The 72,089-nt window shown below is 35.3% G+C and overlaps 2 protein-coding genes across 3 annotated transcripts in view; one reads left to right on the forward strand and one right to left on the reverse strand.

Moving 5' to 3' along the window:
* The first annotated feature begins 29,676 nt into the window (after nt 1–29,676).
* Nucleotides 29,677–55,061, forward strand: LOC145277747 (uncharacterized). Its single transcript, XM_080129463.1, has 2 exons — nt 29,677–30,307; nt 50,130–55,061. Exon 2 carries the CDS (start codon nt 50,367–50,369, stop codon nt 54,930–54,932), a length of 4,566 nt encoding a protein of 1,521 aa, XP_079985589.1. The 5' UTR covers nt 29,677–30,307; nt 50,130–50,366; the 3' UTR covers nt 54,933–55,061.
* A 7,662-nt stretch (nt 55,062–62,723) lies between these two features.
* LOC145277750 (uncharacterized) overlaps nt 62,724–72,089 on the reverse strand; it is a 16,284-nt gene continuing 6,918 nt past the window's right edge. For both annotated transcript variants that reach the window (XM_080129467.1, XM_080129468.1), the window contains exon 2: nt 62,724–71,035. In XM_080129467.1, coding sequence (XP_079985593.1) covers nt 64,475–70,942 — 6,468 coding nt within the window. In that variant the 5' untranslated portion in view covers nt 70,943–71,035 and the 3' untranslated portion in view covers nt 62,724–64,474. The remainder of the gene's footprint in view (nt 71,036–72,089) is intronic.

Raw genomic sequence — 72,089 nt, forward strand, 5'->3', positions numbered from 1 at the left:
CCCCACCTCGAGGGTTCCGAAACACGTGAGCCCCACCTCGAGGGTTCCGAAATGCATGAGCCCCACCTCGAGGGTTCCGAAACGCGTGAGCCCCACCTCGAGGGTTCCGAAACGCGTGAGCCCCACCTCGAGGGTTCCGAAACACGTGAGCCCCACCTCGAAGGTTCCGAAACACGTGAGCCCCACCTCGAGGGTTCCGAAACACGTGAGCCCCACCTCGAGGGTTCCGAAACGCGTGAGCCCCACCTCGAGGATTCCGAAACGCGGGATGTCTGCGTCGAGGGTACCGAAATGTGCGATGCCCACGTTGAGGGTACCGAAACGCGGGAGCCCCATGTCGACGCTTCCGAAATGCAGGAGCCCCTTCTTAATAATTCCGAAACATCAGAGCCTTATCTTGAAAATTTAGAAACGCCAGAGCCTTATGTTGAAAATTCCGAAACACCAGAAGAAGATGATTGGTGCAAGTGGGAGAGAGACATGATCCGAAACTCTAAACTTGCAGGTAGTGTTCTAACAAATGCTAAGATAAAGATGGAGAAAGAACTGGACTGCGAATATCAAGAAGAGATCAAATTCGAAGTGAACTTAAACAAAATAAAAACAGAGATCGCTGCTACACAGGAAATGTCAGAAGAAAGTTAATTACTGCATTTCCCGCCATATAAGATGTTAAGATCAGCAGGAGACATTTGTTAAAAATGATGCATTTTAAGTTTGACCAAACTTTCAGACTTCCACCTTCTTTTCATGTTAAGACTTAGACAGTCTATTTAGAAAAAAAAAAAAACGTAAGCATTGTGGCGGGAAATACAGTTGTATAGAACAATATAAACCAAAGGATATTTTATTTTTTATTTTCTTGTAAAGAAACACGTTTTAAGTCGCCATTGCGAGAAAGGGGAAATAAATGTAGAAATTTGTAAATAAATATATATATATATATATATATATATATATTATAGGTAAAAAAAATGGAATAAACGTTTTTAAAAATAAAGAGTACTGTCCAGAATTTCCCCTTTATTAAAAAGCGAAAATAAATAAAAATCTTTATGATGTATGTATCCATGAGGGTAAGAAAATATATATCAAAGGTCATGTAAATTGATCACTTAGTTTTGTTTTTAAAAATAAAATAATTTTTAAGTGATTAATAGGAATTTGTAGGCATTAAAACAAACATCTCACAAGTTTGAATTATGTTGAATTATTTCCCTTGTTTCTTGAAACTTTTTTAAAATTGGTGTCACAAGACAGTCGCTACCCGGTTAGCCATAAAATTTGATTTTATACCTATTAATTCCTATTAATCGCTTGCAAATTATTTTATTCATAAAAATAAAACAACTTGATCAATTTTTGGAATATATTTTATTTCCGTTGTGAGTACGTACATCATACAGATTTTTCTTTATTTTTGTATAAACTATATGGGGAATTCTAGATAAGCACTGAATAAAGGATAAATCTAAAACAAAAAAATTAAAAATTCCCCTAAAATCTCCACATGGATCTGGTGCTGGTGATTATCAAAGACTTCTTTTTGTATTATAAAAAGCTTTTTCAAGAGGTTTATTAAAAGTATAATCAGCTGAAAGCATCCACTCTCATTATCATCATTAATTATACTTTCTGCTTGGAACACTATTGATGGTGTGTATATATATATATATATATATATATATATATATATATATATATATATATATATATGTGTATTCTGAAATAAAAAAAATAAAAAAAGAAAGAAAAATTGACCTGAGTGCTCAATTACCGAAAGTAAGAGTCTAATATCAATGAAGACATTTACATTTTGGTTGTTGCTATTACCAATGGTTTTCTTTTCAAGAAATGATCTGTCCTAATACTACACTTTATCCATTCTGCTTGTGTTCAGTGAATGAGAAATTATTGTAGACTGAGATAATTTTAATTTTTGTCTCAATCCAATGCCTCTTTAGGAGAGCTGGATTTTTTCCCCCATTTAAAAAAAAGAATACTATTGTTTCTCATTTCTTTTGTGGGGAGGCAATTTGGTGAATTTGCTGTGGAATTATGAATTCATAAAACTTAGGAATCTGTAATTTCAAGGCAAATTAGACGGTCACGGAAGGAAGTTTCATTTTGTTGAATATGAAACCACTGGTATGGCAACATCAAAGATGTTGATATCTTTATTAATAAATAAATAAATGTGTATATTTATATAGAATATGGCCACTTAAGAACATATACACACGTTGTACATGTGGGTAGTTTTTTATCTCATCTTGATTGGCTACATCTTCTACGTATAATGTACACATGCACATGCATTCACTACTCAAACTACATGTTCAGATATAATGACTTATCAACTTTGTTTGTTAATGTTTATATTTTTTCACTTTTTCTTTCCTTTTTTTTTTCCTTATCAAACTAAATAACATAACAAACATAAATTGTAAATTTACTATTTTAAAAAAAAGAAAGAAAAATAATTAAAAAAAAAAAAAAAGATCATTTCTTCTGTGCCGCGGAGAGGAATCTATATAAAAAATGGCTTTTTTTTTTTTGTTTGTTTGTTTCTCTGTAATCAATAATTTATTTCTTTTTTATTTTATTTCTTTTTTTTTTCTTTCTTTTTTTTTTACTTCAAGTTTTGGATTTGTCTCATTGTGGAGAGGCAGTAAGAATGAGTGTAATCTATGCGGAGGGGGGGGGCGGTTAATGGATCGTTTGTCAATCCTGCTTTTATCCTTCATCATTGAAACCATTGCACAAATCAAATGTTATCATCGTCCGCAACAAGCAATTTTTGGGATTTAAAAATGATCGGATTTTACAGCTAACAAGAAAATTTTATTTTAGCACTTTTTGCTGCAAAGATGCTTGAAGAAAAATTTTTACATTTAAAATGAATCTAGGAAAAATTCTCGAATGAAAGGTTTTGCATAATTTTTTTTCTTTATTCTTTTATCTTTCCTTTCTTTTCATTTTTTCCTTTAGTTTTCTTCTCTTCTGTTTCCCCTTTTTTCTTTTTCTTTCCCATTTTCCTTTAACTTTTCTTTTTTTTCCATTTTTGTTTTTATTTCCATTTTTTTTTTCTATTTTTGTCTTTTATTTATTTTTTGTTTTTTTTTCTTTTTTCTTTTCTTTTGCATTTTTTCTTTTTTCTTTTCTTTTGCTTTTTTTATTTTATGTATAGGGCTCTACGGACAAATTTATCTTTAGTTGACTTTTGGCAACTAAATATTTTCGTTTACTAGCCAAATAGAAAAGTTACTAGCCAAACCGACATGATTTTTAGAATATGACATCTTCATTCTGTGACGAGTATATACAGCATAAATATTTTTCAGCATTTTATTTTTAATAAGTGTAATTCTAAATATACAACAAATTTTATGTTGATACTTGAAGGTATAAACATTCTAATTTCTTTGGATGTTTTTTTTTAAACAGCCTTCATTAAAAAAAAAAAAGAGTATATTGTTCTATTAAACTTTTATTTATTATTTAATTGGAATTCATTATTGAGATGAACATTATTTATTAATTATATTTATTGCAGACTATTATCCTCATCTTTTTTTAGTTGTTGTTTGTTTAGTGAAACAACAACTAAAAAAAAAAGATGAGGATATCCGCAATAAATAAAATTAAACTTTTATTGTTTAAATTATTTAACTTTGTTCATTTTATTCAAAAAAAAAAAAAAAAAAGTTGAAAAGATATTTTTCATTCAGTAATAAGCTTTGGAGGATTGTCAGTGAAAGAAATACAGTTGCCAAAAGATAAGATTTCATTATTTCTAGTCACCACTTTGAAAAATCACTCGCATATGCAACTGTTTCATTCGCAATGTAGAGCCCTGAAGAGAATTCCTTCTAGACTTAGGCTATTTTAATTTTTGTCCAATCCAGAGTGCCATTTTTGAGTAAACTGGATTTTCTCGCATTTAAAACAGACATTGTGTCTAACTACTGTCATGGGGTGATAATTAAATAGAAATACTTTGAACACGGAATGGTTGTCAAGTCATTTATTTTTTGGTAACAAAGACACAAAAGCATCACATCTTTTATAAATAGAAATGTTTACTTATTTGTTTAATTTATTCTCAGATGAACTAAAATTATTTAGTATATCACTGACAACTTCATCAGCAGATGTTTTCAAGTTAAGTTAGTGTAAAGAGGATGAGAAAGCAGTTAAGGTCATATAAGATTGTTTTAGAATTTTCTGAGATTAGGATTGATATTACTTGAATTTTTTCAGGCTACTATTCCGATTGCTATATTCATGACATTCCATCTGATGTAACCTCTGACTGTCTTTAGGTGCATCTTTCCAAAAGAACCTGCACAGAATTTCGAACTAATACTTTATTTAATCTGGGGGTAGATTGTTCTCATACCATCAACTATAACTGGGTAAAAGCATAAATGTCATTTTCTACCTCCATGAGGGTTTGGTTCGAAATTCTGTAAAGATTTCCAAGTTAGACTAAAAGGTTCCATATCAGAAAAGCTGCACATTTTAAGAAGGTCAGAAATTACTTCAGCTGAAATTTTGTGAATAGCAGTCTCCAAAAATGCATGTATAAAAACTTACATAAGATTGTTTGTAAATCAAACTAAAATTATGTTACCATATCTGCTGTGTGTGTGGGGGGGGGATACATTCCTTATTTTTATGGACATGGTACAACACCAACAACTATTACAATCTCCTTTTGCTTATCATGTAAATCAACTGTTTGTTCTCTACAATTTGAAACCATGGAATACAATACACTGTGCAAGGGTTTTATATAGGGTGTCTCAAAAAGATGTACTGTAATGACCTGTTTTGTGACGTTTGCGAATCCCTTGGTGCGCGTTATTGGCATTGTCTTAACAATAATGGTTATTAATTTGCAGACATGATTCTTCATTTACATTTGTCTTGTGCATTTAAAGCTATTCCGTTTCACTCTATGTTCATAAATAAAGATTGTATCATTATTCGAAGTGTGAGTACATATTTTTGAAACACCCGGTACACACACACACATATATATATATACACACATACACATACACACACACACATATATATATATATATATATATATATATATATATATATATATATATATATATATATATATGAACATAGTTTTTTCAGGTTAATGTTAAAAAGTAAACAGAATAGACTGCAACACTTAATTCTGTTTTAATCTAGTTGTTCAGCAAACTCTAGTATTAGTCGGAACATCCTCAATATTTCTTCCTTTCAGTTATCTCCACTTAATATCCTTTAACATGGTTTGGACTTCTGTATTTTTCTTACAACTAGTGGGAGGGGATCATAAAATATGCTTAAATATGATACTTTAGTTTGTCTTAATTTTGTATATATTATTATAGTCATGATTTCAAAAGTAAAAAAAAAAAAAAGATTTGGGTACCACCAGCTAGAACCGAAACTGGAAGCAAAACTGTAGCATTCAAAGCTGGTGACGTTACCATTGAACCAATGTGACACGCATATGAACTGATTAAAAATAAACTAAGGTGAATGTACAAATGTATAACGATTTTCTTTTTTCAATTTTGACCAATTTTTGACCCCTTAAAAACTATTTTAACTGGCTAAAGACCCATAAAAGAACGGTCCATAAAAAAATCTAATCATTTGAAGCACCTAGTGCCGCTCTGCAACTTTAAGTTACGGAATAGATAGTTTGAAATGGTGAGTTTTATAATTTTTTTACTTGGGGGGGGGCACACCTGATTTTGCCTGGTCATAAAATACGCTTAGATATGATATTTTAATTTGTCCAAATTTTGTATATATTATTATAGTCATGATTTTAAAAATTTAAAAAAAAAAAAAATGTATTTGGGTGCCATTAGCTAGAATCAAAACCAAAAGCAAAACTAGCATTCAAAGTTAGTGACATTACCACCATACCAATGTGATGCACATATGAACTGTTTAAAAATTAAAAATAAACTAAGATGAATATACAAAATGTATAACGATTTTTTTCCAATTTTGACCTCCTTAAAAACTATTTTAACTGGCTAAAGACCCATAAAAGAACGGTTCATAAAAAATCCAATTATTTGAGGCTCTTAGTGCTGCACTGTGACTTTTAGTTTTGGAAGAGATAGTTTGAAAATATGGAGACAGACAGACAGATAAAGCCTTTTATATATTAGATTACAAGACATGAAGAAATTTACTCTGAATTCAAAGTCTGTTTTTTGCTCAACTAGCAAGATCCTCACCTATATCTGACTGTAAAATTTGTGATCTTAAGGCTAAATTAAATGACTTCACTCATTTGTATGCAAAAACAGATGCAGGTCTCTTTTTGTAAATCAAAATGGTGAAGTAAACATTTTCATACTATTAAAGTACTTTGCCATAATAAATCTTTCGTTATCTCAAAACCTGATAAAAGCTCAGAGGTCATCATCTTTAATCATAAAGATTATGTTAATAAAATGATGACTATCTCTTTGAAGATACCTCTAAATTTGTTCAGTCGAGTCTGGTAGATACATATGATTCCACTATATCTCTGGAGACCATGTTCCAAAAACGTCCAGTCAAATGGATATGAATGGAGCTCTTTCCATTATCATTTCTAATTTGATCTAACTTTCTGGTTCTATCCGTCTTCACCTCTATGGTTTACCTAAATCCTATAAAAACGAGGTTCTATTAATATCCATATTATCTATGATAGGGTCTCCTGTACTATTACTTGAAAAAGTGCTTGCCAGAAACACACTATGATCCCCTCCCCCCAATATCAAGAATACTTAACTACCTTCATTCTTTATTGAAATTAATTTGATTGTATTGTTTTGTTCGATACACTTTCCCATTTCATGGGCATCTATTATTATACTTAGTTGGTCAATGTTTGTTTTCTTAGGGCTTTCTTTTTTTTTTTTTTTTTTTTTTAAATATATATTTCCATCATATAAAATACATGTTTAAATATTTCTTAGTTTTGGTATTGAGTTATGTTGAAAAAAAATTCCATTTTAATTATTTTGATTAGCTTTAATTTGAAAATAGCTCACCAAGGACTCGTCTTTTACCAATTTTCTGTCTATTACTCTAACGCACTCTCACTCCATTTTGTTTGACCTTCCACCATTCTTATTTTATACATAGTTTATCTTGGTTCCCTCATTCTCAATAATGAAAGGTAACAAATCTAATTATAAAACTCACGATTGGAATAGTCTATTATACACAAAAGGAGATATAGTAATACTAATTGATCTCTAGCTCTAGAGAAAAAGAGAGAGGAGATATAGATGAAAGACATATTTTGGATTTTATCTTTTTTATTTAAATTTAACTGGCTTTACAAACTCATTTTTTCCTAAATGATCTAATCTGTGCTCATTGGGTTATACAATGGGTCACTTGTTTTTTTCTAGTGTGTGTGTGTGTGTATATATATATATATATATATATATATATATATATATACATACAAAAAAGAAATTGTGCTTTGCTAGTGTTTATACTAATATTCATATAAAATAACATCTTTATTGTTAAAATTAAAAGAAAAAAAACGTCTCAAACTGGAAAGTTTACAAAAAAAAGCACATCAATCACTATAGAAATAAGAAAGGAAAACGTCTCATAATGAAAATAGAGTGAAAGATTTCTTTCCACATTCATTTTAGACTGTGAGAGAGGGTGTATCAAACTTGCTATTTGTTTTTTGCCTTCCCTTAAACATTTGAAATGGTTTCGTGCAGAAGATGTTTTTACTCACTAACATTTTATGTAATAGGACAGATATATAGTGCTTGTGGATATTAAAAAAATATATACATTTTAAGTAAAAACTATTGCGTAATTATGTGTCGGGTCGAAATTACTAAAAATTCAAAAATACGATTGAGTAGAAAATCTGCTGAAACTGTTTTTACAAAAAAAAAAAAATATATCATATTCTTGAGTCACCGGTTTATTAATTAGAAATAGTGAAAGTTAACTGAAAACAAGGGATTATCTCCCTTGTTTTCAGTTCACTTTCACTATTTCTAATTAATAAACCGGTGTCAGTTTGTCATTCAATAGAAGAAATCGATAAAACTGCTTTATTTGATAAATTTTATTTTTTCTTGTAATTATTTTTCTACACTATTATTTTTCATAATTTTTAAATATTTTTACTAATTTAGACATGACATGTAAGTATGCAATAATGTTTTTACTTAAAAATGACATGCAAGTACGAAATAGTGTTTTTACTTAAAAATGCATTTTTTTTAAATATTTAACTATATGGCACAACACCATATATTCATCCTATCACACAAACATTAGTGATTTATAACTTAAAAAAAAAATACATGCTGGACAAAACTATTTAAAGTGTTTAGGGGAAGATAGAAAACAAATGGCAATTTTGACACCTCCTCTCTTACAGGCTAAAATGAATTTGGAAAGCAATCCTTCACTCTATTTCCATAGTGAGACTTTTACCTTTCTTCTTTGTATAGCGATTGATAAACTTTCCAGTTTGAGACATTTTCTTTTAATTTTAACAATTAAAATATTATTTTGTATATATTTTTATACTCGATTATAATGCACAAGCTATTTATATATACCCACACCCACACCCACACACATTATAGAGTGAAGGAAAAATATGTCCACACAAATACACTATAGAGTGATGGCTATATACATATGTGGTGTGTATATGCATGCACACACACAGAGGAAAAATTCTCACATGAAAATCAACTTCTCAAACCATAACTGAACCAAAACAACCTTTTATGCATAAAGAGTTCAATATTCTTTCAGATTGATTTCTAACAATAATAATTGTTGCTTATCATGGTATTTTACTGTACTTTCATCGAACCTCCAATCCTTAAAAGTGTATTAATAAACTACTAAAGGTTTTATGCACTATTCAAATATATAAAAAAAATATCTAAAGCTGTCAATGAATGATTGATCCATAAAACGGCAGTAAACTGTTAAGATCAACCACATTTATCTATTATTATTATTATTATTATTATTATTATTATATAGAGCAAAATACATATGAATATCAAATATCCTCATATTTTTATTAAATAATAGGATGATATTTTTTTTTAGTTGCTATATTATTTTTATTTTATATATTTTTTCTTTTTATTACTAACACAAGCCAGAATTTTTTTTTTTTTTTTGTAATTATAAAAAGAAATTGACTTTATTTCAAACTTTCACTTTTATATTTTACCATTGAAATATTTAAAGAAAACACCCGGATCACACACTCATATATATATATATATATATATATATATATATATATATATATATATATATTTAAAGGTTATGAGGTTTTTTTGAAGCATGAAAAACGATGTTACTTTTTGTATTTAATATTTTTATTATTTTTTATATTTAAAGCGAACCTCCATTCTTTGTCACAAAAAAATATCAAAAAGAAAAAGAAAACCGTTGAAAGAACTGGAGATTTGTAGCGTGGACAGCGTTCATTCCTAGCAATTATGTTCGAAAAAGTTCATGTGAATCATTTTAGCCGTTTGTGGAAGAAGATTGTGTTTTTTTTAATTTTTTTTAATGTTGCAACGTAAAAGCGTTTAATTCAAACGGCAAAAATGAGACACAATTGATTTCAATATGTATAATGGAATAGAAATCAAATTGTTAAACGGTAAAAATAATGTAATTATTAGTTATGAATAATAATAATAATAATAAAACTACTGAAGAGGGCAGAGTTAGAGACAATGTTGGCTTTTTTAATGGTGAGTAAATTCCGTTTCTCCCTCAATAAAAATGGGACGAACATAGATAAATAAATAAATGAATAATAATAATAATAATAAAATTAATATTAGTTAATAATTAAATGAGAATACAAATAGTCTCGGTCCTGAAAGAAAATTGCTTCAGTCTTGAAGGAATTCTCATACACAGACCGAGGATAATATCAGAACAGGTACTTAAATGTATGTGCTTTTGGCTCGAAAGTCACTCTGTGTGTATTGATAATAAAGACAATATTTATAAAATATTAATAATAATAATAGTATAAATAATAATATTTATATTTAAACCATAGACCAATAGTAGCTTTTACATAAAAAACATGTGCATAAGGGTACAGATATATATATGCATGCACAATTAACACCCATATATACGCATACATACCAATACACAGTCATATTCAATGACCATATGTATATAATATATGCACACCCCATACATATAATGCATATATAAATGATAATATGCATAAACAGAAGTGCATGCATGCACGCACATATATCCATACACATGTATATGCATACAATGACATGTACAGGTCCAGGCATGCATACGTGCACCCATATACATACATATATGCATGCACACATACCATATATACACATAAGCACATACGCATGAATATATATATATATATATATATATAGAATATACACACACACACACATATATATATATATATATATAGAATATACACATATATATATATATATAGAATATACACATATATATATAGAATATACACATATATATATAGAATATACACATATATATATACACATATATATATATAGAATATACACATATATATATATATATATATATATATATATATATATATAGAATATACACATATATATATATATATATATAGAATATACACATATATATATATATATATATATAGAATATACACATATATATATATATATATATATATAGAATATACACATATATATATATATATATAGAATATACACATATATATATATATATATATATAGAATATACACATATATATATATATATATATATATAGAATATACACATATATATATATATATATAGAATATACACATATATATATATATATATATAGAATATACACACATATATATATATATATAGAATATACACACACACACACACACATATATATATATATATAGAATATACACATATATATACATATACAAATATATAAGCATAAAACAAAATACAAGAGCATGTAAGGCAGCACAAAGATGTGCACATCAACATAATTATGCATTACATGGGCAGGAACGTACATACACATATATATACACATATATATAAAAAATATATCTGTACATATATGGTTTTATATGTATACACTTCCCCATATAAACACATACATACATATATAGGCGCATATGCACATACTTATATAGTCAAATATCAATTACTATTTAAAGACATGTATAAAATAAAGTGAGTGAATAAGTAGGGATATGAAGTTAACAATGTAAATATAGATGTAAATATCTATATATATATATATATATATAGGAAAATGGTGTAGATAGAAGGTTAGGTATAACGAAAATAATAGTAATGATGATGATGATAATATAATAATAAAGATAAAGTAATAATAAGAATAACAAGAGAATAATGTGTTAGCTATAAAACGAAAAGATGTAATATACATATTGAAATCAATATAGAACAGGTTAATATATATGTATGAGTAGGTGATTGTGTTACTTAATTATTTTTTGAAGTATTTGTAGAATTTAAGTTGGCTAAGGTCTGTCTTATGAGTGTTTAGTCGGATGATCCATTGTATTTCTTTTTGTTTTCGTATTATTGTTGATGGGAAATTTGAGTCTATCAGGAGGCAATTGTCTATAGTGTGTCCAGGTAAATTGAAGTGGTTGATTTTTAGGTGGTGGATTTTTATCTGATTGTTGTCCTATGATTGTTTAGGCAGATTCAAAAACGTGTCAGAGTTTTGCCAATATATCCTCCATTGTTGCAAATGGCGCAGTATATGTAATATATCACATTAGAACTGTCACATGTTAGACGCGGTGCTTTTATGTGAGTGTTACATTCAGGTATATTGAATAGTGGTGTGGTATTTAAGTGTATGCATATAAGGCATCGCGGTTTATTGCATCTATAATTGCCATTTTGTTGTATGTTTGCAGGTGAGTATGGTTGAGAGATTGGGTGGTTGTTTGATCGCATTAATTGATGGCAGATGAAATATAGACTTAATAGTGGAGTTATTTTTTAGGTTGTTGTAAGTTTTTTTTACGTGCGTTGTAATTTTATGCATGTGTTGGCCGTGGTTGAAAACCATTGGGATGCGTTTGTTAATGTTTTTTGTTTGTACTGGAGAAGACGGGATCTGTCAATTTTATTAGTTTTTTTTATGGCTTGTTTAATATACTTAATGGATATTGATTATTGATGAATTTTTGCGTAAGCTTTGTGATATGGTGTATGTAGTCTAGGGGGTCGGAGCAGATGCGTTTTATTTGTATGCATGAACTGTAAATGATAGATTTTTTTAGGTTTAATGGATGGTTGCTATAGAAATTGAGGAATGTCTGATTGTCAGTGGGTTTAATGTAGAGGGACGTATAGTCTATTATGGGATATGATAGTGATGTCCAAGAATGGGATGGAGTTGTATAAATGTTACATGGTAAATTTTATATTGTTATGTGAATTATTGATGTATTCGTAGAAATTCTTTAGGTTTGTTAGTCCATGTGGCCATATTAAAAAAATATCATCAATCTATTGGTAATAATGGGACGGTTTGAGGGGGGAAATTTTCAAGGAATTTGGTTTCTAGCATATGCATAAAAATGTTGGCATAGCTAGGGGCCATTTTAGTGCCCATGGCGGTTCCTTTTATTTGAAAATAATTTTGATTGTTAAATTTAAAATTGTTATGTGTGAGGATGAAGTATATAAGCTTACAAATGTCTTCTATTTTGTCGTTGGGGAAATTATTGTGAAGGAGGAATGTTCTACAGGCTTCTACTCCCTCATCATGAGGGATGTTAGTGTATAGAGCTGATACGTCTAATGTGACTAAAATAATTTCTTGTAAAAGATTCTCGATTTGTCTAATAGTGTTGAGGAAATGTGTGGTGTCCTTAATATAGCTAGGGATGTTGGGTAATACGGGGGTTAGAATTTTATCTATATATCCAGAGATATATTCTGTTAGGATGCCAACACCTGATATTATGGGTCTACCAGGGGGTGAGATGTTAAGGGATTTCGCTAGTTCATAAATGTTGTCAGGGTTGAGGGCCAAAGTTTGAGGTGTAGCGGTGGTAGTGTCTGTGTGTTTCTTTTTCATTTTGATACTTTTTTTGTGACCAAGAGCGGAGATCCGCTTGAAATATAAAAAATAACAATAAAATACAAAAAGTAACATCGTTTTTCATGCTTCAAAAAACCCCCATAACCTTTAAATCACTATCCTAGAAGCATACGTGGACTTTTAACATATTATATATATATATATATATATATATATATATATATATACACACACACACACACATACATTGGAATTTATTTCCCATTTTGTATCATGTTGCTTTTTTTTTCCATTAGGCTAATATTTGCATTGGTAAAAAATACTACACAAATGATTTATTTAGTTTTTGAGGCTGCAAAGTAACAAATCATACCACAAAGTCAATGAATGAAATTCTTGCATAAGTTGCATTAAGTGAGCCCTCTTCTGAGGCACAGGTTTGGATCCTGTAAGAGTCTCATTTTTCACTTTGTGCTATTCTTCATATAATCTCAGCTCAGTAAACTGAATAAATCGTTTTGTATTGTGATATTACTCACTTAAACGTTAGCAAAAAAAAAAAAAAAGAATCAGTATAATACTTATGTATATTTACTTACGTAAGTCTGAGGGTGTATTGCAATGCCAATGATAAATTATACCAGTGAATGAAAAAAAAATGTGACTTTATATACATACATATATATATATATATATATATATATATATATATATATTTTTTTTTTTTTTTTTTTTTTTTTAAAGATTTTACCATTTTTTCATTGTTTATTCTAAACGTGTTCAGTTTCTGTGCAGATCTTCAAATTGGGTCCCGTGGTTCTCTCTGCCTGGGTTGCCGTGCACAAATAGAATTTCCTCTCCATCTCAAGCAAACTCAAATGAGATACTGTAAATAAATAAAATGTTGATAACAAAACTTGAGCAACAAAAATAAAAAATGTGTTGTTTTCTATTTTACTAACTGAAGTATCCATCTTCATGGCTTTTTTCAAATTCTTCTTTTCTGCATATCAACTCCATTTAAATTCTCTGGTCACTTAAAATTTTGCTAAAATTCACTATCTTATATTGGCTGTGTTCATGCGTGGCAAGTAAAAGTGGTTTAAAAGCTTGTAGTGGACAAAGACATTTCACTTATTAATAGTTTGCCTACAATAAGCTATAAAAACAATATAATATAGGAATACATTGTTCCCATATAATAAAAATGCACAAATTGTTCATGTAAAGAAAATGTAAAAGGCAGTTTAAAAGCCTGTAGTAGGCAAAGACATTTCATTTATTAATGGTTTGCCTACAACAAGTTATAAACATGGTAAAACTAGACGAGTAAGATTATATACAGAATTACTTTGTTCAACTGCATCAAAGCCAACAGAGTTTAGGCTGTTTTTAAAATAACCTTTTGACTGTGGGATGTTGCTGGCCCTGCATAGTTCTAGGAGGTGCATCTCCCTTTTAGAAGACGTTAGTTTATTGCTAATCACCTAAGATGCCCACCCTGAGAAATGCCAACGTGGCTGCCCAGGCATTTTTTGTAGGTCGGAATGCCCTTTGTCTAGGGTGCTGGTTCTTCAACTCTACTTTCCAAACATTGTGTCACCTCTTCCTGCTGTGGGAGGATGATAAATGAACCAGAAATACATTGTTCCCATGCAATAAAAATGCACAAATCACTCATGTCAAAAGCTAATGTAAACACTTACATTTCTTATGCCGTCTTTTCATTTAAAAGTGCTGATGTTGCCTGCAGTGTGTTTGGAGAGCAAATTAGAAAGAAATCTGGTCTTTGTACAAAAGTTTCCACAAAATTCCATGTTTAGAATGAGATCTGTAGGGGGTAACTTGTTCACTAAAGAATTTAAAGATTTTTTTTTTTTTAACTAGGGTTTTTAAAAAATTTTTTACCAATGGACATAACTCTTGCATAGAAAACGAACTATGAACTTAACACTATCATATGTAACCTATTGATGAATTAACTCTCAGTTCTTATTTGTACTGTTTCTTGGTTTCAAAATATTCCAGAAGTATCAATCTTCAAGTTCTGTTTGACATCTAATTATAGAGTACTGCGGTTTTATTATTTATGCCCACCAGCACAACTGCTCATGATTGCCTGAATGCCGATGACAAAAGAGAATCTTGTGTTATTTCTCTCTGATTCCTGTTGGCATTCAGACACTCGGCTCGAAGTATCTGAAATATTTCTTACTGTATTATTGTTGTGTTATGGAAGACAGTACACAGATATGAAGTATAGAATAGATTTACTCTGTTAGGTATAATAATAGAAGTCCATGACGAGTAACTACAACTGGTGAGTTGACTGCTGTGTTTGCTTTACAACTTGCGGCTTCAATGGACTCCAACAAGTTTCACTCTCCTTAGACAGTCACATGTTTGAACGATCTCGTATCAATTATTTGAAATAAAAAGAAATAAAACAGATTTACTCACAAATTTTGGTCATAGTAATTATATGGAATCCGAATATGAACCTAAATATATTTGCCAAAATAAATTCTCAATGATTTGGGAATTAAATGATTCATGGATATTGTCATTTACTCTTAAAAAATATTAATTTATCTACTCCAAAAAGCAATATTAATATTCACAAGTACCTCACAGGGTGAGCCATACTCACGAAACATGGTCTCCATCTGGTGAATCATGCTCTCGCAATCCTGAAGTGCTATTGTTTTCCAAATGAAAAATGCATTGGACCGCATCTATGAGTATCAGAAATGACAGATACCAAGATGCATGATTTTCATCCACAATTCTGAGTAGCTCCAATTTTCCGTCTCCAGCAAATTCATGCTGAGTGAAGAAAAAAAAAAAATTGGTATTCTTCACATACCTATGTAACCGACTTAACAGCTGCCTTGTTTTTTCTGTGATAAGACTCTCAGCAACATAGGTGGTGTCTCATGCTCCCTGATGTTCAATTCACTGGTTTATTTACATAATTTAATAATCATCCAACCAATACATGTAAACTGTACCGATCATTGACTTGAATCTGTTCTTTATTGTGTAAAACCATCTCAGTGACACCCTTGTCAATCAGCCAGCCACATTTTGAGCTGATGTCTGTTGTTGCCTGTTTATTCATGGTGGGCCCCCAGATTATTTTCTTAGCTTGATCCATTTTCGTCTGACTCCAATCTCTCTGATCTCTCTTGGGGGACTTCTGAGCCACTAACCATCATAAACTCTCCCAAACTGAAAACTGTCTATAAACTAACTTTGACTCCTAAATTTATTGATTCAAAATCGGAAATCCTATGTCTGTTTTTTGTCTAATAGTGACTAATAAGCAGAAAATAACTTAGTTACTCTCAGTTGACCACCCATCCCAGTTCTGACCACTTTTTTTTTGTATCTTGGTGAATCATTCCCTATTATAATTCTTTTCTCTTTTTTTTTTAAATTCTGACAACTTTTCTCTTTATTTTTTTAATCACTTCCTAATGGGGAGAGATGGACGACTATAGTATTACACTTCATCTCATGATCCCTAGCCTCTTCTTTTCACCTGTGAGTTACTGTATCCATAAGAGTTGCCAGAAAAACCTACGTAAGAAGAACGCAGTGCTTTGTGTGATGATATTATGAATCTCTGGAATCATAATACCTCATCTCAAGGGAAGTCACATTTTTTCCCAACTATGTACAGAGTATTGTTGCCACATCTGAACTAGCCTCTTCTTCTTGGACAGAATGCAAAAAAAAAAAAAAAAAGTTCTAACCTAATATGTCTCTCACTGTTACATCGCTGCAGTGTTGTTTCCTTATGCTTTTACAGAATGTGCTCCAATGAACTTATTACCTTTATGTTTCCTTAATGAAAATACCCCTGATCCACTTGACTAGCTGCAAAATCCCATTCCTTCATTGTAGAGGTCCCTGGATGCTAGAAGATTTTCTATTCTGAAATGTTCTTTGCTTGGACAGTCTGCCTTTGGAAGTCCGTAATCATACAATACTCAGAAATTTAAATGTAATGTAAATAAACATCTTGCTACCCTTCTTCTCATCTAAGTGTTCCTCTGTGACACTACATGACCCCAAAGATAAGTCGCCAGCCCAGACATTGTGTGCCATGGATTTTTTGTTCATCCTCTTATTTTCTCACTGGTATCCATCGATGGGGATGCATGGGTCCATAATTATAAAAATAAAATGAAACAACTGCAGGAAAATCACAGATGCTGATGCTTCACATATGTTGGTTGAACTACGGGTGTGTGTGTCCTCATCAACCCTCTATATGCTAACCCTAACATCTTCGTCCTGTCGAGGCTGGTGCATCTTTTGCCATCAGTTTATCTTCACATCTCCCTTGGGGAGCCTCCAAGCAACCAATTGCTCTTGACTGTATCCAAAATCCAACTGCCCACCTTGAAGTTCAGGCCTCAACTAACTAAGCATCCAACTGACCCTCTCCCCCTTTCTCTTGTCAAGTGTTGTTTCTACTGGTCCCCTGACTCACAGTAACTCTCTCCTCAAAATGCCTACTGGCCCATTGTTCTCTACCTATTGGTCATTCAGTCAGCCGGTCACTTGCCACACCCTGAATTAAACTCTACCCTTATTCCTCTTTGTTTGCATTTAGAACAAATTCCTATCCATTGTCCATTGATGAGTCCTTTTATTACTTGCTAAACCTAACTTCATTTTCTTTCGTCGTCTATCCTTTGTTCTCCCCCCCCTCAACATTTAATGACTTCAGTCACACCTCCTATAAATCTGGTCCCTATTCCAGTAGCCCATTACATTTCAGTGGCAATATGCCTTGTTTGGGGATGAACAAAATTAAAAAAAAAATAGCTGCATGTTCTAGCGTGGCCATAATATCTTGTTGTTGCTTATTGTTGTTATTGTTATTGGTGGTAGTGATGATTATTCTTATTTCCCAGTATCTTTCTAGTTAGAATTATTTCTAGAAAGACATCAGGTACTTACAGGAGGGACCTCATGAATGTTGCCAACATCCCTAAATAAAATTTTAAGTAGAACAAACTGGATTTGAACTTGGCACATTTAGTTTATCAGTCCGTGTTGTTAACCACTTAGCCACTGTCATCTTGTTGATTTGGATCTTCTTCTGAGATTCAATGTGGATGCATTCTGCTACTGTTTACGCAATTGACCATGGATGTGTTTATATGATGCTTGAGTTTTCTTTAGTTTATCACTGGATATACCATGGCTTTAGTGCGTTATCAACATTAAAGGAATTAAAACATGAAGAGACCCTAGTTTTTTGTATGGATATGATATAAGCCAACAATTTATATCAATATCCTGATCTCTATAACCACTGTGTTCTAACTAATGTTGGGACGATTAATCGGAATTGAAAATAAATCGAAACTTTTAGAGATATTGGAATTGGAAAAATTTTGCTTCTTTTCCAATGCCAAAAACGATTTCTTAATTGTTTTTTTTATTTTTAAAACTTAATTTTTGATTGCTATTGTTAATGATAAAGTAATAAATATTTATTCATTTTAAACTACCAGTAAAAGCTTAAATGTGTACTTTTATGTTTGTGAAAATATATGCACATATTACATGGGTTTTTAAGAGAGTGCAAAGATTTATATATATATATATATATATATATAACTGTAACTGCATAGCTAAATATTTAGAGACATTAAAAAGAATTGGAATCGGGAATTTAGAATGCGATTGATAATTGTATCGGAATCAGGGAAAAGTATTGCAATCGTTCCATCACTAATTCTAACACTCCAATCTTTTCAAACTGCACTAATCCCATCGAACCTACAACAAGACTTCCTAATACTTTTATCACATTAAGTCCCAATAGCAGTTAAAGTGCTAGTGGTTCTCCATGCATCATCAGACCATTGCATTTGTCCGTGTAAATGATGGTAACACAACATGAACAGAATGTGCTACTGATCATTATGTCTACTAGCACCAACCTGCATCCACTCTCATCCAAGTACAACTCCCTGTCAGTAAAGGCTAAACGCCATAACTCATCAGCATAGATGCTTGTCTATGGGTATTCCGCATATAAATTATGCTACAGGAGAAGACTAGCACTGATATCTTGTCCTTTTGATCCATTTTCTGGATAATCCCTAGCACATTTCTCAACTCTATCTCTTCAGTAGTATTTCGTTTGGTCTTTTTAGCAGCCCCTTGCCATGTTTCTCCTGATGCAGCAGGTCACACTAAGCCATTATAAATATCACTGTAACTATATCGTAGCCTTCAGCTGTACTCGCTGTCAATACTTTTGCTCTTGCAATTATAGTCAACAATTTAATGTCTGTTGTAGTCTGACAGATAGGGTTTCAGGAAATGCTTGTCGGAAGGTCAATTTTATATTTTCCAATTCCACTCTCTCAAAACTGATATGAAGATGCATGTTACAAATGACGCTGGGAAAAATATCTAATTCTGAATTTGACTACCTAGAATTTGTTTTCTCCACTGGGAAAAAGTAATCACTTCTTAAAAGCAGTGACACATGCTGAGAAGCTAAAAGCAAATCGGGTTTCTATAGAAGTTATGTCTACGTCACCTAACAGACACCCTGGTTGGCCATCTGTTAAGTTGTCTCCTCTTGTCTATAGATAAAAGGAAGTCTGTTTAGAGTGATTTCCCCTTTTTGCTTGTTGTTGTAGTTTTCTTTGATGGCGGTTTAGATGAGTCTGAGTGTCTGAGGAAGGAGTAAATTAACATTATTAGCAGAAGTTGTCTTTTGTCTGATAAGAAACTCTTGTTCCGCAAACACTGATGCACATTTAAAAGAAGAATGGCTTCCTTCATGAAACACTCACCTAGATTCTATAGAAGTCATGTTCACTTCTCCTCATAGACATCTTGGTCAGTCAGTCTATAGATTAACAGCTGATAAATTTCAAGTGGTCTACAGTGTAATCCAATTGATATTTATATATAGACAGAGAAAGACAGACGGATAGATTTTGATTTCTGTCAGTCTCAGAGACAGCCCTTGGGCCCTGCTGACAGGGTGTTTGCCTTTGGTTGGAAGAATGTTTTTGATTCTGTCAGTCTCAGCATTTTAAGCAAACGGTATGTTGTTTTGATTGCAATTCTATTATTTTAAAGAATCGGTGGATCCTCCCACTATGAAACATTGTTACATGTTTTAAAATGGAGAGTTTTAATTTTAGAAAATAAATACATATGTCACAGCAATGTCCAAGACTACATGATTATGGCTGATGTGAAATCAAGCACCAGATTCGGGTGGAGACAATGAAAGAATGATCATGGCCTGTGTAGTGAATGCACACAAGTATAAGTTCACACTGGTATACATGGCTACGTATTTACTTCAATTATGTATGTAACTCGCACGTAACTTTTCTGTCAGCTGTAAATTTTCCATCAATGAACTGAGTTTCTATCAGCAAACTGAGTTTATTCCTTATCCAATTTAATTGGTCATTGTTTTTTTTTCATCTTCAAGTAGAACGCCTGTGCATCTCCTTTCAAACATAATGACAACTGACTATGTAATTCACGGAAGTCACTACCAATAGCTTTACTTTTTTTAAACCAAGCCACTGCACATTCTTCATTACTAAATGATCTTAACATTTTGCTGCATAGGCAGACTTTCTTGGAATACTGAAATAGCTTGTGTCAAATTAAAACAAGGTAGATTCATCAGATTTTCCACTTAGCCGTTTACCCCCCCCCCCTGCCTCATCAGCACTCTTTTTTACCCATAACCTCCTTTTTTGTTCCTTCCTTATTCATTCCGTTCTTCTTTGTCCCTGTTATTATTTTGACTGTGGTCAAAGTATCACTGTCCCACTAAAGAATATTTAGTCTTATATAATGAAATTAAAAAAAAAAAAGACGACAACAACAAAAAAATGAATTTCATACTTTTTCTCCTGAACGCTTCACCACATGATTGAGAACAGAATTTCCACCTGGGAGGGGGAAGTTGTTCATACATTTCTATTATTTTTTTCGCTTGAGTTAGATCTGAAAATAAAAGGGAACTCCTTTCTATGGTTAACACTTGATTTCTATATGAGATACATAGATATCCAAGGATTCAATTAAAGTTCTTCTCTACTTCACAAACGTTGCAATAGTAAAATATTAAAAAACATTAATTTTCCTCTCCTCAATTGACCACCGACCTATGTTATAGTTTACCTTTCTTGTGATCTTTCCATTGCCTTGTAGGATTTCAGGACTAGAATTCATGTGGTCTGTTGGAGTATGCAACTAAGTGCTCTTATCACAGATAACATTGCTAGGACAAGATGCATCACTCATATAAACTAGTGTCTAGCTGTGTCAAGGGGATCTTATTTTGGACATTGAACACTATGTGATTCTTAATATTGGTCAGGGTTTACTTGTAGGGTGAAATATCTTCACGTCAGGTTCTACTGAGAATCACCTATATGGAAAGACAGAAGACACTTGAAGATGGTGTCAAGTATGCATTAAAATTCTTCCATTATGTCAATACGTTGGCTTAGCAGGTTATACTGAAATACTTGCAAAACGTTTCTTCAGTGCTATATTTGTTTGTAAGTTTTGTCATCTTTCCATATACAAGTTTTGTCATCTTTCCATATACAAATGGCAAGGCTCAACATTGCTTAACTTTGGCGATTGAAGTAAAATCAGTGTGTCCCTGCAACCTCTTTCCCACAGAAGAGACATTGTGAGTCTGTCTCTGCTCTATCATTATTTTCATAGCAAGTGCTCGTCTGAGCTCCAATCTATGGTTCCGCCTTTGCCAAACTTTCACAAAAAACACTTGACTAGCTACAACCACTATCAACAATTTCTCCCACTCTCTATCTGTGCCTAAATCTAAGCACAGATTCCATGAACAAACCTTCTTTCCTAGAATTGCTCGCCTGTAGAACACTGTTCCGCTAGTTTGCTTCCCAACCGACTACAATACCATAGCCTTCAAGTCCAATATAAACAAGTTCTTGTTGAACTGTTCGTCTAAATAATCAAATTCTACCAAACTTACACCATTAATGATTACTACACTACCATCTTATACTCATTAACCCTTATCTTCAAATGGCCTTCAGGTCTGGATAAGTGATGACTCCCTTGTAAAAAAAAAAAATGATTATACTGAGATCCCCAGCTCGACAACAATCATTGACTCCAACACTGTGCTTGTGATCTTCTTTCCTTTCATCTTCTATTCTGTCCATATTGTCTCTGACATTGGCAACTGCTGAGGAGGCAAGTATGGGTTCACAAGTATAAAAATACAAAGCACTAAAGAAACAAAAGGAAACACAAACTCTGATACATTCTGTAAATGTAAGTTGGGCTGTGTGTGTGCGTGTGATGAGAAACGACCTGCTAAACACTAAACGTTAATATCTGCATAGTCTGGCAAGGCCGTTTTGTCATCAGTTGACGTCAGCTCATTTCGATCTGCTCCGAGCCACAACCTACCTTCAACTGTCCCAAACTGGAAAACTGTCTTTAAGTGTCACAAACTTAAGACCGTCGGTAAACTGTTCCTAACTATTATAAACTATCACAAAACTAACTCTAAATATAGTGACTTATGTTTGATCTTCTGTCTAAGTCACCTGCCACATCTTGATTAACAATCTTGTTTCAGCTGTCCTTGTGTGCCTTGATGAACAACTTCTTCCTCATTGACTTTCTACACCTTTGTTCTGCTGATCAAGTTATTTCTGCTTTTTGTTATAGTTGATTAACAATCCTATTTCAGCTGCCTTTATATATCTTTGTATTAAACTCATTTCCTATACCTGTGTTCTTTTTTTTTTTTTTTCCACTTTCTAATACTTTTATTTTCATTGGAGAAGTGTCGATAGTATCAAAATACCATAGACGCTACTAGTATGTGTTTTTGAATGTAAGGTTTGGTTTGGTTTATAGCACATCAATCATCTAAGGGTTATTCAATGTCAAATAAAGTTGTCAAATAAAATCCTAAGATAGGATAATTATTGCCCCCCTCCCCCCTGACAAAAGGAGGGTGGACCTGTAAATTCTTCTTTGTCTGTTCATCTCTCCATACTTTTCTCAATAACTACACCTTGGAATTTTTTGAAATTTTGCGCAAACATTAAACATGATATGAGTAAAAAAGAACAGATTTTCCGGGAAAACTCCAGTACCCCCTCCTTCGGCGTGCTTTTCGGCTTAAAATGGCTAAAATTGACCCTTTTGTGCTAATTAAAACAAATTGATGCCTAGGATTTTTATAAAACTTTCTGAAAAGTTATAACTAACTGATTTCTATATAATTTTGTTTGTCTATATTTATGATAACTCTTGGGTGTGCCCCAGGGGCTCTTTTAAGGCTAATAAAAACACTCAATTTTTGGGACTATCTAACCATATTTGTCCCAAATTTTCTGTGTATGTCCATTCAGCAGTTTTGCATGGAGCTGAACTCAAATTTAAATATGTTAAGGCCTTGGAGACTTTTGGGGCTAAATGGCAGGGGGGGGGGGAATGATGGACTTCATTTTTTTTTTTTTGCATGGTGCAGAACTCAAATTTACATATGTTAAGACCTAAAACTGCACCGTTTGTTCATTTTCCCCAGGATTTGATGCCCCCTGAGGACTTTTGGGGCTAAATGGAGGGGGGGGGCAAATGCTTAACTTGGTCATTATTTTATGCCTCGTTCACAGTGCACTCATGGGGGACCATGCATGCTTCACTTGTTTTATATTAGTTTTGAAAAAATAAAATTTTATAAATCTTTAAATAGAATTTCTTTTGAACAGTTCAACTTCTTTGATGAAGTCTAAGATTTTGGTTGGATTTATGTCTTTCAACAGGTCCTTTAGATTTTTCGAATTGTAGTATTTCCTTCAGCTTTGTTACAACTTCTGACAGCCTATTGATAAATATTAGACTGTGTAAGATTCTTAACATGATATATATATATATTGAAGACTCTTCACCTTCCAATAATTGTTTGCGAGTAATGTGCGTACATCCTATAAAATGTCTGGTTGCTACAACTTTTCTTCTTGCCTTTTTTTTTTAGCCTGGGGAAAAAAATTTGTGTAAGTTATTACTTTCATCCTAAGATTCTTGCCACTTTATTTTTTTAATCCTGTTTATAGAAGGTCGAAGATCACTGCATGGAAGGTATCATCTCCAGTGATTCTTTTGCTGTTTTATCTGTTTTTTCATTTCCACAAATGCCAATATGATTCAGTATCCAGCAAAATTTTATTTTACTCTGCTTCTTGTTATAGATGGAGATGATCTTATTTAAGATTTTTGTGACTAAGGGTTTAGGTACATAAGACAAAGCAGTACACACATATGCTTTCCAGTCTAAATAGATAAATTTTGTGGGTCTCTGTCACCTTTTAGTTTCAAGTAAGCATTTAATGTTTGTCACAGCTGTAGGTTTGAATCCTTTTACGTTTGAAATCTCCCAGGAAAATTTCAAAATGTTTACAACATTCTAGAAAATATGAAATAAATTACTCTGAATAGGTGGAACTTCTTGAAAAACTGAAATTGCTTGTGTAAAAAAAAAAAAGGGGGGGTAGATTTATTCGCAGGTACACTCTTTTCCTCTTCAATATCTAACTATACTACACTCTTTCTAATTCCTTCCTTATAATTTTTGTGAATCCCTTTTGCTTTGTAATATGGCAGTATAAATAATAAAGCTTGTGTATTACCATGCAGGGGAGATAATCAAATTTTAAAATCCATAAGACTATAAAGTTCATCTTCTTGCAATGAGACAGCCATTGTTAACTCTACGATGTTTGCCTCAAATCTTCAATTTTCACACTTGCTAATTCGAATCATCTTAACTTGAGCTTGCCTCAGAGAAATCTCTTGGATGAGGCATCATTTTAAATCTTAATAAATTTTAAAAAAAAATCAAATATGTAGCAATATTAAATATTGTGTGCATAAAAATTTCATATAAGGTTAGTGTCATGAATGGGGGTGACAGCATTACTAATGCCTTACAGAAGATTATGCCGAAACCCAAATATGTGTGTAACACAAGGATGAAGAAAGTAGTGGAAGAAATAAGGATAGCCTACAGTTGACTTGACATAGATATTTTATTTACAAGAAGGCAACACATAAAATGATACAAATTACATCTATCAGTCTTAGTCCGTTATTACTTGAGTTTATGTGTCACAACTATCATAGACAGGAGTAATGTATCTCCATCTCCAGGATCCTTCTTTCTTGGCGCCTGCCAGCAGCCCTCTAGTCCCATTCTCATGTTTCCACATGAGAACTCACATAACAGAGGTAAAAGAGAGGAGGTAACTCCACCTGAAGAAGAGGGGTTTACTCCCCTTGATCATGCTTCTATCATTCTAACAGTTTAAGCAAAAAGATGAAATTTTCCATCAGAGATCAAATTAGAAGTTAGGCTGATGTGTAGCAGTAGTTGCATCATAGAAGGAAATAGCTGGCAGAAAAACCTCTGAGGAGTTTGGCTTCAAAATGATCAGACATCTGTTTAGAGGCCTCCACCATGCTACAGGAATTAGAAATTTTTATATTTATTTTTTTATAATATTTTTATATTACCCAGAGACAATAAATATAGTTATACGAAGCATTGGAGGCAGTGATTTGTGGCAGTTATAGCTACAGAATCATAATGTGAACTTCTATAACATAATTTTTCATAATACACTTTTTTGTTAATGATTTCACTGTCCTCATTATTACCCTCCTGCAAGGCATTAAACATTATTCATATATTAATTTAATTATTCTCGTATTTGAGTTTTTTCACATTCCTCAGAGACATAGTAGGTGTACAATTAGTGGGTTAGGGGTGTACTAATGAATTATTAATTAATGTTCCCGCAAAGTGTTTAATCTGGCAAGACCCTGAAAGGAAGTGTGTGAGAAAATCTATATAGTACCTGTATGATGAAAATCTAAACTTATAAGACAACTAGAAAAATCCCTGTCCAAGGATTGATTAAATGAATTCCTCCAAACAAAACAATTTATCATCACTTTTACGTTCCCTTATGAAGATTAAAATCAATAGATAATGCTACTAAACTGTAATGACGGTGTGAAGAGTTATAGTAATAAGCGGCCATGGTTGGTACGTACCCACTGTAAAGAAGCACTTAGAACCCTTTTGATACAGAAACAATATGCATGCAAATTTAGGTGCTATTGGATGTTCATGATGGCAGCATTAAAAGATGGATTTTTTGTTTGACAAGCGCATTTCATGTTTTGGATGTTGTCTTGTTTTAGTGAGTTTGTTGTCAATTGAGAGAAGAAGAAGAAAAGTACTACTGCTTAGGTGAATAAACAAATGAATCATGGAAAGAGAAAAGACTTTTGTGCTGGCCAACTATAATGAGAAAAGAAACATTGAGAATTGTTGCGGTGAATTGAGAATTGGTGTGGTGAACCAAGAGTTAAGAGGAGTTAATGAGAAAAAGTTTCAACCTTTTTCCTTTCTGCTTTCATAAACCTTATGCCTAGAATCATTATTTCAATTTTGATCAAAATCCATTACATAATTTTGATTTTGGAAATGTTTAAAATTTAGGGCTTAAGGGGTCTTAAGAAGAAATTAAAATTCAGAGAATCTTGCTTAATTCGTGTCTAATGACACATCATTGGCATGCTCATATTTGGTTTAATGTCCATTTTAGATGCCAGTATGTGTTGAAGGGATTTTAGAAATTGCTTTCCAAACTCTAACTAATCTCTAACCAGAATTTTGTTTATTCCTCTTTCTCATAAGTACAGCCTTATTTATTTTTCTTTTATGAAAATCGGTCCAAGAGAAGGTATGAAGCAACTTGATGTAAGAAGCTAAAAAATTACTACTTTATGGTCAAAATCTTGCACAAAATAAATGTTAGACGGAATAGATTCTGACCCAGAAAACAGCATGAATATCAGAACTAAAGGACAAAATTAGGGAAGCGAGAGTTACACATGTTTACCTTGGCTTTCCTCTGTGAACTGACCCTGCTATTTCAACTGCTTTACATCTACTAACACAGCAACTCTAATCCACTCTTTAAATGTGGTCATATCACCAAAGTCTCCTGTTCTGCACACATTTCTCTATACAGTCCAGATTTAATCTTCCTCTGAGCTCATCAGATCTAAGCCTGTCTTTAAAACTCACATTATACATCCATCATATTTTTCTCATATTATTTCTCTCCATACTAAGCCTGTCTTTAAAACTCACATTATACATCCATCATATTTTTCTCATATTATTTCTCTCCATACTAAGCATGTCTTTAATACTCACATTATACATCCATCATATTTTTCTCATATTATTTCTCTCCATACTAAGCATGTCTTTAATACTCACTGATCAGATTTCACTTCTATGCATTATTACATTATGTACACATGCTTGGTTGACGGTAATAACGCTCTGCTGGTTTATAATGGCAGAAGTTCTTGGAACTTATTTTCTTCCACTCTTAACATTTGCAATCGCACTTTTTACAATTAATTTATTTTTTCTTTACAAGAACTGTAAAATCTGATGCAAGGATTTTAATTATGGATCAGAGTAAAGTATCCTGTTCAGTGCTAGGTATTATCTCTTTCTTTGGAATAAGTTTGGCACCTTGACTGAGGAATGGCGATGCAAATTGCTCACCCATCCAGGGTGCCCCTGGATAAATTATAAATTGAAGTCATATCTAACTTAGTTGGAGGTAGGTAGATATGCTTGTTTATCCATCTATTTAATTTTCTCAGGTACATGCTATTATAAAAAACCTAGACACCTCAAAAGCATGTGGACCAGATCTCATCCCGGCTGTGCTATTAAAAAAATGCTCTGCCGAGGTTGCTCCAGTTCTGTCCAAACTTTACAATAAATGCCTTAATGAATCTTGTTTTCCCGACTGCTGGAAAACCGCCTCTGTGGTACCAGTCTTCAAGAATTCTGGTGAAAGAACTGACCCACTAAATTATCGCCCCATTAGCCTCCTCCCGCTTTTCACCAAAATATTTGAGTCCTTAGTTAATCAAGCCTTAGTCCAGCACCTAACAGCTGCTAAACTCCTGACTGACAAACAATATGGATTCAGGCAAGCCCGTTCAACAGCAGATATCTTAACTGTAGTTTCTGAACGTATATACCGTTCATTGGATAAAACAGGGGAGGGTAGAGCGGTGGCCCTTGATATTTCTAAGGCTTTTGACAGGGTATGGCACGATGGTCTTCTAACGAAAATTAGATCATATGGAATCACTGGAAGAATTCATAATGTAATTAAATCCTTCTTAAGTAATAGAAAAATCAAAGTTGTCCTCGACGGTCGTACATCCAAACAATATGACATAAATGCGGGAGTACCTCAGGGATCTATCCTTGGACCTCTATTATTCCTGATATTCATAAATGACCTCCCTGATAAAATTGTTTCGGAGATGGGTATATTTGCCGATGACACCACTCTCTATAACAGATATGAAGGGAAAAAAAAATGAACACATATCCAAGGAAATGGCAGAAACACTAGAGGATGACCTCCAATCCGTAGTGGAATGGGGACAAAAATGGTTGGTCACATTCAATGCTGCTAAGACTAAGCTTGCTTCCTTCAATAACTACAAGAAACCTTCTCTACCACCAATAGCAATGGCCAAGAACACATTGCCTGAAAGTACTTCTTTTAAACTCCTCGGCCTAACTTTTACAGGGAATATGAACTGGAATAGATACATTGAGAGCATTGCCAAGGCTGCTGCAAGGAAGGTTGGCTCCCTCTACCATGCTAGAAAACTACTTACGCCTGACAGTATCCTATACCTCTATAAGGCAACCATTCGCCCATGTATGGAGTACTGTTGTCACATCTGGGCTGGTGCATCTGCTGCTTGTCTCTCGCTCCTGGACAGGGTTCAAAAGAGAGTCGCCAACCTGATAGGTCCTGAACTGTCATCTAGGCTTCAGCCTCTGTCCCATCGACGAGATATTGCATCCCTCTGTCTGTTCTACAAATACTTTAATGGTGAATGTTCTGACGAACTGCAAACACTTGTACCTCCCCGACGTAACTACCCCCGACAAACCCGACAAGCTACTAAGTCTCATCCCTTTACAGTAGAGATCCCTAGGTGCAAGAAAGCCTTTTACTCCAATAGTTTCTTCCCCAGAACTGCGGGTCTTTGGAACTCCCTTCCGGGAATCTGCTTTCCCAACTGCAATGATATGCAGAAGTTCAAGTGTAATGTTAACAAGCATCTTTCTACTCTTCTCCCTTCATAATGACCCCGCTAATTAAGTCCCTAATAGTAGCCCCATGCTTCAAAGTGGCACTGTGCCTTGTTTGGGGTGAAAATTGAATTTAAAAAAAAAAAAAAAAAAATTATTAACTATTATCTTTTTTTTATTTTTTTAAATTATTTTTAGTTGCATCGACTCGATTAAGACAGGGGAAATTAAGTAAGAATTGTTAAGAGGAATTGTGAGCGATTTTTGATAGCGAAGTAACTTGGAAGTTATCTGCCCTTAGTTACTTTACGGCGCCGCAATGCAGTTCTGCCCGCGATCCCTTTTTGTAGACATTATGACAATATTTTGGTGTGTGTGCGTGTTTTTTTTTTTAATATCCACAAATGTCGAAAAACGAAAATCGCTCCGATACAATATTTCCATACGTACACGCATTAATGGTGACCTAGCTTGTTAAATACTTGTAGAATTGCATAGCAAAGATTAGAAGTGTTTCAACACTTGTCTCTTAATTAAATGAAATAATATCAGCGCGAGAGAATATCAACAATAGCAAAAAACAACAAAAACAAACAACATTCATGTTAAACAGCTTTTGAAGGAAACACTTTAAAAAACAGCTGCCACTTTTTTGTGTTTTTGTTTTTTATATATTTTTAGAACTTAATTGTATGAATGTTTTAAATTATTCGTTTATAAAACGTAAGAAGAGAACACGTGATGGTATTTTTTTTTTATTATTTTACACTGATTTTGTTTTTAAATATTTTACGTTGGAAACAAATGCAAATTAGCTTCTCCATCCACAATAACAAACCATAGTTACTTTTTTTTTTATGCTTGTATAAGTCATCATCCATCGTCTTTGTACTATACTGCAGATAATGTGATATAGAGACATTCAAATTGGAAAGGTGAGTTGTTTTTCGTCTGGCTTATTTTTTCTGTTTTCTTTTAATTATAAAATAAACAATAAAATAGCACACTATTCTACGACTAAGGAGATAATTTCATACATGAAAACTATAAACTTGTTCAGAGTTTGACGCATTATTTTTTTTTGTTTTGTTTTATCAAACATGAACTAAAGAATTGCTTCAAACTAGCTGTAAATTACCCGACGTTGCTCAGCTGGGTGAGTTTAGAGAAAAAGGTACTCATGCAGAGAGTGATCCGTGCTGAAATAATAACGTTATTATTTAAAAAGCCATTCTTAACATGGGAAGGGGAGGGTGTTTTGTACCTATTCTGTACTTTAACCTTACAATTGAATTAAAAAAAAAACACATATCATAAAACTTTAATTAAACTTGGAAATACGATTTAAAAAATAGCGCGGATCAGTAAGTGCATTAGCACCTATTATATATTATTTTTTAAAACTTTAAACAGTATTAGTTTTCGGGTAAAAGTGACTATCGGAATACCCTGGCCAAATCACCGCTAAAAAATCGTCCGCGTCCATCAAACTTAAAGAACTTGGAACGAAATTTATTAAATTTTATTTATTTATTTATTATTTATTTTTATTTTTTGCACTTATTTTTTAAAAATTTATTTTAGTTCAGGTACGTACTTACCAGAAAGATGTATTTCCCCTGTTTTATATCTTATATATTTATTTATGCTCCATAGCTACATATAAATATTAACGTTTATTCCTACATATAAATATTTTACATGAATTAACCATTTTATTCTATTTGGCACTTCTGCATGACAGTGACATATAAGCAACAGAGACGAGTTATCGATCCCTGTTCTTCGAAAAAGAAATGACATCTAGTGGCCATTATATGAACCTCAAATATAAACAAGTGTTTACGACAACGCAAAAATATATAACGAAAAATATATGAAAATCAAAACATTCATTGAATAAAAAAATGTACCAAAATATAATTTTAAGGCATTAATTTCTTTTCAATGAGTGATTTAATGTATCAAAATAGAATTTTAGTTTGTCAATGTAGCAAAATAGAATTTAAAAAACATGAAACGTTTATAGAGATTTAAGAATAATTTTTTTACAGAAAGATTTTTTTTTTCACAGCAAGTGTGAGATTTCTTTCACAAGGTTTTTGCCCTCGGCAGAATGGGAGAAAACCAAACAGAAAATTACAACAAAGACTTAAGACTTCAACATAAATTTTATTAAAGTAAAAAAAGGTCCATGTTGCAAAAGATGCGTCATCTTCAGCTATCTGCCACTATGGGCGGGTAACATTCCCGGAGGGAATAATAGTTCTGTCTTTGAGAAAGGCTGGGTAGAATTCCCGCTGACAAAGTAGTGCACAGGTTGGAGATGTTGAGGTGACTTCCAAGATGGATACCGCTAGCTGGGCATCCACGAGAGGTCCTTCGAATCAGTCCAATGGCAAACAAGGCAGGTCAAACCATAGACCTTAATTTTGTCTTGACAGACATCAAATTGTTGCACAAGCATGCAAATATAATATATAATTTAAGGAGTAGATAGGCTCTGTCTATCGCCCGGCTTCCATACTCCTTCTTTGCCTATTAGTCAAGCGCAGAGACACTATCTCAGTGATTCGACAGAAACACCCAGCGGTAGATCTTGTTTCCTGGCTAGGGCAATGAACACCGTTCTTCCCCATTCCCAGCACGCCCCACCCCTAAAACTGAACATTTGGGAGTGCTGGAGTATAAGATATGACTGAGCGATTAGATTGGGTTGACCTTCTTCTAAAGGGTTGAGGGTACCAGATTGACAGTTCCTGGCTGCTGTTCCTGACTGGTAGTACAGGAGCCCTAACTCTTTGGTAGCGCTTAGAGCGGCTGCTCCATCAACAGTTGAATAATATCGGGTTGTTTGTAGTACCATGACGCGCATGGAAAGGGACCCTGCACTCATCCCCGGTGGGCTTTCCTGAGGCCACAATCCTAATTGGAGAAAGGTCAGCTGATGGTCTACTTGTGATGCATGTCTGAAGCTCTGCATAACCTCTTGTTTAGCTCCCCCTTACCGAAACTCTTAAAAAAAAGAATATGACGACAGTACAATCTAAAAATAAGCTTAAACCAGGATTAGGGACAAACAAATTCAACTTGCCTCCTCCCTTGAGGCTCTCATTCACAAATATCCGTGGGCTTAGAACTAACTTAGCTGATGTTGAAGCATTTCTCTTAACAAATACCCCGGATATCTTAGCACTAAGTGAGACTAACCTACACTCCTCCATTCCTTCTAACCACTTTAACATGCCTGGATATCTCCCACTCTGCCGTAAGGACTCTGACAGACATATGCACGGACTTGGAGTTTACATTCGTAATACCCTTCCCTTGACTAGAGAAACAAACCTAGAAACAGATGATCAAGCCTTTATGTGCTTTAGACTAAACATGCAACACAATATTAGCTACTATTATTTTCTCTACCGCTCTCCCTCGACTCAGGACTGCTCCATAATAAACAAAGTATCTGACAGCATAGACACGGCACTGACCCTCGACACTAGCGCACAAATACATGTGTTTGGTGACTTTAATGTCCACCACAAAAACTGGCTTGGATTCTCTACTCACACAGATGCAGCGGGCAGCACAACCCATAGCTTCGCTAGATCTCACTCCCTATCACAAATTGTTACGTTTCCAACCCGTTTCCCTGACCAGGAAGAACAACACGCATCACTTCTAGATCTGTTTTTGACCACAGTTCCTGATGACTGCATAACGAAGGCCCACAGCCCACTCGGGAACGCTGATCATGCAGTGATAATGGTTGAAATCGCCCTAAACTCTAGACCCAAAACTGAAGAGCCAGTGCTCAAAACAACGAGATATTATAATAAGGCTGACTGGGAAGCCATCAGGGAACTAATTAGAGATGCTCCATGGAAAAATATTTTCTCTCTCCCTGCTGAACAATGTGCAAACGAGACCACTGACTGGTTCAAAACTGCAATCGAAGCGCATGTTCCCATGCGGAAATTTTATAGTAAGCCCCACTCTCCCCAATGGTTTACGTCGACTTGTGCAACTGCCATTGCTCAAAAGCAGCATGCATACCGTAGGTTTAACCGACATAAGTCCAGTTCAAACAGACTGAAGTATATAGAAGCTAGAAATAGCGTTAAGAAAGAAATAGCGACAGCTAAGAGAGAATTTACGGAAACCACTAAAAAGCGCATCGAAGCACAAAAACTAGGAACTCGAGACTTCTGGAAAATCTACAACAGTGTAGTAAATAATGGGCAATCAACAATTCCCCCACTAACCAACAATCACGAGGTTGTCTCCTCGGCAACCGACAAGGCTAACATGCTTGCCAGTCGGTTTGCCTCAAACTCCACACTGGACCCTTCCAACCACCCCCTACCTGACTTTCCTATGCGGACAGACGCCACACTAGACGATCTGAAAACCACCCCTGCTCAGGTGCATGCTATCATAAAAAACCTTGATACCTCAAAAGCATGTGGACCCGATCTTATCCCAGCTGTGCTATTAAAAAAGTGCTCAGCCGAAGTAGCTCCAGTTCTCTCCAAACTCTACAACAAATGCCTTAATGAAGCTTGCTTTCCGGTCTGTTGGAAAACTGCTTCTGTTGTACCAGTATTCAAGAATTCTGGCGAAAGGACAGACCCATCAAATTATCGCCCCATTAGCCTCCTCCCACTTTTTGCCAAAATATTTGAGACCATAATTAACCATGCTCTAGTCCATCATCTTACAGATGCTAAACTACTGACTGACAAACAAATGGATTTAGACAAGCCCGTTCCACAGCAGACATCCTAACTGTGATCTCTGAACGTATATACCATTCACTGGACAACGCGGGGGAGGGCAGAGCGGTAGCTCTAGATATATCTAAGGCTTTTGACAGGGTATGGCATGAGGGTCTCCTCAGTAAAATCAGATCATACGATATCACTGGTAGAATACTTAACATAATTAAATCCTTCTTAGATAAGAGAAAAATCCAGGTTGTCCTCGACGGTCGTACATCTAAACAATATGATATAAATGCGGGGGTGCCCCAGAGTTCTATCCTTGGACCTCTATTGTTCCTGATATTCATAAATGACCTCCCCGACAACATTGCCTCTGAGATGGGTATATATGCTGATGACACTACACTCTATGGCAGGCACGACAGGAAGACGAATGAACACATTTCTAAAGAAATGGCAGAAACACTAGAGGAAGACCTCCAATCTGTAGTGGAATGGGGACAAAAGTGGTTGGTCGCGTTCAATGCTGCCAAGACTAAACTAGTTTCATTCAATAATTACAAGAAACCCTCTCTACCACCCATAGCAATGGCCAACGACTCTTTATCTGAGAGTCCATCTTTCAAACTCCTTGGCCTAATGTTCACAGGAAACATGAGTTGGAACAATTACATTGAAGGCATTGCCAGGGCCGCTGCAAGAAAGGTGGGCTCTCTCTACCGTGCTAGAAAACTACTAACACCCGAAAGTATCCTGTACCTCTATAAGGCCACCATTCGCCCATGTATGGAGTATTGCTGCCACATCTGGGCTGGTGCATCTGCTACTAGTCTCTCGCTCCTTGACAAGGTTCAAAAGAGAGTCGCAAACCTGATAGGCCCTGAACTGGCATCTAAGCTTCAGCCTCTGTCCCATCGACGAAATGTTGCATCCCTCTGCCTTTTCTACAAGTATTTTAGTGGAGAATGCTCTGACGAACTGCAATCACTTGTGCCCCCACGACGTGTGCACCCTCGACAAACCCGACAGGCTGCTAAATCCCACCCCCACACTGTAGAGATCCCTAGATTAAAAAGATCTTTTTACTCCAATAGTTTCTTCCCCAGAACCGCTAGACTCTGGAATTCCATTCCAGGTTCCTGCTTCCCCAACAGTACTGACGTGCAGAAGTTCAAGTGTAACGTGAACCGACACCTTGCTGCCCAAATCCCTACATAGTACCCCAGTAGCTGTTGCCCCTGATAGTAGCCCCCTACACCAAAGTGGCAATTTGCCTTGTTTGGGGTGAAAATGTAATAAAAAAAAAAAAAAAATTCGCCCTACTTAAGAGCATTGGTAATTACAATGATAATGTTTTCTGCTCCACGTTTACATATTAAAATGTCTCGAAGCAACAAAGTAATTTTTCGCTGCCTCTATTCAAGTGAGAAATCCACGTGTGTTCAACTCCGCGTCTTTCTGGATTCTGGTCTGAAAAGGGAATTTGGCGCCGAGAACATTCTCGGCAGTTAGTTATAACATGCAATTTGATTGGTTAAAATAATTCCGTGTGCGGAGAAACCGTCCAATAAAAAGCTTGCTTATTTCTGCAGAATTTCTTACACAAGATTGTATAATCATATATCAAAATTTAAAAGCATGAAACATTTATAGAGGCTTAAGAATAATTTTTTTTTCACAGTAAGATTGTATAAACATGCCAAAATATAATTTGTTTGTCAATGTAGCAAAATAGAATTTTAAAAGCATGAAACATTTATAGAGGTTTAAGAGTAATTTTTTTTTTTTGTACAGAAAGATTGTATAAAAATGTAGCAAAATAGAATTTTAATTTGCACATACTTTTAGAAAAGGAAGAGTTATCGACCCCTGTTCTTTAGTTGACAAATGACAACTGTCGGCGGTTCTTGAAACTAAAATACACACATTCGCCTCATGTCACTGAAATGCAGAAGTGTCTTTTATTTTATTATTCTAAAATAATAACAGGAAAATACATCTTTTCTGATAAATGCGTACCTGAACTAAAATAAAAAAATAAGTGCAGCAAAAAAAAAAAAAGGCCACGTCTGCGGTATTCGGGTGAGTGCCATGTTTTTTAATGTGTTTCACTAAACTGTCGCCAGATGGCGCTTTTCGGTCAAAGAGCGGGACAATAAATCTTGCTTTAATTTGGAAAAATATTTCACTTAAATCCTTGTGTTGTTGACCCTTCAATGTTGCTTTAATTCGAAAAATGTTTCATTAAAATTATTTGTTTGTTCGAAAAAAACAAAAAAAACAAACTATTTAAAATGTAATTAAAAAAAATTAATACAAACCAGTGCTGAGGAGCGAACCCGAGACCTTTCGGTTGCAAGTTGAGATTCTGCCAATGGGCTACATCCATCCTGCCCACAGCAACGGTTGGTTTCATTCGACAGCTATAGAAAACGGGCCAATAGGGCATTCAGTGTCAGTTGAGTAGGAATACTCTGGTCACATATTGCTGTGTTCGTGCTCGAGATCGTGTTCTATCAATTCGATGGTGTTGCTTGGGATCGTGTTCTGTCAATTCAACGGTGTCTCTTTGGCAGAGATGGAGTCCTGTTCGATGTGCATTGGGTTTTAATAATACCAGCGTATTTAACCACAGCTATTTCCACAAAGAACAGATCGTGGAATCCGTGATGCTGAGATTGGGCAAAGATGTAATCCTACCTTTTGGTAGAGAAGGTGATTTAGTCGAGTGGATAAAAATGGTAAAATTGGTAGCTAAGCTACAGCATGTGCCAGACTTTGCCAGTTTTATTCCACTTTTTCTACATGGAGATGCGCTCGCCCTCTATTTTGAGATGAGTAATGAAGAACAAGAAGATGCAGAACAGATAGAAATGAGACTAGTGACTGCATTCACTGAAAGGCTTTTTGAAGCCGACGAAAAGCTACAACAATTCAAATGGACAGGTGAATCAGTTGATGTTTATGCAAATGCAATCAAAAGATTGGCTGGACTAGCAGGATACCTAGAGAGAGGACTGGATCATACAGTGAAACTTGCTTTTATAACGGAATTCCCAGACGAGATATCTATGACACTACAACAGTTACCCCACATAGAGAGATTGGACGTCAGCAAACTGATACCAACTTCACAACTTTTAGTCAGGAAAAGAGTTTGAGAGACTGGGACATTGGCAGTGAGTGCACAAAGTAATAGACTGAGGAATAAGGCTCAAAAAGAATCATCAAGCCTTCAGTGCTTTAGATGTCAAGGACCACACCTGAAAAAAGATTGTACAGAGATATCTAGAGTCAGAATAATGTGCTACAATTGTGAAAGGAAAGTTTGACCACATTTCTAGGTATTGTCCTCAGATTCAGGGAAGTGGGCAAGAGGGAGCTTCTTTGCCACAAGCTACCCCAACAACAGAATAAGGGCACAATACAAGCCTCCTCCTATAATAAAAGTGGTGCTGGATGATTCAGTAATGACCACACTTGTTGATACTGGGTGCACCACTACTTTAATCATCCAAGACTCATGAGTGGATACGTCAGTGAAAACAGTTGATGGGATGGGAAGGACACAGAATGTAAAGGAACCAGGCAAGTGGAGATAAAAGTATGTGGAGTATGAGTAAAATTGGGGGCAATCTTGATGAATCATATTGACGGGATCAACGTCATAATTGGAATGGATGTAATCAATGAGATTGGAGGTGTAACTATAAAGAAAGCTAAAGTAAAGTTTGGAAATGTACACTGTGCGGCAGCTGATCATCAGCTGAATGTTTGAAAAATTGAGGATAAAGACTTTGAAGCAAATTTCGATGGAAAGAAATGGACAGTAAAATGGAAGGGAGAGCCTCCAGTGTTACAGAATAGAGTGCAGTATTATAAGAATTTCCTAGAAAGTGAGAAAAATTTAGAATTTAAGAAAGAGGTGAAAAGATGGACGATATTCTTTTACCATGAAAGGGAGAAAGAAAAGGTGTGTTACCATTGATGGCAGTGTTTCAGGCCACAAAAGGGAAAGGCAGGCCAGTGTTAGACTTTCATGAGTTGAATCGTTTTGTCACATATAGGGAGTGACATAATAGATGTGTGTGATGAAAAGATGAGAAAATGGAAATGGTTGGTAGGAGATACCGCCATTGTGGACCTTAAGTTCAAGTCTGCCTACATGCAGCTACATGTAGCGAAAGAACTATGGCAGTACAAGTTGATCTGTTATAATGGAAAATCATATTGCCTAACACGGTTAGGATTCAGACTTAATGTTGCATTGAAGGCAGCCATTTTAAAAACTGTTAAAGAAAGGAACCAAAATGAAAGCCGCCACTGATTCATAGATTGATGATATAATGATGGATGTAATGAAGATATCGACAAAAGAAGTTGTGCAACATTTGAAAGGATTTGGGCTAGCAGCTAAATTGCCGGAATCCCTGGACGGAGGAGCGTCACTGGGCCATACATAAGCTTATGAAAAATAGGATGGGAGCACTGATGTTCAGGAGAGGCAACGAGATCCCAGAGATGGGAGGAGAAATTAGTAGGCGGGAGTTATTTTTTACCTATGGGAGATTGTTGAGGCACTATCCAATTGCTGAATGGCTGTGATTAGCATGCAGTTATGTGAAAAGAAGATCAAGTGAAGTAGACTGGGAGGGCAAAGTTGATTGCAAAACTGTCAGAGTGATGCAGGAGATTCTAGCTGAGGTAAAAAAAAAAAAAAGAGGACCCTGTTATTGGAGCTTGGCACATACCTGCAATGAGCATAGAGGTGGTGTGGTGTGATGCGAACACTATTGCAACAGGCATAGTCGTGAAGATTAGCGGTATGGCGATGGAAGATGCAACTTGGTTGAAAAATAATGATTATGATCATATTAACATGGCTGAATTAAATGCTGTTCTAAAGGGCATCAATTTAGCTATAAAATGGGGACTGAGAGATATCGAAATAAGAACCGATTCAGCTGCTGTACTTGGTTGGGTGAACTCTACAGTGGAAGAGAGTGAAAGAATACGAACAAAAGGTGCTGGAGAAATGATTGTAAAGCAGAGATTAGGAATGCTTGGAGAGTTAATATTTGAATTTGAACTGTGAAAAAAGGCGGTGTTTGTGCCTTCAGAGAAAAACAAGGCAATTGCAGCCAAATTAGAAAAGGTGATGCTTGAACAAGGTCCAGTAAGGGAGGTGATAATGGATAATGGCACTGCTTTTCGTTCCGAAATCTTCCAGACTATGCTAAAAAATGGAAGATAAAGTTATTACAGGGCAACCTGTACACCTGGAGGAAATGGAATAGTGGAGCGACATCAATGGACAGTGAAAGCAATAGCCGAGAGAGAAAGGGTATCACCTGAAGAAGCCACATTCTGGTACAACATGGCCCCTAAGGTTAGACAGAGAGAGGACACAGTGCTACATAGATTAATTTTTAATTATGAATGGAGGCACCCAAGAGAAATGTCCTCAGAAATTGATGAGCAAGGACAAGTCAGAATCCAAATACGAGAGGAGATTTAGGTGAAACCTACTAATGCACGATGCAATGGGGAAGAGGTGCAATCACGGGAGTGCAATCCTCTAACAACTTGAGTGTTGATGGAATGCCACAATATATATTTTAGACTTAAGGCACGTGGTTCATGTAGATGATGGGGATGTCGGTGCTGAGCCAGAGAGTAATGAAGGTGAACCGGTGCCAATGCAAAGACCGCAGAGAAAACGCGTGCCTAATGGGTACAGGAATATGTAATGTGAAATGATCTTTAATGATCATAGGAGTGTGTAATCTAAAATGTAATTAAAAAAATTAATACAAACCAGCGGCGAGAAGCGAACTTGTTGCAGATTGGGAGTCTGCCATTGGGCTACATTCATCCTGCCCACAGCAACGGTTGGGTTTCACCCGCCAACTATAGAAACCGGGCTGATAGGTCATTCAGCGTCAGTTGCATAGGATTGCTCTGGTCGCGTGTTGGTGCGTTCGTGCTTGGGATCGTGTTCTATCAAATGGACGGTGTTGCTCGGGATCGTGTTCTATCAATTTGACTGTGTTGGCAGACGTGAGTTCTGTCAGATGTGCGGTGGATTTTCATAATACCAATTAACCACATATTTATTTTATTCAAATTATATTTTCTAACGCAGACTTTTCAATCAACAGGTGCCACATTTACACTTCAATTCAAAAAATGTTTCGGAAAAAAAATCCAATGAAAAGAAAAGTGCTTCTTTTAAATTATAAATTTGTTGTTGACCCTTCAAAGTTGCTTTAATTCGAAAAATGTTCCATTAAAATTACTTATTTGTTCGAAAAAATAAAACAAAAAAACTATTTTATAAAAAAACTGATGTTGTTTTAATTCAAAAATTGTTTTATTAAAATTATATTTTCTTATGCAGACTTTTCAATAAATGTCTACAATTATATTTTGATAAATTTTTGTACAATAAATGTTTTGGTTTTCAAATATTTTTGTGTTTGGAAAAAAAATCATGTTTATTATTTATTTGACCAAGAAGAAATTGGAGTTATCGCCCTTTAACAATGGCGCTTACCTGAATAATATAAAAGTGCCAAGAAAAATATAATAAATAAAATAAAATAAAATAAACAAATTTCGTTTCATCTTGTTTTCTAGTTTCCGGTTCGGTCTTTAAGTTTCAACTTTTTTATATAAATGCTTAAAATATTTTGTGATAACACAAGAAGTGTTAATAAAAAAGAAAAATGATGCACATGAAGGAGCTTGCTCCCTACCTGTAAATTATTTCCTTTATTTAAAAAAACATAAAAAAGTAAAATTTTTATTCTGTTTGAAAAACTAGTTTTGTTCAAGACTGTCGGCGAACAAAAAAAAGATGGCTGCAATGTCTTTGAAGACTCAATATTCACTTCAAAATAAGAAATAAAATGGTCTTAGAACCCACCCAATAAATGTCACTGTAACATTTACTGGGTGGGTTTCTAACACCATTTTGTTTTATTTCTTATTTTGAAGTGATTATCAAGTCTTCAAAGACATTGCGGCCATCTTTTCATGTTTGCCGGCAGCCTTCAACATTTTTTTTTTTTTTCGAACGGAATAAAAATTTTACATCAAACAAAAACACTAAAAACTTATCCAGTTAGGTAGAAAAGTAACTTATCTTGCCTTTGATAACATTTATTTGTTATATATTTGTTTTTTTACAACTTTTTCAAATTTATGTGTATAGTAAAACAAACCCAAAGATTAAAACGGAACGAAATTTTAATTTCCGTTCCGTTTTAAAAACAACTGTAAAACAAGTTTTGCCTTTTACTTTTTTTTTTTTTTTTTTGTGATAACACAAGAAGTGGTTTGTTTCAGATAAACCCTTTTTTATGGCTTTTGCTATTTTCCTTATCATTATTTCTGTCATGAAATTGCCAATTCTAAACTTTCACAAATTGTGTGCATAACAATTTCTTTGAAACTGAAAAATGTAATTTAGTGATAAAGATGTATGAGTTTTACTTTGCTCGAGCTTTTAATTCCAATGTTTTCTGTGAAATAAATATAGACAACTTTCCATCGAGATAGATTCTTCCCTTTCCCTTGCCTTTCTCCTAATTTTTATTCTTTTATCATAAAACTGATTGCATCTAGTTTTGTTGAAACAATATCGTATATCTCATTATTTATATATTACTAGCCTGGGTGCCCGGCATTGCCCGGGTGTTTGGAAGGTTGTGTTGAGCCAAAAAAAAAAAAAGTGGTAGTAGGCAGGCAGGCTCGAACCCGTGAAGCGGAGGTGGGCAAGAAAGTGAAAGAAAACCTGACACTTACCTGTACTCCATGACGTGACTGGAAGTTTGAAACGTTGAAATTAGTAAAGTCATTCCAACCTATATGATGACTTTCAAAAATGGCGATGCCAAAAAACCGACCCTCCTTGTAGAAAACTTCCCAGTTGAGAGTGAAGGAATTAATGTTTTTGGCCATTTTTTTTATATTTTTCGTCCGAAGGGACGAGCTTCAAAACGATACCAATCTCGTAAAAGTCTGTCACCTCTGTCAAAAATTTTAGGCAGACATACGTAAATACATGCATTTAAACAGACAAGTAAGATTTATATTATAGATTATTAATAGATGTTTTAACTTGTTAAAATGCAGGGAAAAAATACAGACCGTTGCTTTATGCTAAGTTGAATATAGTTACATTTTTGCCAATTTTTTGCATTAAATATTATTTTTTTAATATCAATCCCTAAGTCTGCATCGACTGATACCATAATACTTAGTTCACTGGACCTTATCATAGCAAAGGTCCATACAAAATTTTAGCCAGATCGGCCAAGTAGTTTCCGATAAAAAGTGAAAGTAAATGTAGAATTGTGGTTACTAATCCCTATTAATCTTTAACTATGAATCGAATGGATGCCATAATACTTAATTCACTGAACTGTACAATCAAGAATCAAGAATGTGCTTACCTTCCCTCTCCACCATTATGGACCATTTAACTAATTTCAACATATTTATTCAGTAGCAATTAGTGGTATGCTAATTGCCATTGGACCAGCCTACAATTAGTCAGGGATGGTGGATTGTTCTATTTTGAGGCACTTGATTGGCTAAACATGCCAGGAGGGGCAGGTGCCACTCTACAAATGCCAGCTGCTCTGGCATTCAGGGGTTTTACTGTTCTAGACTTCTGCCAGGAACTACACTCTGTCAATTATCGCATCCATTCAGCACAACATCTTCATTGAATTAGCTGGCTCACCCTAACAATATTCCACATGGCACTACGAACAATGGAACCTGAGGATTGGGAAGACTTCTTTCTCAAAGCTGGGATTACATCTGCGTCTGCCAAAATCTATGCCACCACATTTGCCAGAGAAAGACTCACCACAGATCACCTACACATGATAGACAGATCCCTGTTAAAGGAATTAGGCATCACTACTATGAGTGAAGCAATGCGAATCCCTGCGCTGCCTGCATTCAGCACATCAGGGCATAACTGGAATGAAAGCCCGAGCAAACGAATCCATACATTGGCCTGGAATGAATGCCTCCATCCGCAATAGCAGGGAGAACTGCATGACTTGTACAAGGATCGCACCGAGCCAGCCCCGGGAACCAATTACATTGACGCAGTCCCCAGAGTGGCTGTTCCAGCAGATTGTCATGGATCTGTTCCACGTTGGTGACCACAGATACCTTGCTTGCGCTGACAGATTAACTGGCTGGCTCATCTTGTACCACCTAAGCCAAGGGCAGGCAACTGCCTCTCGGCTCATCTCAATCTGTTGGGAGATATTTCAAGCATACGGTTCCCCAGAAGAACTCAGCAGTGATGGTGGCCCGCCATTCACATCCCTCCCATTCAAGCAGTTTCTAGAGAAATGGTCTGTAAAGCACAGGTTATCATCTGTGGCCTATCCACAATCCAATGGTCGAGCGGAGCTAGCTGTCAAAACAGCCAAAAGGGTTGTAGATGGCAACACAGGACCACAAGGGTTCTTAGATAACGACAAGGCTGCCAGGGCCATCCTACAATACAGAAATACCCCTATACAGGGTATCGGCTTATCCCCAACACAGCTTCTGCTTTACAGGCGACTTTGAGACTACCTCCCCTCTCACCCAACCCTTTACCAGCCACATCTGGAATGGATCGCCGCGGCTTGAAAGCGCGAGATAACCCTGTCTTGGCGCAACACGCGGCTCATAGAGATGTATAACCGTACGGCCCATTCTCTCCGCCCACTACAAAGTGGGGACTTGGTCATACTACAAAGAAACAACCGTCTCTGGGACATCACTGGTCGGGTGATTGAAGCCCTCCCCAAGGCTCTGGTAGAATCACCTTGCGAAATCGGCGGTTCCTCAGAAAACTTGAGACCTCCACATCTCCAAAGCCCATCCTAAGCGCGCTACCAGGGGCCCCTTCCTCACATACCCCAAGTGACAGAGACAAACAGCCCTGTCGTACCAGACCCTCAATTTGACCTTCGGACACAGCAACCTGGCGGGAATATCACTCCAGAAGAAGTACCTGAACCTCCTAGACCAATGCCAGCCAAGTCGGCGCGGGCACTTGCGAGGCTATTCCCACATAATCAACCTGGCCGTCAGGAGCTCATCCCTCCTCAGAGACCGTTACCCCCACGTGATGGGGGAGGGGGGATGTAGAATCAAGAATGCGCTTACCTTTCCTTTCCACCATTATGGACCATTTAACTAATTTCAACATATTTATTCAGTAGCAATTAGTGGTATGCTAATTGCCATTGGACCAGCCTACAATTAGTCAGGGATGGTGGATTGTTCTATTTTGAGGCGCCTGATTGGCTAAACATGCCAGGAGGGGCAGGTGCTACTCTACAAATGCCAGCTGCTCTGGCATTCAGGGGTTTTACTGTTCTAGACTTCTGCTAGGAACTACACCCTGTCGATTATCGCATCCATTCAGCACAACATCTTCATTGGATTAGCTGGCTCACCCTAGCAATATTCTACATGAACCTACAAAAGTCCATACAAATTTTCAGTCAGATCAGCCTAGTAGTTTCTGCAAAAAAAAATGGAATGGACAGAGTGAAATATAATATAGATTATTATTATTTATTTATTTGATGATTTATCAGTATGACTATATCTAACAAACACGCTAGCCTTGAGACTCGAACCTCAGACCCTTAGTAACTGTTGTTTCAGTCATTATCTGTATCTATAAAAGTCAACGTTTGTGTGTTATAGAAATCGATTTGTTAACAGAAAATTAATAAAGGATACATTTTCCAAGGAATCTAAAAACAAATTTTCCTTTGATTGTCACTGGGATTATTAGGGGAAATTATCGATTATTTCCATAAAATAACTGAAATATATTAGAATGTAAAGAAACGGAATTAAGTTTTGTAAATAAAGTTTCTCATTTCATAAAACCAAAAAAAATAAAATTAAACAAAGAATATCTATGTAAAGAATGTATTTCGAAAAGATTTAAACATTTAAATAATTATCTTTATTTGTATTATTAATATTTAAAATAATTACATTAGTTCTGATTCGTTAAAGCTATTTGTTGTTTTTACAGCTATCTGTAAGAAACGCAGCATCAATAAGTATTTTTTTTTTTTTAAGAAAACACCACAGCGTTAAGATTTTTTCGTTACTTCACCTCATATTACAAATGTTATTTTTAACTTTTCTTTCAAGGACAAAAGATTGTACATTTGACTATATTTGAAATTATTGCACACATATATATATATGCAATAATTTCAAATATTGTTGACACTCCGGTTCTCCTCATATCACCAAAGTTAAGCAACGATGAGCTTGCTCAATACTAGGTAAATGACCATTTGGGAAGGCTAGGCGCTGTACATACTGTGCTGAGATGTAAAAAATTCCAGGTTGGTATCTGGAGGCACATTTAATTCACTGGGATGCACCCTCGGTCGTGCGTCTAGAAGAAGGAAAACTCTGAAGTCTACTGTGTGCCCTGTCTTGTGGCAGCCATTGCACCGACAAAGATTAGCAGCTGTACCAAACATTGTGGTTGATTCTGCACAAAGCCTTCACCACTATAGACAAATCATCTGTGTGAATTTCTGAACAACTTGGTTGTTGTCATGGAACTCGTATGTCAAAATCAACGGGAGGGTCCATTATATATATGTGTGCGTGTGTGTGTGTGTGCCATCCACAGACAGTACTGTTTCACTGTTTACAGCTTCAATATATATATATATGTGCCGACGTTAATGCCGCTGCCAACGTTAATCTTGAAAAGGGTTGGCTGAAAGACGTCTTGATAGGGTTTTTTTTTTCTGCTCTACCCCTTATTTATCATCTTTATCTAATTTATGCTTAGGAGAAATATACTTTAGAAGTGTATTTTGGTCTTTTCGAAAGTTTCTTTTTAATGGCTTATGTTTAAACTATAAAAAAAAAACAAAAAAAAAACAAAACCCTCAGCAATTAATTATGACGCAACGTTCGGTGTTCTTCAAAAGTGAGATATATATATATATATATATATATATATATATATATATATATATATATATATATATATAATTCCTCTAATGAAAAAACTTTTAATAATAATTATGCATATAACAATGCTTTACAAAACAGTGGTTATGATGTTAACACTAAGATTGAGTATCACGGCAGAAATAGTAAGAGCATTAGATGAAAAAATAGCAACTGGAAAATTATTTCAAGTGCATACCATTTAATATGCAAGTTAAATCCAAAATTTGATGTTTCTTCATTTTTTTAAGTCAACATTTTCCTGCAATTGTCTACATAAAATATTTAATAAAAATGCTGTTAAACTTATCTACAGCTGTACAAATAATTTAGAAAAATAATTAAGAGCATAATAGACAGATCTTAAACCGTAATAATATTAGGTTGGTGCAAAAATAATATTAGGTTGGTGCAAAAATATTGTCATTTTTTGACATGAGGTTGGATCTCAAAAAACGACATTATTTTTTGCATTAACCTAATAATAGAATTAATAATAACAAAAATAATATAATAATGTGATAACAAAAATAATGAATGTAAAAGTACAGATAAAAATTAATGTTCGCTATAAGAAAAATGTTTTCTGAAAGTATAGTTTATTTGGGAAATGTGTTCCCAGAAAATAATTCTAGTCTTGAAAAGTTTTACATAGGGCATACAAGCACTGATTTTAAGGCTAGATATAAAAACTATAAAATATCTTTCAAATTGTCTCCTATGTAAATATTTAATATGTGATGAGTTCATTAATTTTTATAGTAAAAAAAAAATCGAACTTTTTCATGAAAATAAACATGGTGAGAGTTTTTCTTGCTTTAATTGTTATTTCATTATTTATTTTTTAAATTTTTTTGGGGTATTGTAACACCACTTCAATTTGATTTTGATACCCATTTATTTTCATTCAGTCTTTCTGGCTGTTTATGTAACTCTGCATCGGCATAGTTGTACTAATACCAAAAACATTGATAAGACCAGGTGGATATTTATTAAAATGCAACGTTTTAAAAATCAATATGCAAATTACAACTTCATTTCAGCCTGCAAACTGACATTTGGTTGTATATATATAAAAAAAATTGTATGTAATGAATACAATTTGTATGATATTAAGGTTCACAGTATAAAATAATTTTTTTATTGAAACTCTTTTTTTTTTTACATGAGTAATTTGGATATTTAATTATTTACAGACTGTTATCCTCATTTTCATAGTTGTTGTTTCACGTTCAGCCAACTATCCCCCCTGGCCTTTGTCAGGTGGTTAACTGTGACAGGATAGGAATGCTGAGTCTCTTAAGTATAGCTTCAGTAATTACTGCCTTCCATAGTTGTCGTCTCACTATGTGGCACAGTACAAGAGACGTTGAATCTTTACAGTTCTAGGTTTCAATTCTACCCAAAGCCAGCCAGAGGATTACTTGACCAAAACACGGTGAGACAATGACAACTATAGAATGGCGAACAAAGCGGAGTCCCTGAAGCTTGCTATGCTTGGTTATATATTCAGAATCAGAGGGGCATAGCTCCGACCTCGACCCCTCCCAATAGAACTTAATTCATAATTCTCAATAATACATTATCAGTAATATTTTACAATTCTCAATTCTGGAGAATACATTATCAGATCATGAGTGGCCAATGGACTTTTAGGTCCATGCCTCTCTTTTCTTCTTCATCTATTTTTCATCTCTCCCTGCTACCATAAAAGCAAAGAGGAACCTCTCCTTTGGGCCAGTTCCCAAAATCACAAATAGATTTCCTTAATTTGTATTAAACACAATCCTTCTTTGTATAATTTATAATCAAAACTCAATCACGGGAAAGGGTATTTCTTTATCAGTACATTTTTTATGACTTCTACAAGCATTCAACACAGTTGAAACTTTCTTTTTTTTTTTTTCTTTTCCACCATCTGAATCTCGACATTGGTTTCCAATCCATCAACATTGTCACAATCCTCCCAATCATTATCTCCTCCTTCAACATGTTTGTACATACTAGCCAAAAATATGTAACCGGAGGAAGCATATTATTGCTAGTTTATATCATAATTTTTTAAACATTTTGTATTTTATTTTTATATAATGTAGAAACTATTTTATTTTTATATAATGTACAAACTATTTCATGTTTATATAATATAGAAACTATTTTATTTTTATATAATATAGAAACTATTTTATTTTTATATAATATAGAAACTATTTTATTTTTATATAATATAGAAACTATTTTATTTTTATATAATATAGAAACTATTTTATTTTTATATAATATAGAAACTATTTTATTTTTATATAATGTAGAAACTATTTTATTTTTATATAATGTACAAACTATTTCATGTTTATATAATATAGAAACTATTTTATTTTTATATAATGTACAAACTATTTCATGTTTATATAATATAGAAACTATTTTATTTTTATATAATATAGAAACTATTTTATTTTTATATAATATACAAACTATTTTATTTTTATATAATATAGAAACTATTTTATATAATATAGAAACTGTTTTATTTTTATATAATATAGAAACTATTTTATTTTATATAATATAGAAACTGTTTTATTTTTATATAATATAGAAACTATTTTATTTTATATAAATATACAAACTATTTTATTTTATATAATAAAGAAACTATTTTATTTTTATATAATATAGAAACTGTTTTATTTTTATATAATATAGAAACTGTCTTATTTTTATATAATATAGAAACTGTTATTTTTATATAATATAGAAACTGTTATTTTTATATAATTCAGAAACTGTTATTTTTATATAATTCAGAAACTGTTATTTTTATATAATTCAGAAACTGTTATTTTTATATAATTCAGAAACTGTTATTTTTATATAATTCAGAAACTGTTATTTTTATATAATTCAGAAACTGTTATTCTTATATAATTCAGAAGCTGTTATTTTTATATAATATAGAAACTGTTATTTTTATATAATTCAGAAACTGTTATTTTTATATAATTCAGAAGCTGTTATTTTTATATAATTCAGAAGCTGTTATTTTTATATAATTCAGAAGCTGTTATTTTTATATAATTCAGAAGCTGTTATTTTTATATAATTCAGAAGCTGTTATTTTTATATAATTCAGAAGCTGTTATTTTTATATAATTCAGAAGCTGCTATTTTTATATAATTCAGAAGCTGTTATTTTTATATAATTCAGAAGCTGTTATTTTTATATAATTCAGAAGCTGTTATTTTTATATAATTCAGAAGCTGTTATTTTTATATAATTCAGAAGCTGTTATTTTTATATAATTCAGAAGCTGTTATTTTTATATAATTCAGAAGCTGTTATTTTTATATAATTCAGAAGCTGTTATTTTTATATAATTCAGAAGCTGTTATTTTTATATAATTCAGAAACTGTTATTTTTATATAATTCAGAAACTGTTATTTTTATATAATGTAGAAACTGTTTTATGTTTATATAATTCAGAAACTGTTTTATGTTTATATAATTTATAAACTGTTTTATGTTTATATAATTTAGAAACTGTTTTATGTTTATATAATTTAGAAACTGTTTTATGTTTATATAATTTAGAAACTGTTTTATGTTTATAATTTAGAAACTGTTTTATGTTTATATAATTTAGAAACTGTTTTATGTCTATATAATTTAGAAACTTTTATTTTTTATATAATTTAGAAACTTTTATTTTTTATATAATTTAGAAACTTTTATTTTTTTATATAATATACAAACTGTTTGCAATATCATACGTGACTCAATTTTTTTTCTATAGTTAATTATTATTGTTGGTGTTCACTTGAAGTTCTCACACAGACTATCAGCAGAGATTTATCATTGACAACAACCGGTAATGTTCCTTTGAGTCTGGTTTACAGTAAGTTTCCTCAGATGACTATTATTATTATTGCTACTACTGGTCTTAAAAAATGTTGAATCCTGATAAATTATAAAGAGAACTTAATATATACGTTTTCTTCTTGCAGATTGTGGAAGGATTTTGTTCCGTATCCTTACATACTTACTGTTGCGTCATCAACTATGTTCATAAACACCACTGCTTACCAGCCTCCCTGTTGAAAATTTGGCAATTTGTTCCATGATGAGAAGAGTTTGATGCTACATAACCACATTCCTGTGATGAATAAAGACTTTGAACGCACCATTCGCATCATCATTTTACTACTCTCTCCTTATCTTCATCTAATTTGTGGGCAAGTGGCATGATATCAACTGTTGGAACAAGCCAAGCCTTCTTGCCCAGGATGCCGATGACAACAAACGAATCAATGTGCGCTGAGGTGTTGGCCAACATCATTGATTTACATGTGCGGAACAGAAGCCAGAAGCAGCCTGTTGGAAATTGTGATGCATCTGCACAACAACAATTTATACGTGCGCAAGACAATTCACATGACACGGATTCTACTGTCTTTTCTTCAGTATTTTTCAAGTGCTCGTCCTGTGATGAGAAATTCAGCTGCCAGGAAAACTTGGAGTCTCATGAAAAAATCCATGAAACTCAAGAAAGTTCAAAGTGCAAAGAAATCTTGGCTGATATTATTGATTTGCATGCAAAGGCTAAAGCAAAGAAAGATGCGTCAAAGGCTCTCGACAACAACGTCTGCAAGTACGTCTTTTCAGGCAGCACGTTTGTGGATAAATGTAGCCTGGATACCCACTCTGAGATAAACCAACAACAGAAAAATTTGTCTTCCCCCAAACGTGCTGAATACGATAAAAAATCGAAAAGCAAAGAGGTTCTTGAGTTTTCCCAGTTCAACTCAACCCCTAAGAAAATCAACGTCCAAAAAAGTCACGCATCTCCAAGTGTAATACAGTCGAACTCGGCCAAGAAAGACTCTTTGCCCTTCCTTTCATCTGATAAAAATATTTTCCAGTTGGAGAACAAAGAAAGGCATGCATCTGTGGCAAAAGTAACCCTTGATGCTCGTAATGCTACTGGCCTGATTGGGCAGGAGCTCAAATGGACATCAAAGGAAGCTTTTGCTATCTCAATTGGATTGAACACCTCGTCAAAGCTGAAAAATTACAAGTGCACATTTTGTGAAAAGTCGTTTGAGGAATTGGACAGTTTGAAAAAGCATTTCACCTCTGACCACTCTTCTACACCTTCCATTGATTCTACCCCTCCTAGCTCTTTAGACTCTACTATTGCTGCTGCTACTACTACTACTACTACTACTACTTCTTTTAAGTGCACCTTTTGTAACACAAACTTTGTAAATCTCTTAGCGCTGGATGCTCATGCCAAATCACATAGTCAGTGTTGTAGCTCATTCAAGTGCAGTTATTGCACAGGCATCTTTACAAACTTTGATGCGTTCACTGAACATATACATGTGCATATTCAGAAAGAAAACAATGAGAATGCAGCAGAAGGGACTGTCAGACTGTCACCAGTCAAGTGCAAAACTAGAGGAAAACAGACTCTAAAAAATAATACAGAAGAACACAGCGTCTCGAAAGGAAACACCCGCTCAAGTGAAATTGTGGAGACGGGAAGGGATGAAGAAGGCTCATTTGTAAAACGACCAAACAAAGATAGCAAGAATATACTGCAAGAAGACAATAATATAAGAGTTGACAATTTGAGTGTAAAAATGTCAAAAAGACAAATAAAAGCAGCAGCAGCAGTGAATACTGTATCATCATCATCAGTTACTATGGCTACAGCAACACCATCTGTAAAACGAATACACAAAGATAGTGGAAATGTACCACAAGAAAGCGAAGATACTTTAAGTGTAAAAATGGCTAAAAGACGAACAACAACGGTGACAGCAGTGAATGCTGCATCATCATCAGTTACTTTGGCTACAACAACAACATCAGTAATAGATTCCACTCCTGGTGCTAATTGTAGTAACAGCACAACCAAGGATGGTAAAACTAGTTCTAACAATAACCAAAATGCCAATACAAATGGTAACTTTACTCCAAGGGTAAAGTTTGTCACCCCACGGACTCTGCTTAAATGCAACTATTGCAACAAGGAATTTCCAAAACTCGGAAAGCTGAAGCGGCACCTCAGGATCCATACTGGGGAAAAACCGTACCAGTGTCCAAATTGCCAAAAGTGTTTCACGCAATCCGGCAACTTGACACACCATCTGAGAACACACAACGGAGACAAACCATATATGTGCAACGTCTGCAACAAATCGTTTAGCCAATCAAGCAGTTTGACGATACATAAACGGTCACACACTGGTGAACGTCCGTTTGCATGTTCGTTTTGTGACAAGCGCTTCTCGCATTCAGGTCCATTGCATCATCACATCCGAACACACACTGGTGAGAAACCTTATAAATGTCAGTTTTGCGAGAAAGCATTTCCCCAGTCGTCGCAGCTTTGGCAACATGTGAGAACCCATACTGGTGAGAGACCGTATAAATGTACGCAGTGTCTAAAAAAGTTCACACAGTCGAGTAGTCTCAGTATCCACCTCCGTTCCCACTCTGGCGAAAAGCCTTTCAAGTGTCCGCACTGTGAAAAGTCCTTTGCTCAATCCGGGAAGTTACATCAACACATGAGAGTCCATTTAGCCGAGAAGATGGTCAAGTGCTCGTGGCCGTCGTGCTGCAAGCAAATCTCCTCAAGCAAGCTGGCGCACCACTTATGGACGCATATGAGAGAAGAACCCACAGCATACAGCAAGCAGCCACTAAAGTGTGACATTTGCGACCGGGTTTTCATGCAGTGGTCAAACCTGTTGCAACATTTACGGTTGCACACTGGCGAGAAAGTTTTTCAGTGCAAAAAATGCGAAAAAGTGTTCACGCAGGCAAGTAAGCTTAGCATCCATTTAAAATCGGAACACGCCGGCAAGAGACCGTATAAGTGCCGGTTCTGCGTGAAGATATTTACGCAGCCGGCCGATCTCACACTTCATGAGCGGACCCATACTGGTGAGAAGCCGTTCACCTGTGACGTATGTCAGCGTGCGTTTTCACAGATGGGCAGCCTGGGTCGTCATCGTCGTATTCATACTGGCGAGAAGCCATTTCAATGTAAAATGTGCGAGAAATCATTTTCGCAGTCAAGTGGGCTGGCGCAGCATTCGAAAACGCACACGCAAGAGAAGCCTTATAGTTGCAAGTACTGCACTAAAGCTTTCGCTTTTTTGTCAAAGCTCAAAGAGCATTTAACCATACACACAAATGAAAAACCGTTCCGATGCAAAGTCTGCAGCAAACAGTTTCGTTCGTCAAGTAATCTTAGTAATCACAAGAAACATTGTTCCGAGGCGGGTAACCCCAGCAACAAATTGGGAAATTCGTCCACAACAGTATCAAACAAAACAAACAAAGATTCATTATCTGCATCAGAAACAGACTCAGTTTGTCAAACCCAAAATGTATCACAAATCGAAACAGTAACAACATCAGTACCGATTGTAAATATCCAAACAGACTCCCTTTCAGAAAGAACTGATAAAGATGCTGAATCAGCATCTAACTCTGCTCTTCAAGCTGAATCGCATACTCTCGTCGAAAAAAGACTTCTCGGAGAAAACGGTGAACTTAAACCAAATCTTTCTAACTTTACAGACAATGAGTTTGCACAGGTGTACACGTTTACAGTTCGTGTCGTTGAAGAAAAGGAAGATACTACCACATCAGAATTAGTAATGGAATCGTCTTTAAACAACTCGACTCAGGTATCGATGAAAACTGCTGCTGATATAAACACAATTGTCGCCAGCATGGACTCTCGCTTATCGTCAGAACTTGCCATGGCAGCAGAGTCATCTCAAGTTGGCATATTTGTTAGTGGAAACGAGGAAACAGGTGATGCGAACCGCATTCAGATAACCATTCCACAATCTTCAGCAGAAAATGTTGAAGGATTAACCCTTCTCGAAGAAGGAGTGAGATGCTTTTCAAAGGACCAAACAAATGTCGATGTGGGAACCATCTTGGATGGCTGTACTGCATATGTTATCCAAGCTACCTTACCAACGGTTGTCGAAGGAAATCCTATTACATGCTCTGAGGAATCTGATGCCGGGTCAATACTTCAAACAACCATGCCTTCAAGCAAAATCCCCACAGACATCCATGCTGACTCTATGCCCAATTTTGATCTTGCAGTCTCCATGCTGAAACCAAATTCTAACACCCAAGAAGAATCTTACCAAAATAATCAGGTTTCCAGTTCTAATGACCAAAGAGTTCTTGAAATGCAAACATTTTTAAGGAGTTCCTGTAAGGAATCCACTGGTTCTAATGAAATGCATTTGCTCCAAAGAACAGTTGAGCCACAACATATACGTTCCGATTCCAACCGTTATTCCGATTCATCTGTAGAACTGGAAAATTCTGTTCCGTTAAGAAACATCCACATATTAGAGAATCCCAACAACATTTCTGCAGTTCATCAACTCGTAAACTACAGTCTTGCCCCTAAAGAACTGGAGAAAAACCAGAATCTTGACCCAACTTGTGTCTTTACAAATACTACCACTACTACTACTAATGCTGTTGAGATTTCTATTGACAACAAGAATCTTAATGATGACGACGATATTGTTGATAGTAGTAATAACAGTTTACTCTCTGTGCCCTGTTCTATCAGTGTTCCAAAATTTGTCACTGAAACAACAGTTGAAAATACAGAGAACTCGTCAAGTGTGTTTAAAGATTTCCTCAATAGCTCATTTACAGAACAAACTGTGATTGGCAGCCATTTAACTGCCAATGTGTCTCCACATTTGGTAGACTTTCCCAGTGAAACAAATGGACAAATTACCTCTCCTTATTAGTAGTTTTTGTAAAGGAAAAAAGAAAATGACATTTCTTCCCCAAAAATAATTGAGCAGGGTGATTTATTTTTACAAGACATAGATCTGAAAAAAGATATTACTAAAAATAAATATAATTTATAATACATACTATTGTGTTTTTTGAATTTGTTGTTTTTTTCTTTTTATTATTATTATTATTATCTATATAATAATACACTAAGGAAATTTCATCTTAGTACATATATTATAATTCGCCACCACCACTTTAAAAGATAGGACAGTGATTGTCAAAGATGCAATTATAAAAAGAATTATTTTAAAAATTTTATCTCTTGTGCCGAATGTAAAACTTGAAGTAAAATACACGTCTTTGGCCTTTGGGTAGAAAAAAAAAATATTCGATTTGTGAAACTTAAGTAGGATGACCCCTTGGTGTAAATGTGGTATTATCGTGATTGAGGATTCTAGTTAGGAATAGGCATAGACAAATCTTAAGTAAAGTGGCAAGGATGACTATAAACCCTCCCTCCCTACACTTTTGAATGGTCTTGGGCCTAATTTGTTTTTGAGGATTGCATAATTTTCAGAAATAAATAAATTTTTCAAAGTGTTTATTTTAATAATGTTGTGGAGTCTGGATTCGCGCCGGACATCTACGGAGCAAACAAATGTTACAAGCTTCTGAAAGTGTTTTGGAGATAGATCCCAATAATCAGATATATTCTGAAACTACATGAACCAAAGTATTTAAATGACTATGTTTTAGTTAAAAAAAAAAAAAAAAAAAGATGGTATGAGACAAGCTAAATGCACCCAATGGGATAGACACTAAGATAGGTAGCAGGCGACCGAGAAAAGAGGGGGGGGGACAACAGGCATAGAAAAAAAACAGTTGTAAACAAAAGAGAAGAAATAAAAAGGAAAAAAAGGCAGATAGGGCCAGAATGGTATGTGCGAGGGATATTTCTTTTGGCCAAGAAAGCTGTAAACGCTAATTGACCATGACAGTCAGTGACATACGTGAGTAGAAGGAAGCGTACCAATGAAATTCCAATTTACAAAGCGACCATTGTTGACTGGTCCCTGGTGGGTAAGTGGCCTCTATTGAAAAGACGCGTGGAATTGGATTTGGTTCATTTTTATGATCCCTCAAAGTTAATTGAACGAGACCATTCTGGTTTTAATGGCCCGTCAAATTCCATTAGGCACACGCCGGCTGAGATATTCGACTCGATTGCCAACAGAAGAAGAAACAGCCCCTTTTTGGGCATAGGCAGCCTGGTGAAGATTTGAGTGACAGCGGTTCCGGCATCCTGATTGGCCAAAGGGCCGAATGAGAGAAAAAGAAGAAGATATAGCTCCCGCCCCCACAATATAAGCAGCGAGTTTTGAGCGCAAGACAGACAGAGACCGACAGACACCGAGAGACATTCTGCTCACCTGGGCTCGAACGAGCGAAAAAGCCGACCACCTCATCGATTGACCCTGCCGACGTAGCCATTTAGTTGTTATCAAAAACGAAAGAACTTTGCAGTTGACAAACGGCCAGTCCCTAATTTAATAGTGAAATACGAAACGACGATTGTAACCTTTTATGAATAGCAAGGGATTTTGAATCACAAAAAAAAAACAAATATCAACTTGTCTTTTTTTAAATTTGTTTGGCATAATTGTAGGAACGCTCGACGAGTCTCTTTCAGGTACTGGCCGCTGACATTCTCATTAAAAGACACAAGGACCAACGATCGGGGAACATCCACCACTAGACGACACGCGGGTGACGTAAGTGTCACAGGTACAACATTGCAAAGTCTATTTTTGTACCAGACATCCATAGGATGGAAATAGTTTTAAGCAAAGGGCAGCAATATACAACAGGAAGAATACAGCTGTGGAATTTCTACAGGTCCCGCTAGTTATTACTAGCAAAAAAATGACGAATGAACATGTACTATACTAACTTTTCCCAAAGGAAGAATTAATGTCTGGAAAGATATTTTCATAATGGCAGAACAGATACTATACTACTCCCGAAAAATGGAAGTAATGTCTGATGGAATGATATCATGATCACAGAACAAGTACTAAACGAACTCTGCACCTTTCTTCCATGAAAAAAGTGAAGAAGGTGATTTTTTTTTTTACAATGGGGTCACCATTTATCAAGGCCCAGGAGCCACTTGGGGAAAAGGGTTATTGTGTGTACAGTAATCAAAGGGATAGTATCGTAGTAATAGTATTGGGGATTTGATAAGGTGTCATTACTTAAGGGGGAAGTTCATCAGGAATTTGTTTCGGTTGGATTTGAAGACATCCAAGTTGAATTCGGGGGGGGAGGGAGAGGGAAACAGGCAAGCAGCAGAGAGCTAAGAAAGAAGCTTTGTTCATGGAATCTACGTTTTGATTTAGGCACGGATAAAGAGTGGGGAAAATTATTGACAGTGGTTTCAGCTAGTCGGGTGTTTTTCGTGAAAGATTGGCGAGGGGGGACCAGAGAATGGAGCTCAGATGAGCACTTGCCATGGAAATAACGATAAAACAGAGACAGGCTCGCAATGTCTCTTCTGTGGGAGAGAGGTTTCAGGGAAGAGAAAAGGGCATCACCCACTAAGCCACAAAGTCTATTTTGTACTCTGTCAAGGCAGGATAGGCTGTTTTTAGCAGCTCCTGCCCAGATGTGGCAGCAGTACTCCATCCTTGGACGTACTTGGCTTTTATATAGATAGAGAATTGCACCAGTAGTGAGATATCTTCTGGAGCGGTAGAAGGATCCCACCATTTTCCCAGCGACCTTGGCCACAGACTTGATGTACGTGTTCCATTTCAGATCAGGAGTAAAGGTCAAACCTAGAAGCTTATCAAAACATGGGGCCTCGTCTAGACGAGAACCATTCATTTCAATTGATGCCAGATGGGGATGAGAGCGTTTATGATGTAATGATAGGAGCTTGGTCTTAGATGCATTAAAGGTAACCAGCCACCTCTTCCCCCACTGAACCACGCGCTCAAGATCTGAGGAGAGAGAATCAGAGAGAACGTTGTCATTTGCGGCCTTTGATGTGTTGCCATAGATAGTCGTGTCATCAGCATAGATGTCAATGAATGATTTTAGTATGTGTTTTGGGAGATCATTGATGTAGATCAAGAAGAGAGTTGGGCCCAGGATGAACCCCTGAGGGACTCCAGCATTAATAGTGTAGGCCTCTGATTTCTGCCCATCAACCACTACTCTTATGAGCCTATCAGTGAGAAATGATTTAATGATAGAGAAAACATTTCCAGTTATACCGTAGCTTGAAATCTTGTGAAGTAGGCCTTTATGCCATACCTTATTGAAGGCCTTTGATATGTCAAGAGCAATTGCCCTAGAAATGAAGCCTTTGTCGAGAGATTCACTAATTCTATGTGATATAACTGTTAGCACGTCTACTGTAGATCTAGCAGAACGGAAACCATATTGCGTGTCACTAAGAAGGTTATTTCTGCTGAGGTGGTTGACTACTTCTCTATTTAATATGGATTCCAGCAACTTACTCATGACACTCAGGAGACTTGTTGGTCTGTATTGAGAGGGACATGAGTTATCACCTGAATTCTTAAATACAGAGCATACTGATGAGGTTTTCCAGGGTGTTCGAAAGCACTTCTCCTTAAGGCAATGCTTAAACAGCTTTGTAAGTATGGGGGCAAGTTCTGGTTGTAGCTTTTTTAACACTATAATTGGAATACCGTCAGGGCCAGTTGCTTTACTGGAATCAAGGTTCTTGATTAGCTTGCCGACCTCACGCACAGATATTTGTATGTTACCTAGCGTGTTGTGTGTTGTAGGAGGAAATACGGGGAGTTGATGGCCTTCGTTGCATAGAGTAGAATTTGCTGCAAAGTTCTTGGCAAATTGTTTGGCCTTGTCGGATGCTGATGAGATGACCTCTGGACCATTGATAATTGTTGGGATAGAACGCACGCTTCTGTTCAGGATCCTATTTGCTATTTGTCAGAACTGGTGAGAATCAAGCCGCTGCTCAGCTACTTTGGATTTAACGGATTGAGCATATAGCTCTCTTGCATTTTTTATTACTCTTTTACAGTGGTTGCTGGCGGTCCTGAAAGCAGCTTTAGTCTCAGAGCATCTATTACGTTGGTAGCTATGGAAATAGTGATTTCTGTGTGCAATGGCAGCAGCACATTCCGGGGAGACCCATGGTTGGCTGTTAGGTTTTTGTTGGAATTTTTTGAATGGTATGCCTACAAGTAACCATTCGGTCAGGTCTGATACTATAGGGGACACATCCTTTTTAAACATGGAATGGAGAGGTAGATCAGATATGAATGTACGGAAGCTATCCCAGTCAGCCATAGAGTATCAGTATACAGTACGGTGGAGAGGTACGTCTGTAGACTTATTATATTTCATTTTTATCTTAACTGATACAACGGAGTGGTTGGAGAATCCCAGAGGAGATAGAACGGCACATGAGCATAGCTCAGGGGAAATGGAGAGAAAAAGGTCTAGAAGGCTTGCGTACTGACCGGTAGTATCAGGCACACGGGTGGGTTCGTGAACAATCTGAGTGAAGTCATAGGCAATGGCAAAATCATGACAGAACCTCCCCTCATCATCAGTCTTATTTGAGTGGGTCAGCCATTCCACATTGTGGACATTGAAGTCACCGCAAATGTGAATGTTAGCCATGGGATGAGCAGACAGGATGTGGTCAATTTTCTCAGATATACTCTTAAAGATAGTAACTCCGCTGTTGTGGGGGCGATAGAGGGTAAATATAAATGTGGTGGTGTAAGCAAGTGCAACCCAGAAGCACAAGAGGGTCAGATTTAGATGTTAAGTTAAAGTATCCATTAATTATGAACTCATCTAGGGAGCTGGTCGGCCCTATTCCAGTTAGCTTAGAAAAAATGAAGATAGTACTTTAACCACAAAACAGATTCTACACTATCCCCACCCACCCCAAAAGAAGGTAGAATGGTATCATAACAAATGAAAATATACTACACTACATTCTCAAAGGAAGGAGGAGATTACGCTTGGGAGTATTGTCTCAAGACAACAGAACAAATACTACATTACCTCGACTCACCCTACCTCTTAAAGGAGATAATGCCTTTCTTGATCTTCAGTAGGTCAAAATATAGAATAAAACAGGATGACCGCTGACCCCCCCTCCCCCAACACTTTTGATGGCCTTGTGCCTAGTTTGTTAAAATGTATATTTGTGACCAACAAAGCCCAGAGAATGGATATGCCTATAATGGAGCACACTAGCCTGCCCATGTACAAACTCTCTAGTTTATGATATCAATTTATTTAGTTCTAGCTCAAATCATCAAACAGCTGAGTGCCCCCTTTTTTTAGGGAACTGGTTTTTTCCCCCACATTAAAAATGACCTTGTGTCTAATCTGCTTTCGTGGGGAAGCAAATAAATACCAACAGCTGAGCACCAACTCCTAAATTCAATAGCAGTTTCTTTATAATTACTAGGGCTATGACAAGAAAATATTCTTTTCATTATTTTTACTCTTGAGTATATATCATTTATATCTTATGTTTTTAGATAGAGTAATGTGGTTCTCGATTGATTAACTGTGTCGGTAATATACTCAAGAGTTAAAACAATGATAAGAATATTCTCTTGTCATAGCCTTTATAATCACCTCTGCCAAGGAGGTTATGTTTTTCACAGCATGTGTTTATCTGTTAGCCAAGTTATTCGAAAAAGAAAATAAATAAACATGATTATATGATAGGTATTTTTATGAATATGTAACCTAAAAAAATATATAATGCAAACATTAAATTTTAAAAATTGCTTCGATTAGTAACAAAGAGTTTTCAACTGAAATAAACCTAAGCCAAAACCATAATAAAGATAAAAAACAATCCTAACCCAATGAAAATTGAATGTTTTTCATTCTGCATAATATTAATCTTTAACCTGAGATAGTGGTCGGGAATGTCTGTTTGATTTCATTAAATAAAGTCTAATTGAATCTTTAAAAATGTTATTTTTTTTTGTAATTTTTTAACACTTGTTCGCCTCAAACAAGGCATATAGAAACTGAAGTTGCTAAAGAGATATTATAAATATTGAATTTATAGAGGGCAACTTGGATGGAGAGTTGGGCTGCCAGATGTTTTTTACATTATATTTAAATTTATACATGTTTGTACGGTCGGAGAAACAGGAAAAAGGGAGGGAATTTCAAAGACAAGTGGTCTGAAGTAGATTTAGGATTCTCTATAATGAAGCAGTGTGATTTTGCTGTTTACAAGTGCAATGAGTTCATCACGTGGAGTACTTACGAAACAAGCACTATGATGCAACAGAGGCTGGAGTTTTGGCAGCCATCTTGAATTAAGGTATATTAAACAGAAAATTTGCTATCAATTATTTGCATCATCTGTAAGCATAATTGTGATTTCTACAAATAAATACTCGTATGGTATGATTACGAGTGTGCATTTACTTTGAAACGGGGTTTGACTGTTGTTCAGGTAAGTGCTTTAACAGGAACTGCCTCAATGAAATAAGAACAGAAAAAAAGAATTGCATATTAATATTCAAAACTAGTAGGACCCGTGGAAATTCCACAGAAAGATAAATATATTTAATCAACAAATATGTTTTGATAAAGTTCATATTTTTCTGGCTAGCACAATTTTTTTTTTTTTGACAGAAAAACCAATAAGATGCAGCAAATATGAGTTTAATAATATTTATATGAAAATGGTGTCCATTGTATTTTGAATATAGAACTAATCCAAATGAAATAAATTGATAAGTACTAATAAATATTGAGAAAGTAATATTGTGCTACATAGTTCAATATAAATAATAAAATCACGTTCTAAGAGACAATCTTTAATTTACTCCTTCAGTATAGCACCTCTTGACAGACAATGTTTTTGTTTTGCCCTGTTTCTTTTAAATATTCCCTTTTTTACAGAATGTTTTGTTAACTTCTATCTTCAGTGAAGAGCCGCTGCACATCAAAATTACGAGTTTCTTTCACACACCATAACAACCATGATCATATATTATTATAATGATGAAAACGAGGCTACATCACAGGGAGGTCACTCTTATTGCCAGAGTGGCCTTTTTAAAGCCAAATTTCACGAATTTGGCACTTTTTGAAGCAGTTTGGCCTTCCAAAATTGTATTTGGCCTTTTCTCAAAGCATAATGTACAGACTAACTAAGGAAAGAACACACAAAATATTATATAGATAATAATAATAATAATAATAATACTTTGGGTACTTGTACAGTTTAATCAAGACATTAAAAAATGAAAAGATTGGAAAAAATAGTTATAGTGTACGTATCCGTTATGGAATGAAGTTCTCCGAAAAAATTTCACTTAATTTGATCAAGTAGTCTTTTTATTTTTTTTTTACAATGGAAAAACAATTTATGACACTGAGCAAAAAGTAGCCATGTTTCGATTTTTAGACCACAAGGAAGGAAGAAAAGTTATTATTTAAGATGGGGAGGGAGTATTGACGCTTTAGACCGAGTTATCTCCCCGTGGTGCCCCCTTCCTTTCCTAAGATCTAAAAATTCAAACATGGCTACCTTCAGCTGGTTGTCATAAAAAATTGTTTTTCCGCTGTAAAGAAAAAACAAACTACTTGATCAAATTAAGTGAAATTTTTTTGTATGAAAACTTCATTTCATAACGGGTATATACAATATAACTTTTTTAATATTTTCATTTTTAATGTCTTGATTAAACTGTACAAGTATACTTTTTGAAAAAAAAAGAAAGAAAAGAAAAAAAAAACAAATGTCAATCATGTATCAATTTATTACTCCTTTCTTATGCCTGCAGAAAGTTGTTTTTGTTGTTTCATTATGGCATATCAACCCTTTTCATTCTGTATTGTCATTTTGGCAAAAGTTTCTATACTTTGAGTTCTTAAATACCTTCAAACTAACTGTACATACCCAACAATACTCAGCATGCAGTAAAATCATTTTAGCTTTTAATTTTAAAATTTATACAGAAAATAAAATAAAATTTTAGTTGTAAGGTAGATAACTCTTATTTTACAATTTAAATGATTTATTACTCATACTCATTTTTGATTTTTGCTGATTATTTGAAATTAAAACGTTTCATATTATCAATCATCTCAGACAGGCTAAGTCATTTTTAAACAAATTGTAGCGAAGTATATGTTATTATATTGTTAATAACATAGTACAACAATAACAAATAAAAATTAGTTTTCAGAAACAAAGTTTGATTTTTCAGCTTAAAGACTTGAAAAACTGACAAGATAACTTTATATGCTAGATATGTATTTATTGCATTTGCTTTAATTAGTTATTCATGATGTATTATATATATGTGTATACCATTGGATGTAGTTTTATAAACATACCCGGGATATAGTGTATGTTACCCATAGGTAGGATCTTAATAGTTACTACCACTTTCAGGATAACATGAAAAAGAGATGTAAAAATATTTGAACAGTAAGAAAAGATTGATTGTATATCACAGAAATAACACTAATTTACAGCAGGATCCAGGCAGTTAACTCTGTGCAATTAGTTGGCATGGTAACATAAACTTAGCAAAAGTGACATCAGACGACGAATGCAAAATCTGTTAGTCTGAACAGAGTAAGCGCCATCTAGTGAAATTGGTTTGAACGAAGCAATGTCCCACTTTCTTTGCAACCCTCTCACGTTCTGTTCAGTACTTGTTCAGGATTCCTCCTTTATCGTTGACCTTGGAATAATATAGTTTTTATTTTTTTTTTACATCAAGTGGCTTCATACCTTGTGTGGAGCGATTTCTATAATAATAAAAAAAGCAAACAAATTCCTTGAGAAAATGTTGCTGCATATAAAAATAATACATAGCAAACTAAGCTGCGGGGCCGTTAACAAAAATATCAATGGTGTTGTGAATTGTAGAGTAAGAAATGCACTGACCAGATTGCCTTCCAGCTAAATATCACAATGTTTTTTGACACCTAGACAAGAGAAATTTGATGTTAAATGAATAGAAGAAAGGAGAGAATGCTGTCTATAACTGCCAATAACTCTTGTTACTTTTTTATATCCCTATTCTAGAAAAAAAATAAAAAATTGAGAAAAACAATAATGTTTTGTACTTATTTAGAATTCAACCTAATTAAAAAAATAAAACTACAGAAAAATGCACATACCTGTTGCGGAACAGAAATACCATATTCCAAAAATCATATAAATTGATCAAGTAGTTCTTTTTTATAAAGAAAATCATTTTTAAATGATTTAAAGTGATTAATGCGAAATCGGTAGCATTACAAGGCTGATCTAGCAAGTTTGAATTATTATGAACTTATCTGCCCTTGCTTATTTTTTTTTTTCAAATTAGTGATGCAAGACAGTCCCATTTTGCTTACTCATATAAATCTTATCAATTTACATGATTTTTGGAATATGATATTTTCATTTCATGACTGGTGCATGCATCAAAGATTTTCTGTTTTTTGGGAGTTTTTATTTTTTTAGGTTGAATTCTTAAATAAGAACAAAATGTTTTTAAATATCCTGTTTACAACTCTTAAGATGTTTCTTAAGATTGCTGGAATGGATGAACCGATTCTGGCACTTGTCGCACTTGAACGGACGCTCACCAGTGTGGAGCCTCATGTGGATCGAAAGGTTGCCGCGTTGCGTGAAAGCCTGGTTGCACACGGAGCACTCAAATGGCTTCTGCCCAGTGTGCGTGCGCAGATGTCTCTTCAGTGTGTTGTAAAGTGCAAACGCTTGTGAGCAATGCGGGCAGCTGTAGGGCCTCTCTTTTGTGTGAGTGCGTGTGTGTCTCGTCAGCAGTTCCGACCGTGAGAAACCCTTCGCGCAATAGCCGCACTTGTAAGGCCTTTCGCCTGTGTGTACACGTCTGTGTTTAACGAGGTAAGCACGTTGCGAGAACGCCATCTCGCAATGATCACACGCATACGGCTTATCGGATGAGTGTGTCTTCAAGTGTTGCTTCAGATATACTTGCAGCTGGAACGTCTTCAAACAGATATCGCAAGTGAACGTTTCCGAGGCTTTTTCATCATCAATAGTATCGTAACTTTTCTTTGGTTCACTGTTGAGCCCATATGATTTATTTTGGTTGTTGTTTGTCATTGTTGCATTTAAATCGCTTGTAGTAGTTTGGTTGTCATCGTCGTTCTGTGTTACCTGGTGGATTTTGTAATGTTTTTTAAGATTATAGGCGCGTCGGAAAACTTTACCGCATTTCTCGCAGGCCAACGACGTCTTTCCGACGTGCAGTTTAAGGTGGTCTTTGACATACTTCAGTTTCTTGAATGTTTTGTTACATACTCCACACTTGAAGGGTTTCTCTCCAGGTTTACATTCAAGGCGGATCTCGAAAGTATTTGAAGAATCCATACTTTGGGAAGAACATAAAGATAGCGTCTTTTTGATGTTATCGTTTTTATTAGACTGCAGAGTCGTGTCTATTTGGCACATGTTTTTCTGTTCTGTAGAGGAGAATTTTTCAGTTTTAACTGCAGAAGGAAATTTCTCCTTAGAACCAAGTGTATCATCATCTGGTTCTTGAAGGAGGTGGGTCATCAAGTTAGCAAGTTTGTCTGTCTGTTCAGTTGCTTTTAAATTAGTTTTTTCAACAAAGTCTTTTAAGGAATCTTCAGATGAAGATGGTGCTGATTGTGTTTTAACATGGCAATTGTTGCCATTTCCAACATGGTGGATTTCCTGTCGAGGAGAAGTATTAACTATATTGTTTGTGTCACTCGATATATGGTCATCATCATCCGTTGTCATAAGTGTAACAACATTCTGTTTTGAATCATGAGTCCCAAGTTGGGAAGCTGGACTGAAGTGTTGGTCAAGCAGCGGATTAACATTACAATTCGTAGACAAAATAGCATTTTTAGAAGGTGAAGTACCATTTTGATCCATTGCATTTTTCACCTCTGATAATTTCTTAGCATTTGCCAAAGAATCAGTTTCTATCACAAGAGACTCTGCAGAGGTCCATCCCAATTCTGACAGGTGTTTGCAGATATGCTCAGCGAAGGTGGTAACAGTCAGCGAATGAAACAAACACAGGTGACATCCATATGAGCCACTCTCAACAACCGGCAAATATTGCTCCTCGGGTTGCGTTTGAAATTCAATAATGGTGACGATGGTAGCATTGAGCTTAGCATCCAGATTAAGTTTGTCACCTTCCATGGGTTTCAGTGTCTGGCGAATAGAGTTTAAGTACAAGCTTCGTCCATTCCCGATCAGTTGGAATTCCAAATCTCCCTTTAAATAATCAGCCAAGTAGTACATCAGTTCACTCAGATGAGTCAGGATTTCATGGGAAATATCACTCTGTTCCTCAGAAACTGGTGAGCATGTAAGCCGTTCTGCAGTCGCAACATGGCAATCACTTAATGCCTTTTTCGTATCTAATTCCACCTCTTTTTGGTTTTCTACAATGACTGCGCTCTTCTGTGAAGTTTTCTCTGTCTGTTCCTGCTGAATTATATCTGTTTGCTTATCTCCTTTTTCTTGGGTGTGCAATTTTATATGACTTTCCAGCATCTGTGTATTGTCAAAACTTTTTGAACACAAATGACATTGGATGTTGTATCTCTCCAGACTGTCCTGACCACTTGCTTGGCCACTGGACACGATCTGAGGTATGACCATCGGATTGGTCAGTTCCGATATGTTATCCTCGCTCATTTGAACAATAGCAGAGTCCTGTTCAGTGTAGATCTCTATCACATTCTCTACCGTGCCACAATCAGAGTGGTCATCAAGAACTGGCACAGACATATGGTCGACAGGCGTTTCAGCAACTTCTTGAGAAAACGTCTTTATCAGTTGGTCGAAACCAATATTTTCTTTCAAAGTACCTGCATAAGAAGAATGTAATTGAGCATTTTTCTTTACCTCTGGAAGGGAAGAGTTGCAGGTTAGTTTTGCTGTGTTCCCAGAAGGGAGATAACTCTCTTTTGGTGATTCATCGTTAACTGTTAGTGTTTCCGACTGCCCTCCTGCATGCTGGTTACTACTTTTACCCTTACTCCTATTTCTAACTGCACGTTCATTAGAATGAATAAGAAGATGTTTCCCCAGATAATCTGAACGTTTAAACAGCTTGCTACACAAGTGGCACTTGAAAGGTCTGTCGTTGCTGTGAAGTCGTTCGTGGTCCTTAAGGTTGCTCGAATTACGAAAAGTATATTGACAGATTTTACATTTAAATGGCCTTTCACCAGTGTGTATGCGACGGTGGGCTATCAAGTTGCACCGTTGGGTGAAAGAGCGGTTGCAATCGTCACACGAATGCGGGCGTTTCCCAGTATGCAGGAGCTGGTGTACATCGAGTAATGATTTTAATGAGAAAGACTTTCCACAATCTTTATAATTGCAGGCGTATGGTTTTTCCTTTGTATGCGTCCGTAGGTGCATACGTAGTTTTGCACGTTCTGCAAAGCTCCTTGGACAGTATTCACACTTGTGAGGACGTTCACCCGTGTGTGTCAGTCTATGTCGTTTCAAATGGCTTGAGTGAATGAATCCCTTGTCACAAAATTCGCAGCGCAGTGGTCGTTCTCCGCTGTGCATCATCAGATGCTGTTTGAGGTTGCCAGACTGTAAGAACGTCTTAGGGCAGACATTGCATCTGTATACCGTGTCTGGGTTAGGGTCGTGAATACGCATATGGATTTTGAGGTTGCGGATGACTTTCTGGCAGATAGTGCATTTATATGTGTAAGGTGATGATGGACGTTTTGCCGGTAGTAAATCGCATTCAGTGTTTGGGCAATGACTGCTCTCATTCTGATGCTGCGCAAGGTCACTAGAGGATTCATAGCATCTGCTGCATACTTTGCACTGATAAGAGAGACGGTGCATCTGCTGTGCATGCCTCTTGTAGACATCTATTCGGGAAAAGGACTTGTCACAGTGAGTGCATTTGTAAGAGCTTTCATTTGTACGGGGGTGAGAGTAACCTTGTAACTTGTCAACATGATCAATATTCTTACTGCAAAATTCACGCTCGCACAGTTTTCCCACGTTTTGCAGCACTTGTAAATGCGGTCCCTCATTGTTCACTTGTGGAAATAATATCCTGTCATTTAAAGTAGACTGGTCTTCGACGGCAACACTGGCGTAATCATCATTAGAAGACATTAAAAGTAAATTTTTAGCCGATTGTAATTGCGGAAGAATTTTCAAATCTTCCGAACTTTGAAGACTCTTCTCAGAAACATCGAAAATTATATTAGAATGTAAGTTAGATGATAAATTTTCTGTGGTAATTTGAGAGTTTGGAATATTGTCGATTTGGTTCACTTTGGTGTTGCCATTTGCATTGCTATGTGAAAATAAATGGTGAAGCACCTCTTCGGTATTCTGGCAAAACTGCTTACAGAATGGACAAGAAAAAGGTCCCAAAAACTCAGTGTGATTAGTCCGGTAATGCTGGAATAACTGTGATGCCTGATCGAAACAATGTTCACACATGTGGCATTGCCATTTTATGTTATGTGCCTCAGACTCAGTCGTTTGTCCCAACTTTTCAATTGGTACAAATTCTACTTTTTCAATAAGGGATCCGATAACATCTTGATCAGGAGGGTCAGAGAATGTGACAGAACTACAATCCAACAACCTATGTAAAGAATCCTTGCCACATTTCAAAGAATGGTATTTCAAAGAGTTTTTCAGGCAGAACTTAAGATTACACTGCTTACAAACAAAGAATTCTCTTCTGTGAGATCTTTGATGGATGCAAAATCTCCCGTAACTTTTAAGTGTTTTATCACAATGTGAACACGTATAGATGTGTCTAGGATGAGCTGCCAGCCACTCATTCCATCGCAAAGAGTATTTGCATTGGCTGGTTGGTTTAAACGTATTAAGTTTGGAGGTAGGATGCTGCTGTCTGTGTCGCAGGAAGAATGGTTTGTTGGAAAATTTTTTTCTGCATATTTTACAGAAGAACGGAAACTTTGGAGATGATTGAACTGCTTTTGTTAGTTTTAATTTTGATACATAAAACCAGGATTTGTTATATTTTCTAGAGTGTTTTATTCGATGAGATTTGTCAATGCTTTTTTTCAAGTCATTTCCTGCTGTTAAAATCTCTGACTTGTTCAAATATTTCAATATTTGTGGATAGTCTTTTTTGTCATGAGTTGTGCATAAGATGTCTGTTGGTAAACCATGATCCCTGTTTGTAGTGGAAACAGAATTCAATCTGTTTCTACAAATGTAGTTAGCATTATCATGGGCAACAAATGTTCCCTTTGTGTTTTCATGTGTGCTTTGAAAAATGGTTGGGTTCATCGCTGGATCATCATCCGTTGTTTCTTGTTGACCAGACAACTCTGTACAGGATTTTGGCGATTGATGAACTATAAGGGTCGAGCACTGATCCCCACCAGGTTTCACATGGATTTTCTTGTGCTGCCGCAAATGGCTTTCACTGGTGCACTTTTTGTTGCAAACATCACATGTCCACTGCTGTCCAGTCTGCAGCAACGTGACCCCAGGATGGAATCGGTCAAAGACTTCCCTGAGAGTTTGCCTTTTGTTTGAAGTAATGACTTCAACTACATTATCTGTTGTCTTCATAAAAGACTCCATGACAGATTTTTCTCTGGAAAGTAGTACGGGTTTTGCATCACGAGTAGATTCTAGTGTTATCTGTGATACAACGCCATTTGCAGGGGAACTTTTATGGGAAACATACTGTTTTCCTCTCATGTGGATCTTCTCATGGTTTGTCAAATGGCGAGCACGAGGAAAACTCCGAGGGCAGAAGTGGCACTGGTATTGCGTTGGTGAAAGCAGAGTTTTATCTGAGGTCTCCTTTTTACAATTAGTACCACGTGCAGACAGAGATTTGGCTTGAAGGATCACTAAATTTTTCATGGTATTCTTCACAGGTATAGTGCTGTCACACTGACCACCCTGGTTCTTTTTGCCTGGGATGTCCACAGAACTTTGAGTCACTTCCTTGGTTAGAGCCTTGATTAGTTGCTCAAGTCGTCCTGGCCGGACAGTCGTCATCTCTGTTGCAGTGACCGTATCATCGTTTGTAATTGCTTTGCCATTTAGATCCAAATTTACTTTCATAACTACGGTTTCTGTATCAGTTGTATGCTGAGAGGTTGCAAGAGATGAAGGATACGAAGCATCGGAAAGAGTTTTAATGTATCCTTGCTGTTTTACCTTGGATTTTGAATGACTCGCAAGGTGCTTTTTCCACAGTGCATGCTCAAAAAAAGATGATGAGCAATAGTAACACTTGAAGGGTTTTTCTCCAGTATGCATGATACGATGTTGCATAAAGTTACCCGGGTTGCTGAAACTGCGGTTACAGAAGTCACACAATAATGGGCTTGGCTCTAATGAGGGTGGTGGAACCTCCAGATTCACTGATGTGTCCATTTTAACATTTTCCTCAGCCGGGACCATCGTTGATGCCGAAGAAGCCTTAATATTAACCATGCTCACTGACTGACCTTCTGAAATTTCCAGAAGTGTTTTTACATTTGTTTCGCTGCTGGAATCATTCAGAAACTGCCCTTTTTGACATCCGTTTTCATTGTCCACAACGCTGTTCTTAAACTGACTGCTAGAAAGTTGGTCTTCCTTAGAAGACATCTTGTCTTCATTAATTTCTTCAGACTCATTTGCAATACCATCGGCCTTCTTAACTACCACTGGCAGCAAAGCTTCATATTTGGTGGGTCTGGTGAGCTTTGGAATCTCTAAGTCTGGCATTTCTGACAACATCCCATCCCTCTTTAAAGAACTTAAATTTTTTGCAGATGATTCAAGCGTCTTTGCATCGCATGATTTTGCAGATAGATTTGTGTGCACTTTCATATGCTTGGCCAGATTTTTGTTGTAATAAAAACTGCGGTTACAAATGCTGCATTTCAGATTTCGTTGATGTCCACTGTATCGTGCCACAACAGAATTTGGTAAATTCTTTCCACGTGTTTTGATCGCCATAGTTCTTTTGAAACTTTTGTGAAGATTATGTTGCAAATGGGAATTTGTCTTCCTGCCTTAGAACACAGCTTGATAAGAGGACATGATCATATTCTGTATGAAAAAAAAAAAAGAAGATATTTTAGAGATCACCAAACTTTATCAAAAAGGGATTTGAAAAATATTTTAAATCAACATATTTCTGAAAGCATACTTTACATTAATTTCAATTTTATAACAAATTGTTTTGAATTTTCTACCTAAGACAAGAAGCATCTAATATTTAAAAAAATCGATATTTGATTCTACCTAACCTTTTCTTTCTTGGAAAATTAGTGCATGTTTTTTTTCTTCTAAATTTTTATTCGCCCCAAGCAAGGCACATATCACTGATATGTAAGGGACTACTATAAATTAGGGGCCACATCTATAGAAGGCATTCTAAATGAGGAGTTGTGAAGAAAGATGTTTGTTCACATTCTATTTAAATTTCTGCATATTGATAAAGTCAAAGAGAGCAAGGAGAAAATTCCAAAGGCTAGGAAAGAAGCTATTAAAAGTAGAAAGTCTTTCTGCATTTGGGGACGTCAACAGTGAAGAGGTGGAATTTTTCTGATTGTCAAATCAGTCAGGGATATTTACATTAAGAGGGCACCAGTTTAGAAAGTTCATCGGAGTACATACCATTAAAGTACTTTAAAACAAGCACAGAGGTACAATATTGCAGTGATGGGTCAGGGATTAGAACTTGATAGATAGTGGTGGAACTATTAGATTAGGGGCTCTTTTTTGGACCTTGTCTAAGAAAGAGAGGTTAGTGGTTGGTGGACCAGCCCAGTAGTGATGACAATATTCTATGTATGGGCGAATGGTGGACTGCTTATCAGGAGCAAATGTCCACATTACTATTGATTTGTTATACATTCTCCCTTTCATTGATGATATGTTACTGTTAAAAACATTCATATTTTCATTCAGATAGCATCTGTTGTGCAAATAGATAATATCCTAAAACTTTTATATTTCCATACCCATTCAAGTCACATGACTTGCCTTTCATACATGGTGTCTACAGACAAAATAATTCCCTGTTAAAAGGATTGTTGTAAACCTAATTAAAAAAAAATGCAAACAAATATTTATGATGTAACGAAAACAACACATTTCA

The sequence above is a fragment of the Euprymna scolopes genome, chromosome 6, assembly GCF_053919585.1.
Source record: "Euprymna scolopes isolate OS-2025 chromosome 6, ASM5391958v1, whole genome shotgun sequence".
Taxonomy (NCBI): Eukaryota; Metazoa; Mollusca; class Cephalopoda; order Sepiida; family Sepiolidae; genus Euprymna; species Euprymna scolopes.

What these genes read in the sequence shown, in the direction of transcription:
- LOC145277747 (XM_080129463.1), top strand. Translation starts at nt 50,367, where the DNA reads ATGATATCAACTGTTGGAACAAGCCAAGCCTTCTTGCCCAGGATGCCG.